We start from the raw sequence: 71482 nt of genomic DNA on the forward strand, positions 1-71482 counted from the left end.
AATTATATATTAATATAATGTTTGTTTCTTGTACTTTTTTAAACTTAAAATTTATTTTGCTTGATACTAGTTTAGCCACTCCTGCTCTCTCCTGGTAACTATTTCTGTGGACGACCCTTTTCAATTCTTTCACTTTCAAATCTGTTTCTGTCATTGTAGCTAAAACGAGTCTCTTGGGAATTCCCTTGCAGTCCAGTGGTTAATCAGCCGGTAAAGAATCTTCCTGCAGTGCAGGAGACCCCGTTCAATTCCTGGGTTGGGAAGGTCCCCTGGAGAAGGGATAGGCTACCCGCTCCAGTATTCTTGGGCTTTCCTGGTGGCTCAGATGGTAAAGAATCTGCCTGCCATGTGGGAGACCTAGGTTTGATACCTGGGTTGGGAAGAGTCCCTGGAGAAGGGAAAGGCTATCCACTCCAGTATTCAGGCCTGGAGAATCCGCATGGAGAGAGGTGCCTGACGGGCTACAGTCCGTGGGGTTTCAAAGAGTCGGACACAACTAAACAACTAAGTACAGCACACCAGTGGTTAGGACTTGGCGCTTTCACTGCCATGGGTCAGGGTTCAATCCTGGTAGGGAAACTAAGTCCCACAAACCCTTTGGTGTGGCCAATAATAATAATAATAATAAAATAAAATATTCTCTTGAGTTAGGCAGTGGCAGGGGGAGACACAGGTGGGCCCCACCAGGCCAGTTGAAGGAATGAAGGGCAAGCGAAATCCTGTTCCACTGCCCCAGCCCTCAATTTGGACCTGCCAGGTGGGGACCCTGGTTCCTCACCCAGTTCCAGCAGCCCCAGAGCCTGTCCTCAGTCCTTCCAAAGCCGCAGTGCCAACCCAGGTTCTTGGCAAAGACAGTTGGTGGAACTCAACAAAAATCCAGTGGAAGGCTTTTCAGCAGGTTTGATAGATGACTATGATCTCTATCAACGGAGAAGGCAATGGCACCCCACTCCAGTACTCTTGGCTGGGAAATCCCATGGATGGAGGAGCCAGGTAGGCCGCAGTCCATGGGGTTGCTAAGAGTCAGACATGACTGAGCAACTTCACTTTCACTTTTCACTTTCATGCATTGGAGGAGGAAATGGCAACCCAGTGCAGTGTTCTTGCCTGGAGAATTCCAGGGGCGGGGGAGCCTGGTGGGCAGCCATCTATGGGGTCACACAGAGTCGGACACGACTGACACAACTTAGCAGCAGCAGCAGCAGCATGATCTCTATCAATGGGAAATTCTTACTATTGCTTTCTCCAAAATAAAATTCACTATAGAAATCTGGTGCCCAAATGTTGATAAAAATGGTGAAACATGCATTGCTATTCTTCACAAGCCTGAAAAAGATAAATATGGCTATGAAAAACCCAAGGAACACTGGTTGCCTATTCCCACTGTGGAAACCATCATGATTAGTGTTATTTCTATGCTGGTAGACCCTAATGGAGACTCATCTGCTAATACTGATGCTGTGAAGGAATGAAGACAGAAATGGTGAATTAAAATGGAATGTTGGGGGACTTTCCTGGTGGGCCAGTGGCTAACACTCCATGCTTTCACTTCAGGAGGCCTGGGTTTGATCCCTGGTCAGGGAACTAGATCCCGCATGCCACAACTAAGACCTGAAACAGTAAAATGAATTAATTTTAAAAAAGGAAAGTTGCCTGGTGCGTAAGGAAGAGCCAAGAGACTGCTTTTGAGTGACATTTATTCAACAGCTGTAACTGCACTTATTTCAGAGACTCTAGTTGAGAAACACGGCACTATTTTCCTTGCACTCTACCCACCTATTGCTGGACTTCTGTTGTAACAAGTTGGCAAATAACAGCTAGAACTGGGCTGCAATAAAACATGCCAGTATCAATGTTCACAAGAGCTTAAAAAGTGCCAACTTACAGATAATTATGCATTTTGAATTCTAATTAACTCCTTTAACCTTCAGGAGGAGTTGTAAAGACTTGTACATAGTACAATATGATCCAGGTAGCATACATGTGTTTATGTACATCCACAAATATACCTTGTACCAGATAATGTTTTCTTGTAGTAGAATAAGAATCACGTAAATTCTGAAAGATTTTAGCAGATTTTCTTTCCCTGTTGTTTCTTATCAGTTTTAAAAGATTCCTTAAAGCAAGTCAGATGAAAAGCAATTAGGACTAAAAGTTTCCATTTAATTTCCTTTTTTAAAAATGTATGGGAATATTTATTTACACATTTCTTGAGGCAAATCATCTACAGTAGTAATTGAAAACAGTTCTAGCAGAATTGTGAAATGTCTATTTACAAATGCATTGGACAAAGCAGTAGTTACAAAAATCTCAGCCTTGGCAGGATGATGGATGAGGCAGAGAAATAATTATTTCCATATCTATAATTAAAACACATATTTTTGAATGTTTCCATCTTCAGTTCAGTTCAGTCACTCAGTCATGTCCAACTCTTTGCCACCCCATGGACTACAGCACGCCAGGCCTCACTGTCTATCAGCAACTCCTGGAGTTGACTCAAACTCATGTCCATCGAGTCGGTGATGCCATCCAACCATATCATCCTCTGTCATCCCCTTCTCCTCCCGCCTTCAATCTTTTCCAGCATCAGGGTCTTTTCCAATGAGTCAATTCTTTGCATCAGTGGCCAAGGTATTGGAGTTTCAGCTTCAGCATCAGTTTCCTTTATGATGGACTGGTTGGATCTCCTTGCAGTTCAAGGGACTCTCCAGAGTCTTTTCCAACACCACAGTTTAATAGCATCAATTCTTCGACGCTCAGGTTTATGTATAGTCCAACTCTCACATCCATACATGACTACTGGAAAAACCATAGCCTTGACTAGATGGACCTTTGTTGGCAAAGTAATGTCTCTGCTTTTGAATATGCTGTCTATGTTGGTCATTACTTTTCTTCCAAGGAGCAAGCGTCTTTTAATTTCATGGCTGCAGTCACTATCTACAGTGATTTTGGAGCCCAAAATCACTTAAACATCTTAACATCATATGTTTTCATCTTAAACATAATTTAAAAAATTCAAACATGTGGACCAATCACTGCTGTGAAGCATCATCGTCACGGTTTTACCCACAACGTGTGTCAGGCACTGAGAGAATATCTTCTCAAAGGAGCTGGAGTTACTTTCTCCCAATTGCATATTGATTTATGTAGATTTCTCAGGACTTCTTTCTGAACATTAATCAATGATATTTCTCACATTTGGTGTATAGACAAGAGAAAGTCATTTGTAAAGTGTTACAATACTACCTACTCCAAATTAGCTTCCCTGGTAGCTCAGACAGTAAAGCGTCTGCCTACAATACGGGAGACCTGAGTTCGATCCCCGGTTTGGGAAGATCTGCTGAGGAAGGAAATGGCAACCCACTCCAGTATTCATGCCTGGAAAATCCCGTGGACCGAGGAACCTTGTAGGCTACAGGCCATGGGGTCGCAAAGAGACGGCTTGACTGAGTGACTTCACTTTCACTCCGAAAGTAGTGAAACTCCACTAGTAGGTGGGATGAAAGAAAACTGTTTCACCAATTAATTCAAAAAACCCTAACAATTCTATTTTGGTTTATAGTATCTCAATTTTAGGAGTAATATTTTCAACTTCTTGATTACCTGTACAAATGGATGGGAAAAAACCACAGGTCTATAGATTACAATGAGTAATCCAAAAATTTTCAAATGCATTCATCTGTTTTCCAGAATATCTATGTTTTGTTATATAATAAATATTTTCAAACAAAATCAACATGTTTTAATTTCCTTTAAACCATCCAGGCTTCATTAAACTCTTTTCACTTACTAAACTTCTGTATCTTCTTTGTTTTGACATACTCTTCTTTGCTCTTATCTCTTCTGTATGTCAGGAAGTTTTCATTTAGTTTAATACTGAACTACTCAATAAGCAGCTACTTGTTTTTTTTTTTTTTTTTTTTTTTTAGCTGCATCACCTGGCATGTAGGATTTTCGTTTTCCCACCAGGATCAAACCCGTCCCCTGCAGTGGAAGCCCGGAGTCCCAACCACTGAACCACCAGGAAAGTCACAACTACTTGATTTTTAATGATGACTTCAGAGGAGTGGTCCTCACCAGGTGCTTTATCCCTTTTATATTTATTTGCACCCATCTCTTGGAATGGACATAGTAATAACATTTTTTGTTGTTGAGAGCTCTTTTCAGTCATTATCCCCAAGAACAAAGAAGAGTTGGTTCTAAATTCAATTCAGATTTAAAATTATTAAAATTTACCCCAAACAATACGAAATTTGGTTTTATTTTTGCCCTTCAGTTACCCAATGTGAAGTCTGGATGAATAAAGAATGCACAGCTATAGCTTTCTATTTAACTTCTATGTTTGCCATTTAAAATTCTGTTTACCTTCAAACCCTTCTCCTTCTTCATATTCCTTTGCCTCTATTCTATACTGCAGATTTTTTTCTCACCTATTGTAAAAGAAATTGTGATGTCTGTTTTCATGCAATTTGATTTTGGAATTTTGTCACCTGATGTAGTGAGTTCTTCCAAAATAAAATTTTTTCCAATAAAATTTTAAAAAGTAAAATGAAATAAAATGATCCTCTTGCAAATAGCGTATAGTTGGGTTGTGTTTTTTACCCATCCTGCCAATTTTTGTCTTGACTGAAGAGTTTAATCTATTTACATTTAATAAATTACATTTAAAATAATTACTTTTAGCAGCAGCAGCAGCAGCAGGAGGGACTTACTTCTGTCATTTTGCAATTATTTTCTATTTCCCTTATAGCTTTTGTTCCTCATTTCTTGTGTTTACTTCTTTTGCATCACTTTTTGTAGTGAAACATTAAAATTCCTTTCTTGTTTCTTTTTGGGTACATTCTTTTCTTTTTTTTTTTTTTTTGCCATACCTTGTCATACACGGGAACTTAATTCCCCAATAAGGGACTGAGGCTGTGTCTTATGCAGTGGAAGCATGGCGTCTTAACCACTGGACTGCCAGCAAAGTCCCTGTGTATATTCTTTAGCTCTTTTCTTTGTGGTTACCATGGAAATTATATTTAACATCCTAAAGTTATAACAATCTAATTTGAATTTATACTAACTTACCTTCAATAACATATAAAAACTCTGCTCCTTTAACAGCTCTGTTCTCACCCCTTTCAGTTGTTTATTACAAAATTTTATCTTTATACATTGTAATGGCTATTTTTTACTATAAAAAGAAACTAACAGTTGGTGGATGCAATAAGCTGAATAAATCTCCAAAAATTATGCTGAGTGAAAAAAGCCAATCTCAGAAAGTCACATACTGTATGATTCCATTTATATAACATTCTTGAAATGACAAAGTTTTAGAAATGGAAAACAGACTAGTGGTTGTCTGAGCTAAGAGGGAGTTAGGGGTAGGGTAAGAGGGTAGGGAAGTGGGTGTCGCTATAACAGGACAACATGAAATATCCTTGTGGTGATGGAACTACTGTATCTGGACTGTATCAATGTCAATATCCTAGTTGGGATATTGTGTTATACTTTGCCAAGAGGTGGTGGGACCAGATGCCATGATCTTCGTTTTCTGAATGTTGAGTTTTAAGCCAATTTTTTCACTCTCCTCTTTCACTTGCATCAAGAGGCTCTTTAGTTCTTCTTCACTTTCTGCCATAAGGGTGGTGTCACCTGCATATCTGAGGTTATTGATATTTCTCCCAGCAGTCTTGATTCCAGCTTGTGCTTCATTTGGCCTGGAATTTCACATGATGTACTCTGCATATAAGTTAAATAAGCAGGGTGACAATATACAGCCTTGATGTACTCCTTTCCCAATTTGGAATCAGTCTGTTGTTCCATTTCCAGTTGTAACTGTTGTTTCCTGACCTGCATACAGATTTCTCAGGAGGCAGGTCAGGTGGTCTGGTTTAAGAACTTTCCACAGTTTGTTGTGATCCACTTTGATGTAGTCAATAAAGCAGAATAGATGTTTTTCTGGAACTCTCTTGCTTTTTCGATGATCTAATGGATGTGGCAATTTGATTTCTAGTTCCTCTGCCTTTTCTAAATCCAGCTTGAACATCTGTAAGTTCATGGTTCATGTACTGCTGAAGCCTGGCTTGGAGAATTTTGAGCATTACTTTGCTAACATGTGAGATGAGTGCAATTATGTGGTAGTTTGACATTCTTTGGCATTGCCTTTCTTTGGGATTGGAATAAAAACTGAACTTTTCCAGTCCTGTGGCCATTGCTGAGTTTTCCAAATTTGCTGGCATATTAAGTGCAGCACTTTCACAGCATCATCTTTTAGGATCGGAAATAGCTCAACTGGAATTCCATCACCTCCACTAGCTTTGTTTGCAGTTATGCCTCCTAAGGACCACTTGACTTCACATTCCAGGATGTCTGGCTTTAGGTGAGTGATCACACCATTGTGGTTATCTGGGTCATGAAGCTCTTTCTTGTATATTTCGTCTGTGTACTCTTGCCATCTCTTCTTCTGCTTCTGTTCTGTTAGGTCCATATTTCTTCTGCTTCTGTTCTGTTAGGTCCATCTTCTGCTTCTGTTAGGTCCGTACCATTTCTGTCATTTATTGTGCCCATCTTTGCATGAAATGTTCCCTTGGTATCTCTAATTTCCTTGAGGAAATCTCTACTCTTTCCCATTCTATTATTTTCCTCTATTTCTTTGCATTGATCACTGAGGAAGGCTTTCTTATCTTCCTTGCTATTCTTTGGAACTCTGCATTCAAATGGGTATATCTTTCCTTTTCTCCTTTGCCTTTAGCTTCTCGTCTTTTCTCAGCTATTTGTAAGGCCTCCTCAGACAACCATTTTGCCTTTTTGCATTTCTTTTTCTTGGGGATGGTCTTGATCACTGCCTCTTGTACAATGTCTCAAACCTCCATCCATAGTTCTTCAGGGATTCTGTCTATCAGATCTAATCCCTTGAATCTATTTGTCACTTCCACTGTGTAATCGTAAGTGATTTGATTTAGGTCATACCTGAATGGTCTTCAATTTAAGTCTCAATTTGGCAATAAGGAGTTCATGATCTGAGCCACAGTCAGCTCCCGGTCTTGTTTTTGCTGACTGTACAGAGCTTCCCCATCTTTGGCTGCAAAGAATATAATCAGTCTGATTTCAGTATTGACCATCTGGTGATGGTGATGTAGTCTTCTCATGTGTTGTTGGAAGAGGGTGTTTGCTATGACCAATGTGTTCTCTTGTCAAAACTCTGTTAGCCTTTGACCTGCTTTGTTTTGTACTCCAAGGTCAACTTTGCCTGCTACTCCAGGTATTTCTTGACTTCCTACTTTTGCATTCCAGTCCCCTATAATGAAAAGGACATCTTTTGGGGGTGCTAGTTCTAGAAGGTCTTGTAGGTCTTCATAGAGCCATTCAACTTCAGCTTCTTCAGCATTACTTGTCAGGGCATAGACTTGGATTACTATGATATTGAATGGTTTGCCTTGGAAATGAGCAGAAATCATTCTGTTGTTTTTGAGATTGCATCCAAGTACTACATTTCAGACTCTCTTTTTGACTATGATGCTTACTCCATTTCTTCTAAGGGATTCTTTCTTGCCCACAGTTCAGTTCAGTTCAGTCTCTCAGTCATATTCAACTCTTTGCGACCCCATGGAGTGCAGCACACCAGGCCTCCCTGTCCATCACCAACTCCCAGAGTTTACCCAAACTCATGACCATTGAGTTGGTGACCATCTCATCCTCTGTCCCCTTCTCCTCCCACCCTGAATCTGTCCCAGCATCAGGGTCTTTTCCAATGAGTCAGTTCTTTGCATCAGGTGGCCAAAGTATTCTTGCCCACAGTAGCAGATATAATTGTCATCTGAGTTAAATTCACCCATTGCAGTCCATTTTAGTTCACTGATTCGTAAAATGTCGATGTTCACTCTTGCCATCTCCTGGTTGACCACTTCCAATTTGCTTTGATTCATGGACCTAACATTCCAGGTTCCTATGTAATATTGATCTTCACAGCATTGGACCTGGGTATTGTTTTTGCTTTGGCTCCTTCCCTTCATTCTTTCTGGAGTTATTTCTCCACTGATCTCCAGTAGCATATTGGGCACCTCCCAACCAGGGGGGTTCATCTTTCAGTGTCCTATCTTTTTTTGCCTATTCATACTGTTCATGGGGTTCTCAAGGCAAGAATACTGAAGTGGTTTGCCATTCCCTTCTCCAGTGGACCACATTTTGTCAGAACTCTCCACCATGACCTGTCCACCCTGGGTGGCCCTAGATGGCTCATAGTTTCATTGAGTTAGACAAGGCTGCGGTCCATGTAATCAGTTTGGTTAGTTTTCTGTGATTGTGGTTTTCAGTCTGTCTGCCCTCTGATGGACAAGGATAAGAGGCTTATGGAAGCTTCCTGATGGGAACTTATAACAAATGTTGATACCTCAGTGAAAGTGAAAGTCACTCAGTCGTGTTCGACTCCTTGTGACCCCCATGAAATATACATGTCCATGGAATATAGATATCAATGGACCACAGAGTCCATGGAATTCTCCAGGCCAGAACACTGGAATGGGTAGCCTATCCCTTTTCCAGCAGATCTTCCCGAACCAGGAATCGAAATAGGGTTTCTTGCATTGCAGGCGGATTCTTTACCAACTCAGTTACCAGGGAAGATTGGGATGTCTCTAAAAAGCTTAACTTTAAAAATACCTGAAAGTATTATCATAAAATGTTATCATTTGTTAATTGTGTAATTATTTGTTAATTCTGAGTGGTGGTTACAACAGCAGTAACATAGCATGTAGTTAAAACAGCACAAAGAAAAACACAAGCAGAAGCAAGCCCAGAGCGGCAGCTCCTACTTCCCAGGGAAGTCAAGCATCCTAGGTAAGGCTCCTGTCCCTTATCATAATTCGCTTGCCGACTCAAAGTACGTTAGTTTCATCATCTGTAAAACAAAACAAACTGATAATCAACACCAGTCACGGGGCGGCGATGAGAGTTAAAGGGGAAAAAAATCCGATTCTTCAGCTCTAACTCGGCCCTAGATAGGAGCTGCGCCCCAATCAGGTACTGCCGCGCCGCACCCTGGGAACGTCTGGGACTTGTAGTCCACCCGGCGGAACTCGCTGTCCCGGCAGCACCCGCGGCGGCGGCAGGGCTACGTGGCGCGGCAGGCTGCGCCTGCGCGGGCAGGTGGGGCAAGATGGCTGCTGAGCGGAGCCTGTGGGTCGTCGGGCTCTGCCCTGGGTCCGGGTTGGGTAGGGTCTTTCGGGTCCTCCTCCTACTGCTGTGGTTTGCGGCCCGCGGAGGCGCGCTGTACTTCCACATTGGGGAGACGGAAAAAAAGTGCTTTATTGAGGAGATCCCGGACGAGACCATGGTTATAGGTACGGGGGAAGGGAGAGAGTTTTCAACAAGACCGCGGTCTTGGGGTGGGGGTGGGGGGAGTGCGGGAAAGTCATGTCTTCAGAGCCGGGAGCAGGTTGCCTCGCAGTGCCCTGGCCACCGTGGACCCGGCGCCACCTCGCTCTCCTCAGACTGGGCTCGCCTCACTTCCCTCCAGGAAACTACCGGACGCAGCTGTATGACAAGCAGCGAGAGGAGTACCAGCCGGCCACCCCTGGGCTTGGCATGTTCGTGGAGGTTAAAGACCCAGAGGATAAAGTGAGTCGGCCCCGCCGAGCCCCGCACCCCCCACCACGCTTTGCACTTGGGCGCCAGATCAAGCAGGCACTGGTACTTCCCCTCATAGTTTCCGCATCTGCTAAACTGGTTAAAAAAAAAAACAAAACAGTTGATACTATGGGAAGAACCTGCGTTTTCACTCCAGTCTAACTTTGGGCTGTTTCAGTGCTAGCTGCTTCTGTCAATTTGTTACTGATCTCATTGTGACCCCGCCAAGTCATTTGCTTTCCCTGAGCTATTTTTCTAGTTTGTGAAGTAGAAATTCATCCATCTTACAGATGTGATGGGTGGATTAATTGTGGTGCTGGAAACCAAAGAGCTTTGTTGACTCTAAAGCTGTGGCATATAGACTTTAGGATACCAGGAAACAGGGTACTTTCCAAAAAGAATGAGCAGCTTTTAATTTGACAAATAAGGATATTAAACCATATCCCAAACCAACTAAACAAAACCGTTTAGCTGTCACCTTTCACTTACAAGAATCACAGTGAAAGAGTTGAAAGGGCATGAGTTATGAATAAAGTAAAGAGCTTTCCAAGAGTGGCCACATGCCAACTTCATGTCAGTCTCTTGACCTTTTCTCCAGATAGCTCAAAGGCAAGTTTTTGGCAACTGCTGCTAAGCAGCATTGGAACTTTTAGTGTTGTGGGATGTCTCTGCTTGTCAACTTTCAAGGCACTTAGAGCGTTAAGCACCATTCAGCCTGCTCAGACGGTAAAGCGTCTGTATACAATGCGGGAGACCCGGGTTCAATATCTGGGTTGGGAAGATCCCCTGGGGAAGGAAATGGCAATCCACTCCAGGACTATTGGCTGGAAAATCCCATGGACAGAGGAGCCTGGTAGGCTACAGTCCATGGGGTCGCAAAGAGTCGGACACGACTGAGCGACTTCACTCAATGCTCATTGAAGTCTCTGCTCTCCAGGTTATCCTGGCCCGGCAGTATGGCTCTGAAGGCAGATTCACCTTCACCTCCCATACCCCTGGTGAGCATCAGATCTGTCTTCACTCCAATTCCACCAAGTTCTCTCTCTTTGCTGGCGGCATGCTGGTAAGTGGACCCATGTTGGATTCTTTCAACCTATAGCTCATCAAGACGGGGAACTGGTGGTACTGTAGGTGACTGTGTCAGATTTTGTGTCTCTTAATACAGCTGAGTTTCCAGTGAACGTTAAGGGGGTGGTTGCAGAGCTTTCTGTATATGCTTTGGTGAGAGCATCAGCCAAGGCTTATTCTTGCCTTTGGGCCTAGAGCCCCATAGGGCCAGATACTGAGGAGGCCTCAGTCAGTGTTGGCTAAATGAACAAATGAAGAAAGGTGGGAGGACCAGCTATTAGGCACTGGCAGGAAGACAGAGCAGGGCTACCTGATTCTCCCAGCCTTCCTTATCTTGTCTGTCTCCAGAGGGTTCACCTGGACATCCAGGTAGGTGAACATGCCAACGACTATGCAGAAATTGCTGCCAAAGACAAGTTGAGTGAGCTGCAGCTACGAGTGCGACAGCTGGTCGAGCAAGTGGAGCAGATCCAGAAAGAGCAGAACTACCAGCGGGTGAGTGGCTGGGCCAGGAGCAGTGGGCCTTTTCCCAGAGGCTGCCCGCTGGCTTAGCCAGGAGTTGCACATCAGATTCATTATAAATCCAAGGGACTTCTGTGTCTGTGCTGCACTGCCAACCTAAAAGGTGGGATGGGTATTACTAACTCTACTTTGTAACTGAGAAGACAATCTCTTGAGAGGCTGTCATTGTCTTTATTAGGAGCCACACAAAGTGACAAAGCAGGAATTGATACCAACACCTGGGGTGTTCTTTCCATGGTTCTCAGTGCTCCCAGGATTAGGGGTTTCAAACTCACTTGTGTCCCAGAGCTCAGCCTGTACCATGAATGGATCTGTGACCATAAGGACTGGTAGAATAGCAACCTATCTAAATAGGAAGAGCTGCTGTTGTCAGCTGAGGACAGCATTGCAGAATTGCTCGCTCAGGTTTTAAGAGATACTTAGAGGTCCAGGTTTTGGGGTTTTTTAATGTAAAAAATTCTGAGTTTTAAATGTTGTCTAAACATTGTGTGAGCCTACAAAATACATGTGTGGGGTCAGTTCAGCCCCTAGACCACCAGTTTGCAACCTGTGCACACAGTATGCAAGGAGCAGTTTGGGAGACCCAGGCAGAGGGCTCAGAGAAAATCCATTTCTGAGTGTCCCAGGACAGCTCTGTCTGATAGGGTAATGCTACAGCCACTTTGCCACTCCTCCAGGCATCACGGTAGGACCAGGTGAGGGCTATACCTGACAGGTGAGCCAGTGGACCTGGGAGAAATGAGTGGGTTACCCAGGGGCATATGGCTGGTGAGGATGAAGACAATTCGTTCCCAGGTGGGGTGGTTTTTTTCAGACACTTGCAGCTGGAACCTGGGCAGTTGGTCCTGGGGCATCCTCTGGAGAGGGAACCCAGTGGTTCTAGTGGCCCCAGATGAGGCCCAGCCAACTCAGGCTTCTCTTCTGTTTTCCCTTCCCACAGTGGCGAGAGGAACGCTTCCGGCAGACCAGCGAGAGCACCAACCAAAGGGTGCTGTGGTGGTCCATCCTACAGACCCTCATCCTTGTAGCCATTGGTGTCTGGCAGATGAGACACCTCAAGAGTTTCTTTGAAGCCAAGAAGCTGGTGTAGCCATCCCAGGCTTCCCAGGCCAGCCTTCCTCCCTGGCTGGGGAAGAAAGGACCTCCTGGACTGACTGCCCTCTGGCAGGAGGACTGGTTTCCAGCCATGGGTATCTGGAGGGGAGAAGGGGCCACAGCCCAAGCCGAGGGTAGCAGCTTGGCTGGCTAATACTGATCAAGTGGTTGGGTAAATGCCTGCCCCCTCCCCTGGGCCCTTTGCAGTAATCTGGTGAAGCCACCGGGAGCCCTACTGACACCTCAGAATCACAGTGTTACTGATCAGGGATGTGAGCCTGTTGTCTGGGGTGACTGGGGGGAGGGGAGCGGGTGGGCAAGCCAGTCTTCCTTTGCTAACTTGGAATTTTGACCAGGTTGGGGCATAGCTGTGATTCCCTGCCACCCAGGAAACCTCACTATTCCCTCCTTGGGCCTAGACCAGCCTGCTGATCCGGGGTGTGTGTCAATTGAGGGTGGGGTATAGGGAGCTGCAACGTGGGAAAGTAGCCCTGAGGTTGACCCCAGGTTCTTTACGTGGTTGTTCTGTTGGGGACTAAAGAAACTGGGGTCAGGCCAAGCAGAGGCCTTGGTGCTGGTTGGGGATGGGGCCTGCAGAGTCTTAGTTACTGATTTCATTTTCAATAAGTCTAGGTTTGTTACATTGGTTTCCCAATAAAAAAAAAAAATTGACTTCTTGTCCAGTGTAAAGTTACTCTACTGCCAGTGGGCATAGCACTGTAGGGTGCTGGAGGGAATGTCAAGTTTTTCCAGTGGGCAAAGCAACATTCTAAGACGAGTACCCACCTGTGGACTTCATTCCTTTCATCCTGTCCATACCTTCTAGTGGCAGTGGGTGGTGGTCTTGCCCAAAATCATGCAACAAGTAAGTTGTGCAGTTGGTGCTAAAATCCACACCATTTCTTCTGTGCATTTGCCATCTCACCAACCTTTCCAAAGCAGGAGGACAGAATTGTTCTGGTGCTTCAAAAAAGTACCCAGTTAGTGAAGGTAGTGTGCACTGATCAGAGGAGTGCAACACGTGTGGGAAGAACAGGAAGCCCTGGGCTGGGGGCAAGAGGAAGGTACTGATGGGCTTAACCAATAGCATGGAATCTCAACAAGGACTTTGGAGGAGACGAAGGATTCTGATAAAAGAAGGCGGACAGGGGTGATTGAAGGGAACAGAGGCAAACAGCTGGTGTGGAGATAGACAGGCATTGTTTCAGCTAGAGTTGAGGGGGCAATGAGAAAGCTGGAAAGGAAAGTTGGTTAGTATTAGAAAGTTGAATCCCAAGAAAGAGATTTGGACATTACCAAGTGTTCAACAGTTTTGAGTATTAGAACCCTATGAAAATGAATACGAGGAAGGTTAATTTCCTCGTGGCTCAGCCATAAAGAATCCTCCTGCCAGTGCGGGAGATCTGAGTTTGATCCCTTGGTCGGGCAAATCCCCTGGAGAGGGAAACGGCACCTACTTCTTGCCTGGGAAATCCCATGGACAGAGGAGCCTGGCAGGGTACAGTCCATGGGTTTGCAGAGTCAGACATGATTTAGCGACTAAACGACAACAATCCAACTGTGTAATGAGATGGGGTGGGAAGGCAAGTTTGGGGACTACTTGAACTGCTAGGAGCATGCAGTCTGAACACATTCTGCCACCTAGACCTCCACATTTAGGGAGGAAAAAAAAACAGCTTTAAATGACAGAAAAACTGTGACGATAGTTAACCTCATTACTGACATCATTCAGTAGTATGGTATATTTGTTAAAAATGAATTAACCAGTAGGGATGTGCTCAGTCCTTTCAGTCATATCCGACCCTGAGCCTGCCCACGGGGTTTTCCCAGGCAAGAATACCGGAGTGCGTTGCCATTTCCTTCTCCAGGGTGAACCAATAGGGATAGTCCATGCTTTATGCCCATTTCCTTAGCTGTTACCTTGTGTCTTTTTTGTTCCAAGAGCTCATGTAGGAGATATCATTGTTACATTTAGTTGTCTTTTCTCATTGGGCCCTTCTTGGCTGTGACAGTTTCTCAGACTTCCCTTGTTTATTGACTTCACAGTTTTCAGGAGTTCAGTTCAGGTATTTTGTAGAATTTCTCTGAATTGCAATTGCTCTGATACTTTTCTCATGATTAGATTGGGGTCCTGGGTTTTTGAAAGAGCACAGAAAGAAAGTGTCATTCTCATCCCATCATATTAAGGGTACTAATTATCAATATGACTGGATATCACAGTTTAAAATTAGTTAAGGGGCTTCCCGGAGAAGGCAATGGCACCCCACTCCAGTACTCCTGCCTGAAAACTCCCATGGATGGAGGAGCCTGGTAGGCTGCAGTCCATGGGGTCGCTAAGAATTGGATGCGACTGAGTGACTTCACTTTCACTTTTCACTTTTATGCACTGGAGAAGGAAATGGCAACCCACTCCAGTGTTCTTGCCTGGAGAATCCCAGGAACGGGGGAGTCTAGTGGGCTGCCGTCTATGGGGTCACACAGAGTCAAACACGACTGACGTGACTTAGCACCAGCAAGGGGCTTCCCTGTGGCTCAGTGGTGAAGAATTTGCCTGTCAATATAAGAAACATGGGTTCAATCCCTGATCTGGGAAGATTCCACTTGCCAAGGAGCAACTAAGCCCACATGCCACAACTACTGAGCCTGTACTCTAGAGCCTGGGAGCCCCAACCACTGAAGCCCGAGTGCCCTAGAGCCTGTGCTCAGAACAAGAGAGGCCACTGCAATGAGAAACCTGAACAACACAGCTAGAGAGTAGCTCCCGCTTATTATAGCAACCAGATAAAAGGTCAAGCAACAACGAAGGCCCACCACAGCCAAAAAAAAAAATGTCTTAAAATTATTAATTTGGATTTATACATGAAATCTGATTTCTTGAGGTAGATCTAATACTAGAGAGGCTTCATTCTGAGATGACAACAATTAGCTGGATTGAAGAGTCCCCTTAAGGTAACCTTGTGCTTTCCAGGCCAGTCCCATCTCCCAGTTTCCATCATTGGCCTTACCTGACTGGTCTCTGCAGGGGTCACCCTTGCTTTTGTCATCAGCTAAATCAAGGCTGGATTTGTCAAGGTTTTAATATAAGGTAGGGTGACCTGGCAGAGCTTAGCAGGAAGGGACCAGTGGGTTGTATGCTGGGTTAAAGGGAGAAAGGGGGCTGCTGGGAATAATTTCCTACGCATAGTGAAGTCCTCTCAGAACCAGTAGTTGAGATCATAGACTGTGCAACCAAACTACCTGGGCTTATATTCTGAACTACCTCTTCGTGCCATAGTTCACTCGTTAAAGAGGGCATAAGTACAATACACATAAAGACAGAGATAGAAGTAGTAAAGAATTTGGAAAAATGACTGGCACATAGTAAGAACTCAGCTGATGTTATTAGCTATTTATTAGAAACCTTAAAGTTTGCCTGGAAGAAGAGAGATAAGTCTAATAACTTTCCCGTTCTCTTTTCCTAGGTGGAAATCTGGCCCAGGCAGGGGCTAAGTTCCCACTGTTGACAAGGCCAATATGGGAAGTCAATTTTACTCCCTTCTTCAGTTCTCAACTCAGCTCCACGAAATACTCCTCCCCTGGATGACAGCTGTCATTTATAGGGCATTGATGATTGTGTCCATCACTGTACCAAGTGTGTGCTTTTCTCCTTTAATCCTCACAGCAACCATATATATCAGGAACAGCCCCAAAACACAACCAAACTAGGAGAGTCAGGTTTCAAATCCAGCCAATCTGTCTTTAATACCAGTCTCCAAACTACTACTTGAGGTAGTAGACTGAACGCAAGACAGCCTTGAGCTTGGCCCTGCCCACCTCCAAGGTTGTTGCGGACAAAGAATTTGGAAAAATGACTGGCACATAGTAAGAACTTAGGGTGATGGCAGGACTACTCAGACGCGCTCCCCGCCTTTCCCTGGGAAGAGGAGGAAGATGCAGATTATCCCAGGGCGCTGGTTTGGAAATCTGGAGTTTAAATCCAGTCCCAGCCCGTTGACTTGAGCGCTCTCCCGGGCCTCAACCTCTTGAGACCTCCAGCGGTCCCCGGAAGGAAGTTACCAGTTCAGGCGGTCGCGCGTTCACGTCTTCCTTCGAACGCGGAACCTTTGACACCACAGCTTCGGGGAGCAGACGGCGTAGACGGAGCAACGGACCCAACGGACCAAGGGGCGGGGCGGACGGGCTTAGGCGGGGCGGGAGGCGGAGGCGCCGCGTAGGCCAGGGAGGCCGGGCTGGCCCGGCTTGGTAGCTCTGTACCCATGTGCCGCCGCCTCCCCGAACGATGTTCCCCTCCCGGAGGAAAGCGGCGCAACTGCCCTGGGAGGACGGCAGGTGAGCCTCGGCGGCCGGCCTGGTCCCCGTCCTCCCGGGTGCCAGTTCTTTCCGGGCCACCGCGAGGACTCTAGGAGCCCGAGGCCATTGGGACTCCGTCTCTGCGGGGCTCTCTGAGGGTCTGTGTTTCTCCTTGGGGGTCTCTCTCTGTATTTGGGTTTCTGTTTCTCTCTGCGTCTTTGGCTCTACCAGTCTCCGTCACTCAGCAGGTCTGTATTTCTCTTTTGATTTCCGTTTGTGAGTTTCTGTCCCTCTGTGCGAGTCTCTCGTTATGAGTCTCCGTGTTTTTCCACTGACTTCAGTTTTTATGCGGGTCTTAGAGTCCGTTGACCTTTCTCAGTGGATCTCTTGTCTGTCCCTGGTTTCAGAAGGTCTTTATTTCGTATCTCTGGTCTCTGCCTCCCCCATCACATGCCTGTAGCCTCAGACCCTACACTTGTGCTTCCCCATTCTTTGCTGAGCCCCCAGAAGAACACACCAGACAGAAGCTCTGTGCTCTGCCTTGCTGGCCACTGCCTAGCTGGGGCTGAGTTCTCCTCAGACTTAACATTAGTTCATTTCCGGTGCAGCTGTACTTGAATGTGGCCTGCCCCATGTGTTAGGTGTGGGGTTGACCCAGACCTTAGTTAGTGGTTGTCACTAAAGCAGAATGGGGATGAGCTGTTTGCCGTTAAGATTGGAAGGGACGCCCAGACTTCAGTCTTGAGGTGTACCCTCAAGTCTTCTCAGAACACATGGTAGTGGATCTAGCCTGGTGAATGGCACCTCTTTTCCTGTATGTCTGTTAAGTTTGCCCAAAGGTGCCCAAAGACTTTGGAATATAGTGGGCACAACTCTTTATCTTTGGGAATTTTTCAGACTTGCTGTTGAAGTAAGAAGACAGGAATATAGTAGAAAGCCTAGACTGTGGATTTAGGCCTGGACCAGAATCCTCTTTAATAGCCATGTGACCAGAGCCAACTTAATCTTCCTTCTCAGCTCTTCCATCTCTGAAACAGGGATCATAATATCTCTTCTGCAGGTCTATATGAAGATATAAAGGAGATCACACATATTTAAAAGTCTTGACACTATGCCTGGCACAGAAAAGGTGCCAGTTATCTTCCAGTTACTTTTGCAGTTTGGAGGTGCTGTAATCAGAGCAGCTGAGTATTCAAACCTGTGTCACTAAGGTTTGTGTGAGGGAAGAAAGGAAAGGTTATGGAGAATTTCCATTTCCTAATTTCTTCCTAAGAATTTTAGGAAGATAACCATATTCCACAAAGCTTTACTGGTGTCACTTCATGCTTTTGACAAAGGGGTACAAAGATCCATGCAACAGATGCATACTGAGGTAGCATTAAGAGTGTTGGCTCTGGAAACAGTCTGTCTGGGTTTGAATCGCCCTCTTATTAGCTTTGGACACATACTGATGAAGGAGGCAAAACCTCATCTGGTCTGCCTCCCCACCTCCAGGAACAGGGTGGCCTGGGAGCTGCTGAGACTGCAGATCTGGAGTTTGCCACCAGGTGGCACCAGGAGCAATTGTCAGTGTTCTCTGTCCTGAGGAATTGGGATTCAGCTCTGAATTCAGTTGTTCAGTGATTTGGGCCCTTGCAGCACAGGAAGAGAGTGTCCGGGGGAATGTGATCCTAGTAGGAAGGGAATGCTGGACCAAGGGGACAGAAGGTGAAAGTGCATGGAGTGCCCAATCCATGCCATACCCCTGGATAATGGTCACTGCTTCTTCTCCCGAAGGTGGGATATTTCCTCATGTCCATCTCCCCGGTCTCTACCCCACCCCCAGCAAGAGCCCAGAGGGAGAATCTATAGAGGTTCCAGCCGTCCCAGGCCAATAGCAGGATTGGCCTCTGCTCTTCCCCAGCGGAAACCCCCACCACATGACAATGGGGGGTAAGTCAGAAGTCCTGCAAGGTTGTCTTGCCACGCTCCCTCTCTGCTGTGTGTGGGACCTGGGCCTGGCTTCAGGGTTGCTTCCAGTTGGCAGTTGTGCCTCTGAAGAGAGACAGGAGTTTGTCTGGCTTTAGTGTGTGACAAGCATGCCCTGAATGCTTGATCCCTTCCTGTAACTCACTTAGCAAGCCCTCTGCTGTATGACTTGTGCTAAGTACACAGCTATGAATCTGATTACCTGTGAAGAAGACAGGCAAGGACACAGGTCATTTCAAAACTCTTAAATGCTTCAAGGAGGGCAGTACCAGATACTCCAGGAACACAAAGGAGGGAGTATGTATCTCAGTCTGTTGTGTATGTGGGCCTAGGGGGTGACAGTGTTGCCATGACATTGGAGTTTGGCCTTGAAGGATCAGTGGGGTGCTTCCAGGCAGATGAAATAAGGAAAGCCATTTTAGGCAGAAGCAGCAGACTCTGAGGGCTAGAGCAGGAAGGAATATGGAGAGTGGCGAAACTGAATTGCTCAGTGTGTAGCACTGGGTAAGTGGCAGGAGCAGCTGGAGATGGGGCCAGGTTACAGAGGGGTTTGACTGTCAGATCACGGAGTTTGCCCATTATCTTGTAAACAGGAAGGTCATCCATGAGATTTGAAGGGGTCAGAACAGGGCAAGGACCAGGTGAGACTTGAACTAAAAGGTAGGCAGTGTGTGAGGGAAGAACAAAGGGTACTTAGGAGGTAGAATCTATATGCTGTGGTAGCTAATTGGTAATTCTCAGAGATTATAAAGTAAGTTGCTTTGCTGATTATTTCAGAAGACAGGAAGCTGCAATTTTCTTGGATTCCTTAGTTCCTTCACTGCCCTCAGGAACTTCCAGAGAGAGGGACAAAGAAACCAGATGGCTTCCATCCATTTGTTTTTTTTCCCAGAACTACCCCAGAGTGTAAGGTATTCTGTTGTTTTTCCACCTTCTGAAAGGTGCCTGGGTGCTGTTCCCAGCCCTCAGCTTTCTTTCCCTCTTCTGTTTCTCATCTTTTGTCACATGAGCTGCCCTGGACTGAAGCTTTGAGATGCATTCTGTGAACTGCCTTTGTTGGTTTGGGCCTCGCATTGGTTTGGGGACTGACCTGATCTTCCCAGAGTGAACAGTGGTCTCTTCACTGGGGCTGAAACAGTAAAACAGCTTCCCTCTTTGGGGGAGCTTTCTGGTCTGAGAAGTAGGGTGAAGCCAAGCTTTCTGATGAGGGTGAACCTGCAGGGGAACAGGTAGAAGGCAGTGCGTGAGGTCTCTAAGCTGGGCTTCCGCCTTTGGCTCTGGACATGAGATGTCGTCTTGGGGAGGGGCAAGTGCAAGGGACAAGGAGTCTCTTCCCTGCCCTCGAGCAGCTCTTGGTCTGATCTGGACTCAGGCACAGAAAGTAAGAGAGCATCGAGCAAGTGGCACAGCTCCCAGACCTGCGAGTGTTTGGAGGGCCTCGTGGAGGTGGGGTGGCTCAGGCTGAACCTAGAGCTGTAAGCCGGATTCTGATGCATGGTAGCAACACAAACAAAAGCACTAAAGTTGCTTCTGCACTAATTCCCAAGCGCTTGGGGCCGACCAGTCACCTGTGCCTTACTTGTGGGAAGCCAGAGGAGGGCGTGTTCAGGACCTTGGCTCACCTTGCCCTGCTGACCCGCTCCTTGTTCTTGTCCCAGGTCCAGGTTGATGCCCAGTGGCCTCCCCCGGAAATGTTCCGTCTTCCACCTCTTTGTTGCCTGTCTCTTACTGGGCTTCCTCTCCCTGCTCTGGCTGCAGCTCAGCTGCTCTGGGGACGTAGCCCGGGCAGCCAGGGGACAAGGACAGGAGACCCCAGGCCCATCCCGGGCCTGCCCGCCAGAGCCACCTCGTGAGCACTGGGAAGAAGATGAGTCATGGGGCCCGCACCGCCTGGCAGTGCTGGTGCCCTTCCGAGAACGCTTTGAGGAGCTGCTGGTCTTTGTGCCCCACATGCACCGCTTCCTGAGCAAGAAGAAGATCCAGCACCACATCTATGTGCTCAACCAGGTGGATCATTTCAGGTAGGGACCACCTCCAAGCCGGCACCCGCTCACCTGGGCCTCACCTTGCCCTGGTCTCTCCCTTGCCTGCTCCCTTTCCCGACAGCAGTCCAGTAGCACGTAGCCCAGGCCCGTGAAAGGCCACCCGGGGCAGAAGCAGAAGGGTGGGAGGTGCTCGACCCCTCTCACTGGGTGTGATGGGAATTTGCGGGGAGGGTTTGGGACTGGGGAGGCCCTGGATCTGGTTTCCATTTTACAAAGGTCCCTGTGGCTCCTATTTGTGTACTAGGCCATACCAGCGCAAGAAGGGGAGTGAGAGACCTGTTGGGCAGGCGTTGCCCTTATTGCCATTGTGGCAGACACGGTAGAGAGCAGCAATGTGGAGGAGGTGCAGGCAGGGCTTGCTGGTGGATTAACTGCAGGGATTAGGGAAAGAGAAGGGTCAAGGGCATGGCTTTAAGGTTGTTCAAAATCTGGCATTAACTTAAAATCCTTGCCCTCAACAAAAACTGCTCCCCTCCATGATCACAATCCATGCATTGCACAGCCCACCCCCACCTCCTTTTCCTCCAGCTCACTCCCCCAGGGGAACATACGCCAGCAGTTCTTGGAACCCGCCAGATCCTTTAGTTCACGATCTTCCCAGTGTTCTCTGCCTTCCTCCTGACCTGACTTGACTACAACTGAATCCCTGATTTCCCACCTGTCCCCGACCTGCTTCTCCTGCCCTCTTCCTCATTTTGGAGGTGGAAACTCCACACTCCCAGCTGCTCAGGCCAGAAGGTGCTGGGGTCATCCTCCACTCTTGCTCTCTCAAACAGCACATCTAGTCCACCAGCACAGCGTGTCTAGCATCTGCCCTCCTGTCGGCGCCACTGCTGCCTGAGTTAAGGCATCATCAGTTCATGCCTAAATTATTGTAGCAGCCTCTTAACCTGTCTCCCTGCTTCCACCCCTCACCTTCCAGGCTTTTCTTATCATACCAGCTAGAGTGGTCCTGGTGAACACTGAGCCACTGCACATGATGCCTTCACTCTTGGCCCTTCAGTGGCTTGCCATCTCATCCAGGGTCAAAGCCCATGTCCTCCAGGGACCTGTCACCCTCTGACCTCATTCCCTAAAACCTCACTCACTCTGCTTGACCACATTGCTGACTGCTCCAGCCTCCAGCCTTGGGAGTCATTTTCCCCTCTGCTCGTAGCCCCATTCCCGTGATTTCCACAGGGCTCATTCCCTCAGGGCTTCAGGTTTCTGCTCACATATCACTCTGTTACGCTGGCTCTCCCTGACCACCTCGTCCAAAAGGACAGCCCCTACCTGCCAGTGTGTTTTATTCTTCTCACATTGCTTTACTGTTCTCAACATTTACCACTCACTGGCTTGTTGCATGTTTACTCAAGTTTTTTTTTTCTTATTAGAATGTCAGCTCCTTGAGGGCAGGGCTTTTATTTCTCACTGCTGTATCTCCCGTGCTCTGAACAGTTTCTGGGACATAGTAGGTGCTCGGTAAACATTCATTAGATGAGTGGAGGAGCAGCTGGGCAGCCCTGTAGTGAAGTTGGCATCGAGCTGGAGGGCAGCATGGGTACTGGGGTGTGTTGCGTGGAGGACAGGCTCTCACGTAGAGGCTGGGGGAGAGCAAGCTTGCTGCCCCCCTGCCCAGCTTTGGCACCCTGCACAGGTTCAACCGGGCAGCACTCATCAACGCGGGCTTCCTGGAAAGCGGCAACAGCACAGACTACATCGCCATGCACGACGTGGACCTGCTCCCTCTCAATGAGGAGCTGGACTATGGCTTCCCAGAGGCTGGGCCCTTCCACGTGGCCTCCCCGGAGCTCCACCCGCTCTACCACTACAAGACCTACGTTGGTGGCATCCTGCTGCTTTCCAAGCAGCACTACCAGCTGGTGAGGCCTGGCATGCCTGCTCTGCTCAGAGCCAGGCAACACCTACCTGGATGGGGGCTGTGGCCAGAGGAGTGGCAGTTCTGGGGGCCAGTAGCTGGAGGATCCTTCCCAGGGCCAGTGGGGGAGCCCAGGGCTAGCTAGAGGCGTGAGAGAGGAGCAGGACCAAGCATTCCAGTTAGGAAGGGTTTCTGCCTCAGGAGCAGAACCCTCATGTGAACTAGCTTCAGAAGCCCTGTTCTTTGCCTCTCAAAATGGAAAAGTCTGCTCAGCCTATCAGACAGTTGTCACCAGGACATCATTTCACTTTCCATCTCTCGGCTCTGCCTTCTCTAGACTGGATTTACTTTGAGACATTCGCAATGCAGCATAGTGGTTGTAGCTGCAACCTGCATCTGTCTAGGCCCAAGTCCAGTGGAACATGGAGCTCCTTTTTCCAGCAGCCCAGACAGCAGTCCCACAGCTGCTCCATGCTGGGCTCTTGATTGGCCTGCCTTGAGTTATGGCTAATCCCTGAATCAGTCACTGTGGTAGGGGTGGGAGTGGGATGGTGGGGTGGGAAGAACTGAGTGGCTTAGACCCCCATCTCTTGCTCCTCTGTTCAGTCTGTGGCTGAAGCCAGCTTAATGTAAATGAAGCCTGAAGTCATGGCAAAAATAAATGTCTGCCATCTGACTTCAGACACTGTCTCTTTCTTCCATACAGAGGAAGAGACAAGGGCAGAGAGACCCTCAGGAGAAATAGGAGTAGGGGACCAGGCAGAAATAGAGCAGGAGCTGGCACTGTGCCCATCATCAGCTCTTAGAGGTCCCCTCCCAGCAGTCAGACATTTTTGAGAAACTGTTCATCTCACACAAATCCAAGGCCCCATTAGAATAGGCCAAGGAACCTGGGGTATGCTGACTGTTCCCCACTGGTACCACAGAGGTTGTAAGAATCAAAAGCATCTGAGTGTCCGTTCATAGGAGGAGGAGGAAAGGGGGCCTGTCCTGGCCCCACGTGGGCTTGGGACCCCCAAGTAGGAGACCAAAGAGCATCCCTGGGAGGATGGGGCAAATGACTCTGCCTGTCTTTGTGTCAGTGCAACGGGATGTCCAACCGCTTCTGGGGCTGGGGCCGAGAAGATGACGAGTTCTACCGGCGCATCAAAGGAGCTGGGCTCCAGGTAATGCTCCCCCACCCCACAACCCGCCACTTCCTCAGCCATCATGGCAGTCCTGAGGTTCCTCTCTGCCTTCAGATGAAGTTCCTGGGGCTGGGAGATGGCACCCTTGGTTCTAACCCCAGCCCTGCCCCCGACTAGTACACCTCTCTTAAAGAATGGGAATACAGGCCCCTGCCTGTGGGCTGTTACCTAGTGGTGAGGGCCAGGGCTCCAGGAGAGGCAGCCTGATCCAGCTTCCTTTGGCCTCCTTAGCTTTTCCGCCCTTCGGGTATCACAACGGGGTACAAGACATTCCACCACCTGCATGACCCAGCCTGGAGGAAGAGAGACCAGAAGCGCATCGCGGCTCAAAAACAGGTGATGGCTGATCTCTTGATCAGGGTGGACAGGTGATGGCTGATCTCTTGATCAGGGGTGGACAGGTGCTGGCCAGTCCCTTGATCAGGGTAGGTATGTGGTATATGGGGAACCAGCGGGCCCAAGCTTTTCACCAAGTTCTCATTGTGCCCAAATGGTCCCATCCTCCCCTGCTTGGCCCAGGTCATTGTGGGCATTCTGCTTGGGCACAGGGCCCTCTTCTGGTGGCTGCCATGGCCCCTGGGCCTTGTGGGTCAGCCAAGACATCAGAGGCCATTTAGGCTATGTGTGTCAGGTTGGGTGGGGACAAGACTCAACTGAAGGTGCCAGAATCCCAGGCAGACCTGGGACACAGGAGTCCACATCTCTCAAATAGCTTCTTCTCTCAGAGCCACATTAGTTGAACTAGAAAACACTTGGTCTCCTGCTGATGGGGATGTGCAGCCATGGGCAGGAGACTTCCTGTCTCTGAGCTCCCCTTTCCCCTCTTTGGGGATCATAGGACCTCTGATGACGAGATATGGGGGATCAGTGGACAGCTGGCACCTACAAAACCCTGAGTACATGCTCTCTCCCCCCTTCCTTCTCAGGAGCAGTTCAAGGTGGACCGGGAGGGAGGCCTGAGCACGGTGAAGTACCGTGTGGATTCCCGTACAGCCCTGTCTGTGGGCGGGGCCCCCTGCACTGTGCTCAACATCCTGCTGGACTGTGACAAGGCCGCCACCCCATGGTGCACATTCAGTTGAATTGGCTGGACAGTAAGGGAGCTTGTGCCTACAGGCCACACTGCTACTCACGCCCAGGACAAAGCCTTGGCCCAGGCCCAGCTCCAGTAGGACATGGAGTGGCCTGAAGCAGTGGCCAGCCAGCCACATGTTTGCAGCAACCTGGCTCCCAAAGGCAGGTTTGAGCCAGGACAGGACACACACAGGGTGCCTGAGATGCTACCAGCAATAACAGTGATGGAGAGAGGCTGGGACATGGCTCCCAACTGGGGCTCTCCACCCTGCCTTACTGCTTGCCTTGCCCCGCCCTACCCTCCTTTGTGTGCTGAGATCTGCAAGTTCCTCCCTTTGGACTGCCTCATGCAGAGATACAGTTTAGAAGCCAGGCCACTGATGTGGGTGGCCAGGGCCATCCGGAGGGTTAAAACTGCAGAGACCAGTGTGCAAGCCCTACAAAGGGAGCAGCTGAGACCAGCTCTGGCTGGCTGTCACCGTGCAGGAATGTGGGCCTAGTGTTGCCAGATCTTCTGATTTTTCAAAAGAAACTAGAATTCTGGATTCTTGAATGAAATTGGTTAATTTTTTTAATTGGTTAATTTTTAAATGATGGCAGCTAATTCAAACTTTTAAAAAGTATGGCAGGCTGAACCTGTGGCTGAGGAGGAAGGGAATGGGGCAAAAGAAGACATTTTTCTTTGTTAAAAGCTGGCAAGGAGTTGGGGCAGGGCTGGGGACGATGAGGCCAGGGGAAGCTCAGGTGGGAGAGAAGCCCAAGGTACAAGGTCCCTGTTCCCTCCCTCAGCCCAAGGGGTGCTTCATCCCGTCTCACTAAAATGGACGAAAGTAGATCACAAGACTGGAGTGAGGGTAGTCGGGCTGCATTGCGGAGACTCACTCAGTCATCGCTTGGGAAGGGAAGACCATGTTCCTGAGGTGGGAGGAAGATGAGAAGTAGAATCCCCGGAGTGTTCCCACAGTGTGAGGAGAGATTACTGATGGTCATCGAAAGCAACAGAGAGGGAGGGTGGGGAGCCAAGGGAGATGGTGGAACCATCTGAGGGAAGCCCAGGGCCAATGAGAGAGGGAAATGAGGGACCCTGAAAGGTAAATGACTCCTTCAAGGCATTTGACTGCAGAAGATTTGGGGCAGAAGTTGGAAGAGACTGGGACCAGTTAAGGTTAGTTTGTTTAACAATAAACAGGACACCTGAAGTGCCAGAGGAAAGATTGAGGTCCCCAGATACAGGAGGGTAGATTGAGCATCTCTACTCCAAAAAGGCTCCTCCTCCAACGGTGGTCTTCAGGTTATTTTGTGCAGCTGTGTGGGTTGTGCACTTACAACCTGAGCATAAACCAAGAGATTTCAGCAAAGAGGAGTGGAGGGAGTGAAGAACTTCAGGCTCCATGTAACTGGTGAGACTTGGAAGAGAGGGTCCTTGGGATTCTAAATTGACCTCACCCAGCAATTCAGCTTTACTTACTGCAGTGAAGGGCAAACAAATCTTGATGACAGTGCAAGGGTAGTAAAGGGGCTTTCTTGACTTGAGGCCCAGGGGAGGGGAATGGTGCACTTTCTGTATGCTGGTCTCCTGGACAGCCCTGACTGTGTTATCTTGGACTTAAGTCACGAAGCCTTTTGGAGTTGGAGTAGGTATGACTGCCCCCAGCTCTATACTCACCTGGCAGATAAGAAGACAAAAAAGATGGGGGGACTCGTTCCTTTCCACCTGCCCTGAGAGGTGGGATGGGCAGGAGAAAAGCAGGATCAGCCAGCTCAGCCTGGGCTGGGTGCATCTCTAACCCTGCACTCCCACACTCTCACGACCACCACTACCACCTCCATGATCCAGACAGCAGAAGGCACCCCAGGCCAGGCCTGATGCAGCTGTAATCTTCAGCCCACCCTCACTCCCCATCTCGGGACTCCCCTAAACGTTTCTGGGAGAGCAGGAGAAGGCTAAGAGGTGGTCAGTAATGAAGAAGCAGAGAGCACTTCCACCGCCTCAGCACCTTGGCAGCTCCTCTTGAGTGGAACAGGCGCCCCAGCCTTGCTGGTCAGTATGTGACTGATGTGAACCCAGGATATAGGAGCACCTGGCACGTGCTTCGCCTGTGATTCCATGATGACAGCCGGCACTTGTTGAGCATTCTCACGTACAAAATTTAGTACCCTGGGTTATTTCATGTAGGTCTTCACCTAGGAGCTGGGCCCTGTTTTATTAGCCTGTTTTATAGATGAGGATGGTGGAGCACAGAGAGGTAAGAAACTTGCCCAGGGTCACAAGGCTGGTAAGTAGTGGAGCTTGGGATTTGGATCCCTGGAACCTGTCTTCTGAGCAGGAAAAAAACTGGAGAAAATCTAGGTGATTTTGGTTTGGCAGTGAATTTTTAGATACCAAAAATATGATCCATGAAAGAAATAGTTGATGTTAGACTTTTATTAAAACTTAAAACTTCTGCTCTGTGAAAGCAACTGTTAAGAGAATGAAAAGACAAGCCATAAACTAGAAAAAAAAATTTGTAAAGCATGCCTGATAAAGGACTTGTACCCAAAATATACAATGAGTTTTAAAATTCAACAGTAAGATAAGAAAAACCCAAGTAAAAAACAGGCAAAAGATCTGAACAGATACTTCATCAACAAAGATATGCAAATGGAAAATAAGCATATGAAAAGATGCTCAACATAATTTGTCATTCATTAGGGAATTGCAAATTTAAAACAACAATGAGACACTAATACATACCTGTTAGAATGCCTAAAACCCAAAAAACTATCAAATGCTGGTGAGGATGTGGAGCAAGGGGAAACACTCACTGTCGCAGGTGAGAATGCAAATGATAAACTCATTTTGGAAGATGGTATGGTAGTTTCATACAAAGCCGAGCATAATCTTACCATATCAGTGAGCTCACTGCTAGGTACTTTCCCAACTGACTGAAAATTTGTGTCCTCACAAAAACCTACATGTGAATGTTTTATGGCAGATTTATTTGTAGTCACTTAAGTACAAGAAGTGACCAAGATTTCCATCAATATGTGAATGGATAAAAAAAACTAGTGGCACATTTATACAATGGAGTACTATGCAGCACTAAAAAGAAATGAGCTACCAAGTCACAAAAATACGTGGAGGACCATAAATGTGGCTGAGTGAAAGAAACCAGTCTAGAAAAGGTATGTAGAGAATTCCCTTTTGGTCCAGTGATTAGGACTCTGGGCTTCTACTTCAGGGGGCATAGATATGATCTCTGATTAGGGAACTAAGATCCTACAAGCCCTTTTGTGGCACAATCAAAAAGTGAGCCTTAATGTATGCAAATTTTAAAAAAATTTAGGAGGTAAGAGGATCACAGGAAGGAATGCACACTACGGCAAGAAAATCTAGCTGCCTTACATTATAAAACAGCCTCACTGAAGAGGATGTGGGAGAAGGTGCTGACCTAAGTAACACTGGGAAGTACGCAATCTGTAAGACTAAAGTCAAAAAAGTGCGTGTGTGCAGGATCCTCTAGGAGTTTCCCATAGGGATATGGTATGCTTGCTAATTTGGAGAAGGAAATGGCAACCCACTCCAGTGCTCTTGCCTAGAAAATCCCATGGACGGAGGAGCCTGGCGCAGGCTACTGCCCACGGGGTTGCAAAAGGTCGGACACGACTGAGCGACTTCACTTTCATGCTTGCTAATTTGCTTCAGTCATGTCTTGACTCTGTGGTCCTGTGGACTGTAGCCCACCAGGCTCCTCCATCCATGGGGTTCTTCAGGCAAGAATACTGGAGAGCGGGTTGCCATGCCTTCCTCCAGGGAATCTTCCCAACTCAGGGATCAAACCTGTGTCTCTTACGTCTCCTCCATTGTCAGGTGGGTTCTTTACCACTAGTGCCACCTGAGAAGCCTTGGGGGTTGGGGTATGGTATAACAATTCTGCATATTAGGATTGAAGAATTAAGTGAATGGATGGTGGGAGCCAGTTTTCTTACTATAGGAGTTTTTTAGCAAAGAGCAGAATGCTAGAATGATTCATGTGATGATGGATTAAAGTTGAATAAATCAGTATGAATTTGCATTAAACTTAATTATACATAGAAACATTTATAGATGTGTGTATACACAGGTATCACACATGTATATTTCCTTGTTCTGTCAGCTAAGAGGACCTGGAAGCAGTGGCACTCCAGGAGCAATGAGCACACTAGTGCTCACATCATGGTTTCATTCTCCAGTGACAGGAAGCACGACTGCTGGGATAAATGGTTGAGTCAAAGGCTAGGGTGGAAAACCTACAAGGTGAGCCCGGAGCATCTTTTAGTTTCAGAAAGTAAGGAAATGTTTTTTAAAATTGATGGGGGTGAGTGGTTGCTTCCTTGGTGATCCATCGGTTAAGATTTCATCTTCCAGTGGAGGGGGTGCAGGTTCAATCCCTTGTCAGGGAGCGAAGAACCCGCATGCCTCATGGCCAAAAAACAAAACATAAAACAGAAGCAATATTGTAACAAATTCAATAAAGACTTCATAAGTGGTCCCCATAAAAATTCTAAAATAAAAATTTTTTTAAAATTCAGAGTATTGTCAAAGGAACACAGGAGCCAACTTAAAGGGCTCTCAATGGCCAAAACTGGGACAACTGTAGCAAAAACAAAGGAATGTGGGGTTATGACCCAATGTATAAAATAAATACACTGATAAATGGGAGAAGAGAGAAGCATCTTACGCAGAATTATTCCACATAATTTACACAGATGCTCTGCCCTTAAGGAAAGGGAGCATGACTACCCGTTGTTTAAGCTGTGGACTGCTGATAGTGACTTCCTTCCAGAGAGTACAGTGTGGAAACGTGTGTGTTGGGGGAGAGTAACTCTAGAATGGAAAAACATAACAAACACTACCCCAGCCAGGTGATCAAGGACAGCACCGACAGTGATAAGTGATCTTGATCATATTACCCTTGATATGTTGTAATGAAAATGATACTTTATGTCAGTGGTCTTCCTTCCCCAAATCATAATCCGAGTCTAGTCTTAAGAAAGTCAGCAGGACTTCCCTGGTGATCCAGTAGTTGGAGATCTGCCTGCCAGTGCAGGGCACACAGATTTGACCCCTGGTCCAGTAAGATTCCACATGCCACAGAGCAACTAGGTCCATGTGGCACAATTGCTGACACCTAAACGCTCTAAAACCCACGCTCTGCAACAAGAGAAGCCACCGCAATGAGAAGCCCACAGACCACAACTAGAGAGTAGGCCTGCGCTGGCCGCAACTAGAGCAAGCCCACACAGAGCAGCGAAGACCCAGCACAGCCAAGTAAAAAGGAAGGAAGAGAGAAGTAGCCAACACACAGCTGGTATGTTTTTCTTAAAAGTTTTAAAAATAACAAATTCCAATAGATTGTATCTTAGAAAACACCTGACCAGTGCTTTTCAAATTTGTTGAGATCATCAAATACAAGAAAAATTGGAGAAACTGTCACAACCAAAGGGAGCCTAAGAGGCATAACAGTAAATGTAATATGGCATCTTCAATGAGCTCTTGGAGCAGAAAGAGGACATTAGGTAAAAACAAAAATCTGAATAAAATAGTTTTAGTTAAAAAAAAAATGTATTAGTATTGGTTCAGTAATTGCTGTGTAATAAAGGTACCATACCAATTGAAGTTGTTGATAATAGGTGCAGGTAGATGGGCACACAATAATATCTGCAATTTTTCTGTAAATCTAAAAATGTTCTTTAAAATAGTATTTTTCAAAAAAGAGGAAACAAAGCTATGTGGGGGGAGCCAAGAGGAGGCAGCTTTTGAAAAGCTGAAGTATAAGTAGCCCTGGTTCATGGAGGTTGAGCAGGGGTAGTTTCAAAGACATGCTTTCCTCCTGGTTTCTTCTACTTGCCTGTCTAGTCCTCAGTTCCAGCCCAGGTTCTCCTGTGAGTCTAGAGTTCAAACAGAGAGGCTTCAGGTTGCGGCAGGAGATGTTTGGCAGTATCTAAAGACATTTTTGGTTGTCACAACTGAGATGATAATAGGCATGTAGTTGGTAAGAGGCCATCAACGTCCAACATCCTACAAGACAACCCCACCCCCAACAAATAATTATCCAGCTTCAAGTTCTATAAGAGATGGGAATACCAGACCAGCTTACCTGTCTGCTGAGAAACCTGTTTGCAGGACAAATAGCAACAGTTAGAACTGGACATGGGACAATGGACTGGTTAAAAGTTGGGAAAGGAGTACGTCAAGGCTGTATATTGTCACCCTGCTTATTTAATTTATATGCAGAGTACATCATGTGAAATGCCAGGCTGGATGAATCCCAAGCTGGAATCAAGCTTGCCAAGAGAAATAACAACCTCAGATATCCAGGTGATGCCACCCTAATGGCAGAAAGTGAAGAGGAACAAAAGAGCCTCTTGATGAAAGTGAAAGAGGAGAATGAAAAAGCTGGCTTAAAACTCAACATTCAAAAAAATGAAGATCCCATCACTTCATGTCAAATAGATGAGGAAACAATGGAAACAGTGACAGACTTTATTTTCTTGGGCTCCAAAATCACTGCAAATGGTGACTGCCACCATGAAATTAAAAGACGCTTGCTCCTTGGAAGAAAAGCCACGAGAAACCTAGACAGCATATTAAAAATCAGAGACATCACTTTGCCAACAAAGGTCCATCTAGTCAAAGCCATGGTTTTTCCAGTGGTCCTGTATGGATGCTGGGCTTCCTCAGTGCAGGTACTTCCAAATCAGAGGGGTCCTCCCTGGCCTGAGGAGACTATCATTTTTCCCCCATTTAAGCGAGACTATCTAATTGGATTACTCACTTGGGTGATGTTTGGTTCCAGAATTTTAGGACAAAGCACAGGAGGCTTCTAGGAAGAAGCTGCAGCAGGAGAGCCCAGAAGCTTCAGACAAGACACAAAGCAAGGAGTACTGGGGGCCAGCAGAAATGGCTGCCCTGTGGACACTGACAGAGCATCCAAGGGCTACAGGACAGGACTACTCCACTTTGAGAAGAAATCTTGTTACTTTGGGTCTGGAGCAGGGCCAATACCAGTCCCCTCGGAGGTTAAGGACTCTTTAGGAAGAGCAGACAGGCAAGTTTGAGATGGGAGAATCCCCCAGAATCCACAAACCATAGAGATGAGATGGTGGGTCTGTTCTTAAGTATTGGGTTTGTTACTTTCACTAGCAAGCCAATTGCCAGCTGCAGGGACTCCTTGAGGCCACGTCGCAAGTCCCATCACCTCAGGCCATGGCTGTGAGAGAGTAGGTCTCCTTTGCACCCAGAAGTTGGTTGGAGGCTTAGCCCTGGATTGAACTGGTTCTTCTCACCTTCCCATGCTCTTCTGGGGAACTCTCCATCCAGCATGCAATCCAAATGCATAGTGGAGTTTGATGGCAGAAGACGAGAAGGAACCATATGAGATACTGTGGTCAGCCCTGACATTGAGTATATCAGGTGTAATAACCAGGTGTAATGTCTGGGTTAAACCAGAAAAACAGAATTAGTAGGAGATATATTATTTATATATATGTGAAATTGACTCATGTAATTCTGGAGGCAGGCAAGTCCAAAGATCAGAAGGGTGAGTCATCAAGCTGGAGACCCAGGAGAGCTGATGTTTTTATTTCATTCTGAGTTCAAAGGCCTGAGAACCAGCGAGCCAGTGTTGGAGTTCCAGTCCAAAGGCTGGCAGGCTCAAGACACAGGAAGAGCCAGTGTTTCAGTTCAAGTCTGCAGGCAGGAAAAAACAGGTGTCCCAATTCAAAAGCAGCCAAGCAAGAGGAATTCTCCCTTACTAGGGGGAGAACTTCCTGTTAGATTCAGGCCTTCAACTGATTGGATGCGGCTCACCCATATTAGGGAGCACAATCTGCTTGATCAATGTGCTGCTGCTGCTGCTGCTAAGTCACTTCAGTTGTGTCCGACTCTGTGCGACCCCATAGATGGCAGCCCACCAGGCTTCCCTTTCCCTCGGATTCTCCAGGCAAGAATACTGGAGTGGGTTGCCATTTCCTTCTCCAATGCATGCATGCATGCTGAGTCACTTCAGTCGTGTCCGACTCTGTGTGACCCTATGGACAGCAGCCCACCAGGCTCTCCTGTCCATGGGACTCTCCAGGCAAGAATTCTCCAGGTTGCCATTTCCTTCTCCCGCTTGATCAGTCTACCAATATAAATATTAATCTCATCTAAAAACACACTCTCAAACACACCCAGAATGATGTTTGACCAGAAGGTCCTGGCTCCCTATGGCCTAGATCAGGTCAACCCATAAAATTAACTGTTAGTTTGGGATTCCTGAGCTACCAGCTCTGCCGGGGAACTGGTGGATCTAGTAAGGCAAGGTGCCTTGTCTACCTCATTGGACCTCACCCTACTCATCAGCAATCTCTCTTCCTTGAGCAGACCTGAAAGGAAATACAAAGTTTCTCTGCATTTTTGATTCTGGCAGCCATGAAATTGCACTTTGCTCAAACTCCTACTATCAGAGTCCTTAACTGGCTGAGGGCCCCAGCTGCCAGTTAAAATCCATCATATGCTTTACTGAGTGCACACCTCCTGTGGGTTGCTCTGGTCCTCCACTCAGAAAGGACTCCTTCTTTGGCACCCAAACATCTCTCTCCCTCTCAGTTGTGGTCAGACTTCCATGGAAATATGACAATTCTCCCTACCTCTTCTGGCTCCCTCCCTATTTCAGGCATTTTCTCCAATAAAATAATTGTGCAGTTAATCATCTCTTTGTGTCCACTTGTCCAAGGATCTAGACTGACACACTGGCTTCTCCTCCTTCAAAGAGGCAGCGTTATCTAGAAAGAGCACACGTTTCAGAGTCAGACAGACCTGGACTGCGACCTGAACTTCCCCCACTTACTTGCTGTGTATCATCTTATTTGAGTCACAATGTCTCTGAACTTCAGTTTGGCCAGAGTTGTTGAATGGTTAAATAATATATTAAAAGATAAGAAACTTGAAATCCACATTTCTTTCTGTAATTTAATATCAGTCTATTTGGGCTGTGATAACAAAAAGATCATAAATTTTTTGTTGTTCAGTCACTAAGTCCTGTCTGATTTCTTGTGACCCCATGGACTGCAGCACACTGGGCTTCCCCGTCCTTTACTGTTTCCTGGAGTTTGTTCAAACTCATGTTCATTGAGTCAGTGATGCCATCCAACCATCTCATCCTCTCTCACCCTCTTCTCCTCCTGCCCTCAATCTTTTTCGGCATCAGGGTCTTTTCCAACCAGTCGGCTCTTCCCATCAGGTGGCCAAAGTATCGGAGCTTCAGCTTCAGCATGAGTCCTTCCAGTGAATATACAGGGTTGATGTCCTTTAGGATTGACTGGTTTGATCTCCTTGCTGTCCAAGGGACTCTCAAGAATCTTCTCCAGCACGAGAGTTCAAAAGCATCAATTCTTCAGCACTCAGCCTTCTTTATGGTCCAACTCTCACATCCATACATCGCTACTGGGAAAAAAAAATAGCTTTGACTAGACAGACCTTTCTTGGCAAAGTGATGTCTCTGATTTTTAATATGCTGTCTAGGTTTCTCATGGCTTTTCTTCCAAGGAGCAAGCGTCTTTTAATTTCATGGCGGCAGTCACCATTTGCAGTGATTTTGGAGCCCAAGAAAATAAAGTCTTTCACTGTTTCCATTGTTTCCTCATCTATTTGACATGAAGTGATGGGATCTTCCTTTTTTGAATGTTGAGTTTTAAGCCTGGTTTTCACTCTCCTCTCACTTTCATCAAGAGGCTCTTTAGTTCCTCTTCACTTTCTGCCATTAGGGTGGTATCATCTGCATATCTGAGGTTGTTGATATTTCTCTTGGCAAGCTTGATTCCAGCTTGAGATTCATCCAGCCTGACATTTCACATGATGTACTCTGAATACAAGTTTAATAAGCAGGGTGACAATATACAGTCTTGACGTACTCCTTTCCCAATTTTGAACCAGTCCATTGTTCCATGTCCAGTTCTAACTTGTTTCTTGACCTGCATACAGGTTTCTCAGGATACAGGTGAGGTGGTCTGGCATTACCATCTCTTTAAGAATTTTTCACAGTTTGCTGTGATCCATGCAGTCAAAAGCTTTAGTATGTAGTAAAGCTTAACCAATTTATTTCTCACAGTTCTAGAGGCTGGAAAGATCAAGGTGCCAGCAGATTTGTTGTCTGGTGAGGGTCCTCTTCCTGGGTCATAGGTTGTTATCTTCTGGCTGTGCCCTCACGTGTCAGAGGGACAAGGGAGCTCTCTGGGCCCTCTTTTATATGGGCACTAATCCCATTATTCAGGGTTCCACTCTCGTGACCTAATCACCTCCCAAAGGCCACCATCTCCTAATACCATCACATTGGGGGTTAGGATTTCAACACACGAATTTTGGAGGAGGGTGACACAAACATTCAGCCTATAGCATTTAGCTACAAGTGCTGCACTATCACTGTCAATTTTGATAAATGCACCATGGTTATGTAAGGTATTAACCTTAGGGGGAGGTGGGCAAGGGGTCTGTAGAAACTTTCTATAATATCTTTATAATTTTCCTATAAATATACAATATTCCGAAAGGGAAAGAAATTAAAGAAGTTACAAATGAGCAATGTAGTATTTGCTCAATAAGTGACAGAAGCCTGCCCTACCGTTCAGGCTGCAGAGCTGAGAACTGTCTCTTCCACTGCATCTGCCCGCGCCATGGTCCCTCACCCACAAGTAAGGTTTGGTTGTGGACTCCCCAAGCTCTGATACTGGAAAGAAAGAGTATTGTTTTATTTAATAGAAAGGTCACTATTTGGTTGTCTGATAGTTCAGCACTGAGTATTTGCTCACCTAGGAAGGGAGGAAGAAGTTTGTCCTTGATAACTATGCCCAGTGTCCCTGCATCATAGGGGCCTCCCTGACTCCCATTCTAGAGTTCGCAGGCATGTGTCTGGACACAGACGTGGAAGTCCTGTTTATTGTCTCTCCTCTGCCCCCATCCCTCTAGAACATCGTCCTCCTGGGTTCAGAGCTGAGGTGTCCCTATTGCAGCCTCAGTGCCCAGGATGGTGCCTGCTGCCTTGTAGTTTTATGGAATTGAAGTTCCCTGGTGTGGGTTCCAGCCCCCAGGTTCAGCCACTGTTTTGGGGGCCTCCTCTGCCCTACAGGCTGGTGTCTTGTTCTCCTATCCTGCCCTGAAGACCTAGCGCCACCCTTCCCCCGTACCTGGGCTCCCTCTTTGTTCACTGGCTCTTTCCACCTGTCTGCCAGCAGCTGCCATGCTCCCTGCCAGCCTTAATTCTGCTTCATTTAGGCTCATTTGTACCAATTTCCTTTTAAAGAACTCCCCTGAAGAGCAGCACCTGTTCTGGGAGGCCCAGCTCCCTTTTCCTAATCAGCCCAGTGCCTTGTAGAGGAGGCACCCCTGACATGGCACTTTTCTCCCCTCTGGGAACTAGCTGGAGCAGAGCCTAGTTCACAGGCCCAACAGCAGGTATTTCCTGGGAAGCCTCTGCCAGGACAGGAGCAAGCCTGGAGAGACTCAGAGATGCTCAGTTCCTGCTGGGCTTGTGGTCGGTAGACATTCTGCGAAAATTCTGAATTTAAGAAGACGGGATGGCCAAAGTGCTATAGGAGCTGGCCCCCCTCCTGAGGCGAGTGTTCCCCCCTCACAGCTACAACGCACCCATGTCCTCACTGCGGGGCTTTACACCTCAGACTGTCCTGAGGGTGACAACCCAGGATGAGGGTCTGTTCTACTTGGGAAATTGGAGTGAGAAGGAAGTTTGGGAGAGGTGTCCTTGCCCCAGGGAATATTTTCATTTCACCCTGACAGCTGGCAAAACCAGAAGTCCTCATCGACATAAATTTTTGCCCAACCAGAACTCCCCTTTCTGTGTAGTGTCCTAGAATCTTGTCTCAGCATGAGGAGACCAGACTCTGCTAAGCACATTTTCACATCCTCCTCTCGCTTCTGTGCTGCAGAAAACTCATTAGCACATTTAATTCCTCTTGGTTTTCACAGAAATGAAACCAAAGCGGGAAGTGGGGGAGGCAGAAACAGAAGGGCCCAGGAGACTCACCTGGAAGAGGAGACATTCCCGGGGCTGGGTCAGCCGGGGTCATAGGATGAACTCTTGCCTCAGCTAAATGAGGTCTGAGTCCCATCCCCACCATTAATTCACTGCAACCACAGGCAAGTCGCTGAATCTCTTGGCGCCTTGGTTTGCACATTTCTAAAGTAGAAGTTTTAATACCTGGCTGCTGAGAATAAATGAGGTAACATCAGTATCTGGTATAGTACATGGTATTTGATACATAAGGAGTACCCAATGAATAGTAGCTTTCATTCCCATTGAAAGGCTTCAAAACAGTGAATGAGGTCACCTTTATCTTTTTTTTAAATTATGTGACTCTTTGTGAAATCTCTGGAATAGGTAAATCTGTAGAGACAGAAAGTGGTGGCCAGCAACAGCGGGAGAGGGAGTGGAGGGTGATTGCTGATGGATATAGTTTCTTTTGGGGATGATGAAAATGTTGTAAATCTGATGGTAGTGATGATATTGTAACTGTGGATATGCTTAAAAGCCATTGAAATGTATCCATTGAATGGGTGAATTACTTTGGCCACTTGATGCAAAGAACTGACTCATTTGAAAAGACCCTGGTGCTGGGAAAGATTGAAGGCAGGAAGAGAAGGGAACGACAGAGGATGAGATGGTTGGATGGCATCACTGACTCAATGGACATGAGTTCGAGTAAGCTCCGGGAGTTGGTGATGGACAGGGAAGCCTGGCGTGCTGCAGTCCATGAGGTCGCAAAGAGTAGGACACAACTGAGCGACTGAACTGAACTGACGTGATGGGTGAAATATATCTCAATAACTCTATCACTAACATGCATTTGGATGACACATTAGAGCAATGAAAGACAAAATATTAAAACTTTTAAAGTAAACTTGTTGCTCTTTTTTTGGATTGGAGACCGCTTTCATCTTACCTCAGAGAGTGTCACATTACCTCATCACGTCAACAATTCTAACCAAGTCTACTGGATCTTGCTGAGGATCGGGAGGACCTCACAGACAGGCCTTGTAGAGAGAGACGGGCCATTTCCACAACTGCACAGGAGGGACGTGGCCTCAGACCTTGAACTCACGGACTTTTTTTAAAGACAAGTCTTCTAGTGTTGACCTGTTTGGGGCTGCGTTGGGTTTTAGTTGCGGTATGTGGGCTTCTCACTGTTTGTGGTGTTCAGGCTTAGCTGCCCCATGGCATGTGGGATATTAGTTTCCTGACCAAGGATTGAACTCATGTCTCCTGAATTGCAAGGCAGATTCTTAACCACTGGACCACCAGGGAAATCAGGAACTCACTGACTTTTTAAACTAAATGCTATTAGCTAGACTGTCCTCCCGGAGAAGGCAATGGCACCCGACTCCAGTACTCTTGCCTGGAAACTCCCATGGATGGAGGAGCCTGGTGGGCTGCCGTCTATGGGCTCGCACAGAGTCGGACATGACTGAAGCGGCTTAGCAGCAGCAGCAGCAGCAGACTGCCCTCCACATAACATTTGTATTGGTCTAGATTAAAAAGCAAAACAAAAGCAAACCCTCCACAACAACAAAGAAATGTGTGTTTTCGGGGCTCTGAGAATGTGGCACAGAGAACTGGGGCTGTGTTCCAACATTATAGATTTCAGAGTGTGTCTCCTCCTATGTAGTCTCTATCTGGGAGTTGATATGGAGGTGGCTTTCTGGTGCAAAAGAAAGTTGATGGCAAGAGTTGAACAGAAGAAAAATGGAGGGCTTAGAATTAAGTATTGCATTAAGAAAGTAAACTAAGGCGAATGATCTAGAACACATTCTAGATTCCCAAACTAGAGCAACGGTCCTCACCCTGGCCACCCACTAGAATCACCTGTGGAGCACTAAAAATGATGGTGCCTGGGTCCACCTCCAGGGGTTCTGATTGAATTGGTCGGCATAGTACCTGGGTCACCAGGATTTAAAATCTCCCCAGATAATTCCAGGGAGCAGCCATAGTTGAGAATCCCAGGTCTAGAGTGTTCTAGGCCTCAGTTTCTTTGGTCCAGGAACATATTTACAAAGGATTGTAGTAGGTGGGACAGGGCAAGGATGAGCTCCCTCCTCTATGGGAATAGTGCAAATTTCAGAAGACAGGTTAGTTGTGTATCAAACAGCAGGACCCTAATGATCCTTACCCTGCAAGTCTTCTGCCTGTCTTTTGTCTGTGGAAAAGTTTAGTCAAAGAATAAGTTTAATTAGAGAAGTGAGAAATGTGGAAACAGAGGCGACTAAATAGTAATAATGCAGTCAAGGCATAGTCAAGGACCTTAGTTCTTTCTCAAGGGCTGTAGATAATATTCTGAGCCACGTCGTGTGAGCTGTCTTATCGATACCAAAACCCCAGGTGGAGAAGTTAGCTACATGGTGACCAGACTGTACCCAGGACTTGAGCTGCCACAATTCTGAGAATTGACTGCAGAGAAATGGGAACAAGTGGACTCTGGAACTGAAGATTAACGGTATCTAAAACAATCAAGAGATGCTGGTCAGACCACTGATGACCAATTTGAAGACGACTGTTAGAGATGATTGTGCTGTTTTTGCATGTGACCCCCCCGCTCCCCCCACAACCATCTGTCTATAAAAGCTCTCACCCCTGCTTGTCAGGGGTGGTGAATCAGCCTTTGGACAGACGTCTGCCATCCTCTCCCCCCAGTTGCCAGCATCTGAAATAAAGCAAACTTTCCTTTCCACCAACCTGGCCTGTTTATTGGCTTTGGGGTGGTAAGCAGCCAGACCCTCCCACACGTACCTTTTGGTAACATGTGTATAAGGGCCAGTCTTTACCCAGGAATGGAAGTGATCAAGTTTAGTTAAAGTAGGAAATGTCATGGCTCCAGACAAAAAGCCTAAACAGTGAAGGCAAGACTGGTAGCAGTCGTGGAGGGCCATGTCATAGCTTAGTGGCTTTCATGCCCCACTGTAGATCCAGAGGGTGTCCTGAAGAAAGGGACCCCAGGGAGGAAGGGAGTAGGCTGGAGGGGCACCGGGCAGCATGTTCTGCTGGACTGCTTTGTTGCCTTGGTCTCAGAAAAGCTCCAGTCCTGGGCTTCCCTCTGCCTTGAACATTTTAGGGCCTTTTTAGGAGATGGGATCACTCCCCTCACCAAGTCTGGGGGTTCCATGGGAGTTGACAGGGCAAGGGAAGGAGGGAAGGTTGAGTTGGATTTTGAAATGTGGGTGAGCTCTCTAGCAGAAGTCATCAGGGTGTCTTGGAATATCACTTGGGTGGGATGTTGGAAGTCCAAGAAGTTCTTCTTTGGTGTTCCAGTATTTCTTTCAGAATCCTCTATGATGCTGACTGGTTTAAAAAAAAAAAAAAAAAGGAAAAATATTCAAGTCAGAAGTCAGTGGATTGGACTAGAACAAAGATCTCGTAAAAATGATCTCAAGAAATGATCAGTAGTCAGATCTGGCCAATGCATTGCTGCTAAGTCGCTTCAGTCGTGTCTGACTCTGTGCAACCCCATAGATGGCAGCCCACCAGGCTCCCCCATCCCTGGGATTCTCCAGGGAAGAACACTGGAGCATGTTGCCATTTCCTTCTCCAATGTATGCAAGTGAAAAGTGAAAGTGAAATCGCTGTCGTGTCCGACTCTTCGCAATCCCATGGACTGCAGCCTACCAGGCTCCTCCGCCCATGGGATTTTCCAGGCGAGAGTACTGGAGTGGGGTGCCATTACCTTCTCCAGGCCAATGCACTAAGAGCTAATAATTTGTATTGAAGGGGGCCACAGAGACAGGTTGATTTGTTTCCAGTTACTCTTTTCTACTGTGACAAGTGAAAAATAAAAAAATTAGCAGCAACAACTGCAACTCATAGAAGTCAAAGATGGTAGTTTAAAATGGCCTTCCCAAAGGATAGATGCATGAGTGCATGTCCAACTCTTTGTCACTCAATGGACTGTGTCCTGCCAGGCTCCTCTGTCCATGGGATTCTTCAGGCAAGAATACTGGAGTGGGTGGCTTTTATCTTCTCTAGGGGATCTTCCCACCCAGGGATCAAAACCTGCATCTCCTGTTTATCTCCTGCATTGTAAGTGGATTCTTAGCCACTGGGCCACCAGGGAAGCCCCCAAAGGACAGGTGGTAATCTCCAAATTGCCGGCAGTTAATGAAAGGGGGGCTGCTTTACCGGTGCTGAGAATGAGTGGGAAAAGGTTCAACAGATTGTTGGCACAGAAACATATAGAATAAATTTTGGCCCTGAATCCAAAATGAGGCTTCTCTCTCAACTGTAAAATTAAAAAGAAGAAATTTTCATTATAGTGTTTGGTTTGTATTTACTCCTGTGGAAGCTTTTACTGAGGTTATCAACCATTCTGGGGGAAATGATTGTGGACATAATGAAAGTTACAATGATCACTACACTTTTTTTTTTTAAGTAAGAAAGTGCTTCTATTGCTTAGAAAATCTCAAACATTCTGGACTGAATTCTTAAAATGTATGTCAGTATACGCTCATAAAAAACATAAAGTGAGACACTTATGTAATTTAAAAAATTTAGTAGCCACATTGAAAAATATATAAAGGCACAGTTGAAACTCATTTTAATAATATGTCTTACATAACTTGGTATGTCCAAGATACAGCATTTCAATATAAATCAATGTATACATTTTCATTAATGCAGTATTGGAGACGACACATATACCTAGCACATCCACCACAGTACAACAGTATCTAATAGGATGCAATTCTAAGGCGAAATGTAGTCCTACCAAAATAGTATATTGCTTCAGCTTTTAAATTAACATTAGAAGTTCACTGCAGTTTGTGAAGATAGATTCTGAGCAGCCACCTTTTGGTCATCAGTATATAATGAGCTTCCCATGTGGTGCTTGTGCATGGGTGGTCAGTCGTTAAATCGTGTCCAACTCTTTGTGGCCCTATGGACTGTGGCCCACCAGGCTCCTCTGTCCATAAGATTTTCCAGGCAAGAATACTGGAGTAGGTTGCCATTTCCTTCTCCAGGAGTCTTCCTGACCCAGGGATCAATCCCACGTCTCCTGCTTTGTGGGCAGATTCTTTACCTGCTGAGCCATGGCACAGCAATAAAGAATCTGCCTGCCAATGCAGGAGAAGCAAGAGACTTGGGTTCGATCCCTGGGTTGGGAAGGTCCCTTGGAGAAGCAATGGCAAGCTAATTCAGTATTCTTGCCTGGAAAATCCCACAGAGAGAGGATCCTGGCGGGCCACAGTCCATGGAGTCACAAAGAGTCAGATATGACTGAGCAAGCACTCAAGAGATATAGTGAGCACTTTGACTAAGGATTTGTGTATTTGGATACAACTACCGGAGCATTGCTTGAGAACCTAGCATATGGACAACAGTCCTGAAAACCCCTAGGCCATTAAGGGGAGGATATATCTGAAAAGGCACCAAGTATCTGAAGGAGGTCATTTTACAACCAAGATTACTTAACCCTCAAGGATCGCATTCAAAATTGATGGAGAAATCAAAAGCTTTACAGACAAGCAAAACTAAGAGAATTTATCACCACCAAACCAGATTACAACAAATGTTAAAGGGACTTCTATAGGCAGGAAGCATAAGAGAAGGAAAAGACCTACAAAAACAAACCCAAAACAATTAAGAAAATGTCAATAGGAACATATATATCAATAATCACTTTACGTGAGTGGATTAAATGCTCCATCCAAAAGACACAGATTGGTAATAGATACAAACACAAGACCCATATATATGCTGTCTACAAGAGACCCACTTCAGACCTAGAGACACATACAGACTGAAAGTGAGAGGATGGAAAAATATATTCCATACAAGTGGAAATCAAAAGAAAGCCAGAGTAACAATGTGCATATCAGACAAAATAGATGTTAAAATAAAAAATATTACAAGAGACAAGGAAGGATACTACATAATGATCAAGGGATCAATCCAAGGGGAAGACATAAAAATTGTGAATATTTATGTACCCAACATAGGAGCACCTCAATACATAAGGCAAACGCTAACAGACATAAAAGGGGAAATTGATGGCAACACAATAATAGTAGGGAACTTTAACACCCCACTCACACAAATGGACAGATTATCAAAATAGAAAATTAATAAGTAACACAAGCCTTAAATGACACACCAGACCAGGATATTTTCAGGATATTCTAACCAAATGCAGAAGAATGCACTCTCTTCTCAAGTATACATGGAACATTTTCCAGGATTTGGGTCACAAATCAAGCCTCAGTAAATGTAAGAAAATTGAAATCATATCATGCATCTTTTCTGTGCTATAAGATGATATCAATTACAGGAATAAAAAACACAAACACATGGATATTAAACAGTATGTTTCTAAAACACACACACATTACTGAGGAAATCAAAATGGAAATAAAAAAATTCCTAGAAACAAATGACTATGAAAACACGGTAACCCAAAACCTATGGGATGCAGCGAAAGTGGTTCTAAGAGGGAAGTTTATAGCAATACAATTCTACCTCAAGAAACAAGAAAAACAGAGAATAGACAATCTAACTTTACAACTAAAACGATTAGAAAACAACAACAACAACAAAAAAACCCAAAGTTAGTAGAAGGAAAGAAATCACAAAGATCAGAGCAGAAACAAATGAAAAAGAAATGAAAGAAACAGTAGTAAAGATTAATAAAATTAAAAGCTGGTCCTTTGAGAAGATAAAATTGACAAACTATTAGCAAGACTCGCCAAGAAAAAAAGGGAGAAGAATCAAATCAGTAAAATTAGAAATGAAAAAGGAGGGGTTATGACAGAAAGCAGAAATACAAAGGATCAGAAGAGACTATTACAAGTAACTATACGCCAATAAAATGGACAACCTGGAAGAAATGGACAGAGTCTTAGAAAAGTTCAGTTATCCTAGATTGAATCAGGAAGAAATAGAAATTATGAACAAGCCAATCACAAGCGCTGAAATTAAAACTGTGATCAAAAATCTCCAAAAGAAAAAAACAAGACCAAACCAAAAGCCCAGGGCCAGATAGCTTCACAAGTGAATTCTATCAAACATTTAGAGATGAGCTAATTCCTACCCATCTGAAACTTTTTCAAAAAATGTCAGAGGAAGGAACACTTCCAAACTTATTCTACAAGGCCACCATCATCCAGATACCAAAATCAGATAGTAAAAGTTTTAGTTGCTCCATTGTATCTGGCTCTTTGTGATCCCACAGACTATAGACAACACCCACCACCCACCCCCCTGCCCCCCAGGCTCCTCTGTCCATGGGATTCTCCAGGCAAGAATACTGGAGTGGGTTGCCATGCCCTTCTCCAGGGGCTCTTCCTGACTCAGGAACTGAACCCAGGTCTAACACATTGCAGGCAGATTCTTTACCATCTGAGCCACCAGGGAAGTTAAAACCAGTAAAGATATCACAAAAAAGAAAATTACAGGCCAATATCACTGATGAACATAGACGCAAAAATCTTCAACAAAATTCAATGAAACAGAATTCAAGAACACATTAAAAAGACCATAGAACATGATCAGGGCCTCCCTGGTGGCTCAGCAGTAAAGAATCCACCTGTAGTGCAGTAGCTTCAGGAGACACAGGTTTGATCCCTGGGTTGGGAAGATCCCCTGGAGGAGGGCATGGCAACCCACTCCAGTATTCTTGCCTGGAGAATCCTATTGATAGAGGCGCCTGGGAGGCTATAGTCCACACGGTCACAAAGAGTTGGACACGACTGAAGCAACTGAGCATGCATGCATGCACACCACGATCAAGTCAAGTTTATCCCAGGGATACAAGGATTCTTCAATACACGCGGATCAGTCAATATGATACAGCATATTAAAAAATCGAAGATAGTCCAAAAGTCCGCTCTACACATCTGTGTCTCTTTTGCAGAGGGAGCGGGAGAGGGTGGGATGATTTGGGAGAATGGCATTGAAACATGTATACTATCATGTAAGAAATGAATTGCCAGTCTATGTCTGATGCAGGATACAGGATGCTTGGGGCTGGTGCACGGGGATGACCCAGAGAGATGTTATGGGGAGGGAGGTGGGAGGGGGGTTCATGTTTGGGAACGCATGTAAAAAAATAAAAAATAAAAATAAAAAATCGAAGATAAAAATCATATGATAATCTTGATAGACACAGAAAAAGCTTTTGACAAAATTCAGCACTCATTTATGGTAAAAACTCTTCCAAAAATGGGCATAGACAGAACTTACTTCAGCATAATAAAGGCCATATATGATAAACAAAGAGAAGTGGAAAGCAACGAAGAGAGGGAAAAGTACATCCAATTAAATGCAGAGTTCCAAAAAATAGCTAGAAGAGACAAGAAGGCCTTCTTCAATGAACAATGCTTAATAATAGAAGAAAACAACAAAAGGGGAAAGACTAGAGATCTGTTCAGGAAAATTGGAAACATATATGGAGCATTCTGCCCAAAGGCGGGCACAATAAAGGATAAAAATTGTAGAGCCCTAGTAGACTCTGAGGGCTTCCCTGGTGGCTCAGATGATAAAGAATCCACCTGCAATGTGGGAGACCTGGGTTCTATCCTTGTGTTGGGAAGATACCCTGGAGAAGGGAACGGCTACCTACTCTCGTACTCTGGCCTGGAGAATTCCATGGACTGTATAGTCCATGGGTTGCAATGAGTCATGACTGAGTGACTTTCACATGTTAGTAGACTCAGAAGAGATCAAGAGGAGATGGAAAGAATACAAGGAATAACTGTACAGAAAAGACCCAAATGAACTGGATTACTATGATGGTGTGGTTAGTCACCCAAGAGCCAGTCATTCTGGAGTGCAAAGTCAAGTGGGCCTTAAGAAGCACTGCTGTTAATAAAGCTAGTAGATGCAATAAAATTCCAGAAGAACTATTCAAATTCCTAACGGATGATGCCATAAGGTTTTGCATTCATTATGTCAGCAAATCTGGAAGACCCAGCAGTGGCCACAGGACTGGAAAAGGCCAATCCTCATCCCAATTCTCGAAACAGGTAGTACCAAAGAATGTGCTAACCATTGGACACCTCCACTCATCTCCCATGCTAGTAAGGTCATGCTTAAAATCTTGCATGCTAGGCTTCAGCATATGGTGAACCAAGAACTTCCAGATGTCCAAGCTGGGTTTAGAAAAGGAAGAGGAACTAGAGATCAAATTGCTAACATTCACTGAATTATAGAGAAACAAGGGAATTTCAGAAAATCACCTATGTCTGTTTCATCGACTATGATAAAGCCTTTGACTGTGTGAATCATGACAAATTGTGAAAAGCTCTTAGAGAGATGGGAATACCAGACCATATCACCTGTCTCCTGAGAAACCTGTATGCAGGTCAAGAAGCAACAGTTAGAACCCTGTATGTAATAGCTGATTGGTTCAAGATTGAGAAAGGAGTATGACAGGGCTGTCTGCTGTCACCCTGTTTGCTTAAGCTATATGCTGAGCACATCATGAGAAATGCCAGGCTGGATGAGTTACCAGCTGGAATCTAGTTAGGCAGGAGAAACATCAACAACCTCAGATATGCAGATGATACCACTCTAATGGCAGAAAGCAAAGAGGAACTAAAGAGCCTCTTGATGAAGGTGAAAGAGGAGAGTGAAAGAGCCAGTTTAAGACTAAATATTAAAAAAAACTAAGAGCATGGCATCCAGCCCCATTTCTGCATGGCAAATAGACGGGATGAGCATGGCATCCAGCCCCATTTCTGCATGGCAAATAGATGGGAAGATGTGGAAATAGTGACAGATTTCCTTTTCTTGGGCTCCAGAATCACTGCAGATGGTGACTGCAGCCATGAAATCAGAAGACAATTGTTTCTTGGCAGGAAAGCGATGACAAACCTAGACAGTGGGTTGAAAAGCAGAGACATTACTCTGCCAACAAATGTTCATATAGTCAAGGCTATGGTCTTTCCAGTGGTCACATATGGTTGTGAGAGCTGGACTGTAAAAAAGGCAGAACACCAAAGAATGGATGCCTTTGAACTGTGGTGCTGGAGAAGACTCCTGAAAGTCCCTTGGACACCAAGGAGATCAAACCAGTCAATCTTAAGGGAGAACAGCTCTGAATATTCACTGTAAGGACTGATGCTGAAGGTGAAACTCCATTATTTTGGTCATCTGATGTGAACAGATGACTCATTGGAAAAGTCCCTGATGCTGGGAAAGATCGGAGGCAGGAGAAGAGGGCATCAGAGGATGAGATGGCTGGACGGTATCACTGATGCGGTGAACATGATCTTGGGCAAACTCCTGGAGATGGTGAGGGAAAGGGAGGCCTGGTGTGCTGCAGGCCATGGGGTTGCCAAGAGTTGGACATGACTGGGCAACTGAACAACAACAACATGATAAACCCACAGCAAACATTATTCTCAATGGTGAAAAGCTGAAAGCATTTCCTCCAAGATCAGGAACAAGATAAGGGTGCCCACTCTTGCCACTATTATTCAACATAGTTTTCAAAGTCTTATCTATGGCAATCAGAGAAGAAAAAGAAATAAAAGGAATCCAGACTGGAAAAGAAGTAAAACTCACTGTTTGCAAATGACATGATACAATACATAGAAAATCCTAAAGGTACTATCAGAAAATTATTAGAGCTAATCAGTGAATTTGGTAAAGTATCAGGATACAAAAATCAATACACAGAAATCACTTGCATTCCTATACACTAACAACAAAAAATCAGAAAGAGAAGTTACGGAATCATTCCCATTTACCATTACAACAAAAAGAATAAAATAGCTAGGAATAAGCCTACCTAAGGAGACAAAATAGCTGTGTACAGAAAGTTATAAGGCACTGATAAAAGAAATCAAAGATGACATAAACATATGGAGAGATAGTCCATGTTCCTGGGTTGGAAGAATCAATATTGTGAAAATGACTATACTACCAAATGCAACCTACAGATTCAGTGCAATCCCTATCAGATTACCAATGGCATTTTTCACAGAACTAGAACAAAAAATTTCACAATTTGTATGGAAATACAAAAGACCCGAAAAGCCAAAGCAGTCTTGAAAAAGAAGAGCAGAGCTGCAGGATTCAACCTTCCTCACTTCAGACTATACTACAAAACTACAGTCATCAAGACAGCATTGTACTGTCACAAAAACAGGAATATAGACGAATGAAACAAGATAGAAAGTCCAGTCATACACCCATGCACCTATCAGCACCTTGTCTTTGACAAAGGAGGCAAGAATATATAATGCAAAAAAGATAGTCTCTTCAATAAGTGGTGCTTGGAAAAGCCACGTGTAAAACAACAAAATTGGAATAGTTTCTAATATCATATACAAAGATAACCTCAAAATGGATTAAAGATCTAAATGTAAGACCAGAAACTATAAAACTCTTAGAGGAAAACATAGGCAGAAATCTCTTTGACAGAAATCACAGCAAGATCTTCTATGACCCACCTGTTAGAGTAATAGAAATAAAAGCAAAAATAAACAAATAGGGCCTAATTAAACCTAAACGCTTTTGCACAGCAAAGGAAACTATAAACAAGGTGAAAAGACAACCCTCAGAATGGGAGGAAATAATAGCAAATGAAATAACTGACAAAAGATTAATTTCCAAAATATACAAGCAAACAAAACAAAACAAAACAAATATACAAGCAACTTATACAACTCAATACCAGAAAAAGACACAACCCAATCAAAGAGTGGGCATAAACAGACATTTCTCCAAAGAAGACATACAGATGACTAATAAACACACAAAAAGATGCTCAACAACACTCATTATTAGAGAAATGCAAATTGAAACTACAATGAGATATCACCTCGCACTAGTCAGAGTCAGTTCAGTCCAGTTCAGTCGCTCAGTCGTGTCTGACTCTTTGCGACCCCATGAATCACAGCACGCCAGGCCTCCCTGTCCATCACCAACTCCTGGAGTTCACTCAGACTCACGTCCATCGAGTCAGTGATGCCATCCAGCCATCTCATCCTCTGTCGTCCCCTTCTCCTCCTGCCCCAAATCCCTCCCAGCATCAGAGTCTTTTCCAATGAGTCAACTCTTTGCATGAGGTGGCCAAAGTACTGGAGCTTCAGCTTTAGCATCATTCCTTCCAAAGAAATGCCAGGGTTGATCTCCTTCAGAATGGACTGGTTGGATCTCCTTGCAGTCCAAGGGACTCTCAAAAGTCTTCTCCAACACCACAGTTTGAAAGCATCAATTCTTTGGCGCTCAGCCTTCCTCACATTCCAACTCTCACATCCATACATGACCACAGGAAAAACCATAGCCTTGACTAGACGGACCTTTGTTGGCAAAGTAATGTCTCTGCTTTTGAGCATGCTATCTAGGTTGGTCATAACTTTTCTTCCAAGGAGTAAGCGTCTTTTAATTTCATGGCTGCAGTCACCATCTGCAGTGATTTTGGAGCCCCCAAAAATAAAGTCAGCCACTGTTTCCACTGTTTCCCCATCTATTTCCCATGAAGGGATGGGATCGGTTGCCATGATCTTCGTTTTCTGAATGTTGAGCTTTAAGCCAACTTTTTCACTCTCCTCTTTCACTTTCATCAAGAGGCTTTTTAGTTCCTCTTCACTTTCTGCCATAAGGGTGGCGTCATCTGCATATCTGAGGCTATTGATATTTCTTCCAGCAGTCTTGATTCCAGCTTGTGCTTCTTCCAGCCCAGCGTTTCTCATGATGTACTCTGCATAGAAATTAAATAAGCAGGGTGACAGTATACAGCCTTGATGTACTCCTTTTCCTATTTGGAACCAGTCTGTTGTTCCATGTCCAGTTCTAATTGTTGCTTCCTGACCTGCATACAGATTTCTCAAGAGGCAGATCAGGTGGTCTGGTATTCCCAGCTCTTTCAGAATTTTCCACAGTTGATTGTGATCCACACAGTCAAAGGCTTTGGCATAGTCAATAAAGCAGAAGTAGATGTTTTTCTGGAACTCTCTTGCTTTTTCCATGATCCAGCGGATGTTGGCAATTTGATCTCTGGTTCCTCTGACTTTTCTAAAACCAGCTTGAACATCTGGAAGTTCACGGTTCATGTATTGGTGAAGCCTGGCTTGGAGAATTTTGAGCATTACTTTACTAGTGTGTTGGAGAAGGCAATGGCACCCCACTCCAGTACTCTTGCCTGGAAAATCCCATGGATGGAGGAGCCTGGTAGGCTGCAGTCCATGGGGTCTCCAAGAGTTGGACACGACTGAGTGACTTCACTTTCACTTTCATACATTGGAGAAGGCAATGGCAGCCCACTCCAGTGTTCTTGCTTGGAGAATCCCAGGGACAGGGAAGCCTGGTGGGCTGCTGTCTATGGGGTTGCACAGAGTTGGACACGACTGAAGGGACTTAGCAGCAGTAGCAGTTACTAGTGTGTGAGATGAGTGCAATTGTGCAGTAGTTTGAGCATTCTTTGGCATTGCCTTTCTTTGGGATTGGAATGAAAACTGACCTTTTCCAGTCCTGTGGCCACTGCTGAGTTTTCCAAATTTGCTGGCATATTGAGTGCAGCACTTTCACAGCATCATCTTTTAGGATTTGAAATAGCTCAACTGGAATTCCATCACCTCCACTAGCTTTGTTTGTAGTGATGCTTTCTAAGGCCCACTTGACTTCACATTCCAGGATGTCTGGCTCTAGATGAGTGATCACACCATCGCGATTATCTTGGTCATGAAGATCTTTTTTGTACAGTTCTTCTGTGTACTCTTGACACCTCTTCTTAATATCTTCTGCTTCTATTATGTCCATACCATTTCTGTCCTTTATCAAGCCCATTTTTGCATGAAATGTTCCCTTGGTATCTCTAATTTTCTTGAAGAGATCTCTAGTCTTTCCCACTCTGTTCTTTCCCTCTATTTCTTTGCACTGATCACTGAGGAAGGCTTTCTTATCTCTTCTTGCTATTCTTTGGAACAGTGCATTCAGATGCTTATATCTTTCCTTTTCTCCTTTGCTTTTCACTTCTCTTCTTTTCACAGCTATTTGTAAGGCCTCCTCAGACAGCCATTTTGCTTTTTTGCATTTCTTTTCCATGGGGATGGTCTTGATCCCTGTCTCCTGTACAATGTCACGAACCTCAGTCCATAGTTCATCAGGCACTCTATCTATCAGATCTAGGCCCTTAAATCTATTTCTCACTTCCACTGTATAATCATAAGGGATTTGATTTAGGTCATACCTGAATGGTCTAGCAGTTTTCTCTACTTTCTTCAATTTAAGTCTGAATTTGGTAATAAGGAGTTCATGATCTGAGCCACAGTCCGCTCCCGGTCTTGTTTTTGTTGACTGTATAGAGCTTTTCCATCTTTGGCTGCAAAGAATATAATCAATCTGATTTTGGTGTTGACCATCTGGTGATGTCCATGTGTAGAGTCTTCTCTTGTGTTGTTGGAAGAGGGTGTTTGCTATGACCAGTGCATTTTCTTGGCAAAACTCTATGTCTTTGCCCTGCTTCATTCCATATTCCAAGGCCAAATTTGCCTGTTACTCCAGGTGTTTCTTGACTTCCTACTTTTGCATTCCAGTCCCCTATAATGGAAAGGACATCTTTTTTGGGTGTTAGTTCTAAAAGGTCTTGTAGATCTTCATAGAACCGTTCAGCTTCAGCTTCTTCAGCGTTACTGGTTGGGGCATAGACTTGGATTACTGTGATATTGAATGGTTTGCCTTGGAGATGAACAGAGATCATCATCAAAAAATCTACAAACAATAAATGCTGGAGAGGATGTGGAGAAAAAGGAAACCTCTTGCACTGTTAGTGTAAATTAGAGAATGGAGCTTCCTTTAAAACCTACAAATAAAACTACCATATTGAAAAAAAAAACAAACTACCATATGACTCAGTAATCCCACTACTGGGCATATATCCTGAGGAAACCAAGTTTAAAAAGACACATGTACCCCAGTGTTCATTGCAGCACTATTGACAATAGCTAGAACATGGAAGCAACCTAGATGTCCATCCACAGATGAGTGGATAGAGAAGCTGTGGTACATACATACGATGGACTATTACTCAGCTATAAAAAGGAACACATCTCAGTGAATTCTAATGAGACAGATGAACCTAGAGCCTATTATACAGAGTGAAGTAAATTAGAGAAAGACCAATATTGTATATTAATGCATATACATGGGATCTAGAAAGATGCTACTGACGAACCTATTTGCAGGGCAGCAATGGAGACACAGACATAGAGAATACCCTTGTGGACATGGGGGAAGGAAGGAGAAAGTGGGACACATGGAGAGAGGAGCATGGAGTCACACTATCATGTGTAAAATAGATAGCCCGTGGGAATTTGCCATATGACTCAGAGAACTCAAACTGGGGCTCTGTGACAACCTAGAGGGGTGGAATGGTGTGGGAGGTGGGAGGGAAGGTCAAGAGGGAGTGGTCCTGTGTAGATCTATGGCTGGTTCATGTTGATGTGTGGCAGAAACCAACACAATATTATAAAGCAGTTATCTTTCAGTTAAAAATAAATAAAATTTTCTGGTTTCATATGGAATAAACGAAAGTAGATCTGCATCTCACATACTATATAGAAATAAATTACAGCTAGCTTAAAGATTTAAAGTGAAAGGCAAATTTTAAAAGCCAATATAGAGGAATATCTTTAAAATCTGAAGGTAGACATAGTTCACTAAGCAAGATACAAAAAGTGAAAACTGCAAATGGAAAGTTTGATAAATTTGGCTATATTAAAATTAGAAATACCTAATTCATCAAAAGGTGCCATATGTGTTCATGTTCTTCTTTTTCTCCTTCTTTCCACTTCCTCCCATCCCCTCCTTCCCTTCCCTTCCTGAAACATTCAGTACTAAAAAATTAGGTGAGGACAGGTCAGGTATTTTGTCACGTTAGAGGGTGAAGGGAGAACAAGGGTGGCTCAAAGGAGGCGTCAGAGTCTAAGCAGCATGGAGGCATCTGCATGGGAGATGTACCAGAGGCCAGAGAGCGTAAGCAGGGAAGCAGAACAGGGGCAGCAGCCTGGAATAAGGTGGTAGAGCACAAAGGAAGTGGGGAAGGCATCGGACAGGATGCGCATCCTTTTAAATGTACAAATATGCGTATGGATATACATGCTGTCCGTGATTTGCAAAACAACACAGGAGGAAAAGGAAATAGACGCGTGGCAAGGCAGGAGGAGCCAAGGGCGGGAAGTTCCATGAGTCTTGATGATGGGTACACTGGGCTGTATTAGTTTACGTTTTTGTACGTCCAAAATTATCCATAATAAGCAGTTTTCAGTGTAAACACACACACACACCACAGTGAAAATGAAGAGATAAGCTACAAGTCTGTAAAAGAATTGTGCTATGCATATAAGTGATGTAGGATTTGAATCTATAACACAGGACTTCCAGGGCAGTCCAGTGGCTAAGACTCAGATATCCGAATGCAAGGGGCCTGGGTTCAATCCCAGGTCAGGGAACTAGACTCCACATGCAACTAAGACCAGGCACAGCATACATAAATGAATGAATGAATACAAATATAAATATATATCTTTAAAAAAAGAAACTATAACATATATTTAAAAGAAACAAACCTCTCCATGCCAACAATAGACAAATAATCTGCTTCCTGGAGAAGGAAATATAAAGATAAAAAAATCTGAAAGAATTTCTGACCCATAATAGTCAGAAAAATCCACATCAAAAGTACAGTTAGGGACTTCCCTGGTGGTCTAGTGGCTAAGACTCTGTCTTTCCAACGCAGGGTTCCTGGGTCAGAAAATTAGATTCCACATGCCACAACTAAGACTTGGAGTAGTCAAATAAATAAATAAAAATAAATAGAAAAAAACACACTTAGATACTAGTTTATCTTTATCAGATTGACACAACTTAAAAGTTGTGTTGCTAAGTCTCAAGCACTGCTTGTAGGAGTGTAAGTTCATCAATTGTTCTGGCACCATTTAGCCAAGTATAAACTCTTATATGCGTGCACCAGAGCATGGGAGTAAGAAGACTGAAGATAAATTTGCCTGTAATTTAAAAAAACAAAAACAAAAACTGGGAGTAAGCCAATGTCTGATGGAGCAATGGGTTAGTCATTGCGACACACACTGAGACGACATTAGCAGAGCAAATGTACCATTTACATCAGTATGAATGAATCCTGCAAACATAAGGTTGAGAGAAAAAGGCAAATCAGAAAAATACAAAAAATAAAACAGTACCTTTTGAAAAGTTCAAAGACAAGCAACACTAAACTACATATTCGGGCTTCCCTGGTGGCTCAGAGGTTAAGAATCTGTCTGCCAATGCAGGAGACACGGGTTCAATCCCTGGTCTGGGAAGATCCCACATGCTGTGGAGCAACTAAGCCCACGCATCACAACTGTCGAGCCTGCGCCCTAGCGCCCAGGAACCACAGCTCCTGAGCACACAGGCTGCAGCTACTGAAGCCTGCATGCTCTAGAACCTATGCCGTGCAACAGGAGAAGCCGCCACAACGGGAAGCCACAGCTACAGTAGCCCTTGCTCACGACGACTGGAGGAAAACTCCACATAGCAATGAAGATCCAGCAAAATGAATAAGCGAAATTATATAAAAAAGAAAAAAACACCACACATACACACACACACAAAGGAAAAACAATATGGTCTTTAACAATACATGTACATACGTATGTGGTAAAATATAAAGGAAAGCAGGATTGATAAAAATTCAAGACAGGTTTACCATGGTGGGTGAGGAGGGAGAAGCTTCAAAGACACTCTTAGAGCTCCATTTCTCTTTTGAATTTACTTTTAATTGGAGGGTAATTGCTTTACAGTAGTGTGTTGGTTTCTGCCATATGTCAACATGAGTCAGCCATAGGTATACATGTGTCCCCTCCCTCTTGAACTTCCCTCCTGAGTTCCAGTTCTTACACTGGAAGTTGGGCACATAAGGGCTCATTTTATTATTTTTATACCTTATATACACATTTAATCATATACATGTTTTGTACTGATGAAATATATAATCTTCTGATACAAATTTTAATCAAAACAGAAATAAGACTATTGAGATCTATAGTAGTTATAAGCAATGCAGACACTTCTGGCGATGCTCTGTGAGAGCCAGGGTAAGTACACATGCAACCTATGCCTTTGGTCTCAGCATCCTCGTATGTACCCTCTTTTCACTCTCGGAAGTTTTGCTGATGGGATCTATTGACAAAAGGATCCTGTGCTCTCAGTGATGGCTGCTGTCACCACTGCTTGTCCCAAGATGAACAGAAATGAACAACAAGCTTAGCTAGGACACTTTCAATTTTTATTACTTAAAGGGAAGCAAAATGAATCAACTGAATTCAAATATTTGAATGGTGAACATTAAAACATAGAATTAACTATAAACAAATTTTTACTCACCTTCTTTCTAGATAGACAAGAAATACTTACATAAAGATGATCAAAAAAATTTGCACTTTGACCTGAACCAAGTATCTTGTATGGTAGTGGGAGAGCTAAATGTGACAAATGACTGAGTTGTCTAGTTACCTTAATTTTTAAAAAAGAAAAAGTCTTTGGAAACACTTTAAATATCTAAATAATAAAATTATTTAAAATAATATTAAAATAATAAAATACTTTTTAAAAAAGAGAAAGAGACCTAAGAGACCCATCCACCAAATGTGAAATGTGGATTTTAGGTGGATCCTTAGGTGGTGGCTCAGAGAGTAAAGAATCCACCTGCAATGTGGGAGACCCAGGTTCGATCCCTGGTTTGGGAAGATCCCCTGGAGAAGGGAATGGCTACCCACTCCAGTATTTCTGCCTGGAGAATTCCGTGGAGAGGAGCTTGGCGGGCTACAGTCCATGGGGTTGCAAAGAGTTGGACACAACTGAGCGACTATCCGTTTCTTTCAATTCTGAACTGAACCAATCAACTATAAAAATATATTCTTTATAAAGAGGAAAATGTGAGTAGGGATTGGGTATTAAAAGATACCAAGGTATGATAGTGGAACTGTGCTTGGATTTAAAAAACAACTCTCACCCTTTAGAGATGAAGCCTAAAACATCTGGGGAAGATGTTATAATAGCTAGAATTTGCTGTGAAATAATTCAGTGGTGGGAGTGGAGAGGGAGGGATAAAGATGAAATAAGAGTGGTCATGAGATGCTCACTGTAGCTGACTGGTAGGTACAAGGGTACCTTGTTCTCTTTGTCCTTCTCATGCTTGTGCTAAATTTTTCATGGGAGAAGGGAAAGATGGGAGAGGAAGAGGGAGGGAGAAAGTAGGAGGGGAGATCCTCCAAACAATGCCTTGTATCTCTCAGAGCAAGAGCCCAGCTCGGTGGATGGTTTCTGCTGCCCTCCTGCAGGAGATAACATCACTGGCCAGAGAGAACCTCAAAGGAGAACGGCCTTGCGCACTATGCCATTTTACTGTTCTGTTGGGGCCAAACCCACACAAAGGGCTGCTGTATCAGAATGCATGGTCTGAGCAGGCCCAGGAATCCAACCCTCGTGCATTTCACAACTTTGGCCCTTCTCAGTCTCAGGAAGCCATGCACAAGAAGTGAGCCACTTTCCTTTTTTAACCTCCTGAAATATCACAGCAGTTCTGAGTTTAGTTGGCCTCGGCCTGCAGTGGCTTGAAGCAGGATTCTGGTACCAGAGCCTAAAGCCTGGTACCCCAGAGACTAAAGTCAGGCCAAGAGCACTGAATACTAGCCACCAGACCAGCAGAGCCAGTGGCCAGTGGCCAGTGATGAGGCATGGGCCCACCGGCTTTGTAGAAATGACTTCCCACACACAAAAATGGAAAGGAGTGAAACAGGTAGTGTTTATTAGGAGGGAAAAGGGTACGTGTGGGTAGACACATGTGTGGGCTCAGAGAAACAGTCATGCCCTTGTGGCCGTTTGAATCACATGGAGCATTTCTTCCGGGTTTCCTCCGGTCAGTCATCTTGCTTTGCTTGAATCTGAGTCCATAACTGGTTTATCTCAGGGTCCTCTCCTATGTGTGCGCACATCTCTTAGCCAAGATGGATTCTAGTGAAGAGGCCTATGGGTAGGTTGACATCACCTACTATGGGATGGCACCCCTCCGTTTTAGCTCTCAAGGAGCCTCATGTGTAGTCAGGAAGGTCTCCTTGACCTCGAGAATGAGAATATGTGGGCTCTCTTTCATCTGGCACAGCTCCTCTCTCACTCCACCTATCATCTTCATCTTGGAGTATCTGTCCACAGTGGACAGATTCTAGCTGCTCAGCCTGGAGGCCATCTATCTCCTGCCTCAGATCCTCTTGGAAAACACCCAATATTTTCATTACACTCCTTCTGGCACAGTCTGATAGCCCCTGAGAAGGAGTTCAGATGTAACAACAAGAGCCTGGCAGCACCCCACGCCCACCCTAGGCCTCTGCCTCCTCCTGGGAAGGGGAAAGACATAGTGTGGACTGGGTAGGGATAATCTTTGCTGATTAATTCCTGTTCACCCCCTGTTCTACTTGCCCCAGCCAATATAGACAAGGAGACATCTCACTATAGAAGTGCCATAATAAAAGTTAAGAGGGTAGGTCTCTGTGCTATAAGCAAGAGAGACTCCAGGTGCTGAATGGAGGCTGTTCATTCCCATTCCCAGCAAGAGGTCGCCATTCATCCACCGGTTTTTACCGCCCCCTTGTGGTCATTTGCTTCCTGCAGCCAATCCCGGGTTCCCAGGTGGCGCTAGTGATAAAGAACCGGCCTGCCAATGCAGGAGACGTAGGAGATGCTGGTTCAGTCCCTTGGTCCGCAAGATCCCCTGGAGGAGGAAATGGCAAACCACTCTAGTGTTCTTGCCTGGGAAATCCCACAGACAGAGGAGCCTGGCGAGCTGCAGTCTTGCAGTCACAGAGTCGGACATTACTGAAGCAATTTAGCACGCAATCCTGCAACCTCGAAATACAGGTCTCCCACCCACACTGACCAGTCAATCCCCTGCACACCTTGCATTGGGTTTGTCTTCATTAAGGGACAGATATTTCGCTCAGTAGTGAGAAAACTTCCTTCCAAAGCAAATAAGAACATGAGTGTCTTCCAGACAATTTCTTTTCTTCTTTTTTATCTTTGACGGTGCCTTGCAGTTTCTGGGATCTTAGTTCCCTGACTAGGGGTTGAACCTGGGCCCATGGCAGTGAAAGTACTAAGTCTTAACTGGACTGCCAGGGAATTCCATCTTTGCTTTTTAAAACCTTTACTGGTTGAACATTTTTAAAACAAAAATTGGGGAGAAAGAAACTTGATGGGGATTTCCCTGGTGGGTCCAGTGGTTAAGAATCCACCTGCAAATGCAGGGGATATGGGTTTGACCCCTGGTCTGGGAAGATCCCACATGCCACAGAGTAACTAAGCCTGTGCACCACAACTCTTGAGCCTGTGCTCTAGAGCCCAGGAACCACAACTACTGAGCCCACGTGCTGCAACTGAAGCCCATGCGCCTGGAGCCCGTGCTCGGCTACAATTCAGTTCAGCAAGTTCAGTTAAGAGAAGCTGGTGCACTGCAATGAAGCGTAGTCCCCACTTGCTGCAACTACAGAAAGCCCACGCATAGCAACGAAGACCCAGCACAGCCTAATAAATAAATAAGAAACTTCATGAGATGGCTATAGGGAAAGGGGATCAGGAAAGTATTCCCTGCCTCTATGTGGGTGAAGGAAGCTCGGTAATTCCTGTAAAAAATGATGCCCCTCCGGATGAAACCATGTAACTCAGACTGGGACTTGAACACACGATCTTTTTAACTGAGATCACATCTAGTCTTAGGACTTAATGAAGCTCAATTTCTTGACGTCTCATTGCAGACAGAATTCAGTGAGAGACAAAGTGACAGGTAAGAAGTGGATTTATTTAGAGAGAAACACACTCCACAGAATGTGGGCCATCTCAGGAGGTGAAAGGTCCCAGGGTAGAGAGTTGTCAAGTTTTTATAGGAATGGGTAATTTCATAGGCTTATGAGTGGGAGGTGTATTCCAGCTATTTTGGGGAAGGAGTGGAGATTTCCAGAAATTGGTCCACCATCCACTTTTTGATCTTTCCTGGTAGGTCACTGTCGTGGTGGGTGTGCCAGTTAGCTTGCTGATATGTTACAATGAGTATATGATGAGGCTCAAGATATAGTGGAAGTTAACTGCCATTTTGGAGCTATTTGGTTCTAATCAGTTTATGTTGTATCCTCAGGCTATGTCATTTTTTTAAGTTTGTGCCCTGCCCCCCTCCCTCCTGTTTCATTTCCCCCTCAGAGACTTTACTTCCATATTCTTATGGGAAGAAGCCCTTGATAGTCTGTCTTCTGTAACTGCTTCAAGGCTCAGTAGGGGTGTTGACTCTGCCTGTCAGGGAGTAGAAGTCTCTGGATGCCTGATCTAGGGGCCTCAGGGGAGGACAGCTCCTTGTTTTAAGTCAGTATGGGCTGGAAATCCTTGTACAGCTGTTAGGAAGGTAGAATAGGGAAAATGAGTCCAAAATGGTGGTGGCTAAAAAACAAGGAAGGTCAAAGGAAGGTCCGAGGACCAGAGTGAAGACTTCAGGTAGAAAAAACAGCACTCCTGGCTAAGCCCAACTTGCATAGGGCAGGCCCAGGTGCAGGAAAAAACATAAAAGGAGGAGCCAAAGCGCTTGCTGTCTCTCTTTCTCTCCTGCATGCCTGGGCTCTTTCTCTCTCTCTCCCTCCCCGACGCGCTCCTCCACTCTCTTCTCTTCAAGTCTTTGGGTCCTCACGCTTCGAGGATGGATTCTCGGGCTATCTTCTAAATAAAAAAGAGCTGGAACACTGATTTGCCTAAGAGCTATAACACGGTTTGTCCAAGACCCGAGAGCTGTGACGCGCCGAGGGCTTTACTGTCCGTCGCTCCACATCTTTGTTGTGACGAGACAAGGAACCGAGGAACATGCTCGCGGGACACAGCCATCATGCTGATGTGGAACTGTTGTAACTGCTTCCATAGCTTTTCTACGAATCTCCTTGATAACGAAGCGCTTTTTGTAAAAGCATCCAAGTACAAAAATAACTGTCTATAAATAACAAAAGACTTAACAAGCAAGGTTAAACATCTGATTACAGTGTAATCTATAAAGAAACTTAGTTACAATCACTAGAATTACAAATGATTACATTTAACTCAACATATCAAATAATTCTAGCTAAATATTTCTCTGAGAGGCCTCAGGGGCCATCTAAAGCATCCCAATATTAGCTGTAAATCAAAAGAACTTTAATTAAAATTTTACATATGAGAAGTTCTGAAACATTTAGTCAAGTAAGATCATCGATTACTGACAATACTTATTTTCCAACCGAAGTTACCAGAGATCTCAAGAGCAAATACCAATCACTTAAAGGCAAACAAACACACACAGTCTGTTGTCAAAAGCGGCATTTCAGGAACAGTTTAGAGGGAGAAACCAAATCCAGTCTTTTCCTAGCCCATGAGGAACAAAATCCATTCACCCAACTAGATTTAATGCAATCTTAGAAAATCCTGATCATGGATAACTCTTTTCAGTATTCTTTTTCTTCCTCACAACTTGTTTTACTGAAAACATAATGTTACTTTCATTAAAAGTTTTTTCCACATTGAGTTACTTTTCTTACTAACAAATCTGCAATAGATATAATAAAGTCTTATTTGAACTCTAGCAAACCTAAGTACATCTAGTAAACCTAGGTAAAGGTATGTCTACTCAAAGCTATGGTTTTCCAGCAGTCATATATGGATGTGAGAGTTGGAATATAAAGAAAGCTGAGCGCCAAATAATTGATGCTTTTGAACTGTGGTGTTGGAGAAGACTCTTGAGAGTCCCTTGGACTGCAAGGAGGTCCAACCAGTCCATTCTGAAGGAGATCAACCCTGGCATTTCTTTGGAAGGAATGATGCTAAAGCTGAAGCTCCAGTACTTTGGCCACCTCATGAGAAGAGTTGACTCATTGGAAAAGACTCTGATGCTGGGAGGGATTGGGGGCAGGAGGAGAAGGGGATGACCGAGGATGAGATGGCTGGATGGCATCACTGACTCGATGGATGTGAGTCTGAGTGAACTCCGGGAGATGGTGATGGACAGGGAGGCCTGGTGTGCTGTGATTCATGGGGTCGCAAAGAGTCGGACACGACTGAGTGACTGAACTGAACTGAACTGAAGAGGATCAACTTCAATGATCATCTTAGTTGCTCATTGTCAACTTCCAATGGCCAGCCACTGCACTCCTCATCTTCAAGGCTCTTGTCTCCTTTGCAGAACTTCTTGGGCCACCACTGCACTGTATGTTTCGTAGCAGTTCCTGGGTCAAATGCATTGTTGTTGTTGTGAGTTGTCTCCTCTGCTTTATGACCATTTTTGAACTTAAATTTAAAAATCACTCAAATTTGCTTCTTGTCTAACATCATTCCTATAGTCTAAAATAAACATAAAATAAGCAGCAAGTAATGTCATTAGCAAAAAAAAAAAAAAAAGCAAGAAATGTGAATTAAAATGATGCATAATATAACCACACTTACTTAAGAATGCATTCTAGGGGAGATTTAAAGATGGAGGACGAGTAGGTGTACGTGGAGTACATCTCTCTCCACGGATACATTAGGAATACACCTTCAGACACAGAAGTGCATGCAGAACACCAGCTGAGAGAATACAGGAGTGCCTGACCAGTGGAAAAGAATATGTAGAACCACACAAAACTCGGTAGGATGAAGAAATGAGGGAGAAAAGCAGGAGTGTCAGTAGGACTGGACCTGCCCTCGGCGGGTGGGGGAACTGAAGCAGGGGTCTGATCCCCACGTCAGGGCAATTGTCTGAGTCAGAGGAGAAACATTTAAGGCTGAAACAGCTGATCTGTGGCAGCCTAAATGGAATGAGAATCAGACAGTCCTTGCCACAGCCATACATACCCTAGACAGGGATGAGGGTTCCCTGGAAGGTGCAGTGGCTGGGAGCTGGAGTTTAGCAATTGAGGAGCAATCCCAGGGTGAGGGCTGCTGTTGACTGCAGAGAGACAGATTGAAGGGATGTGAGGGAGGAGATTGTGGTGGGAAATGCCTGTGAAGGAAAACCAGGCAGGGATGGAAGCAAAGCAATACTGCTGAGTCATGCATAGGGGGTGGAGCCATCACCATAGCCTCTCTCGCCCCAAATGCCAGGATCAGCAGCTGAACAATAGAGAGGCTGGCCCATCAAACATCTGACGCACTGAACTACAGAGCTGGACCCCACCCAGGGTACCCCGTTTAAGTGCCTGATGCACTGATCTAGAGTAGGACCCCAGCCAGGGGTAGCCCCTCTATATGGCTGACGTGCCAAACAACAGAGAAGGATCCCAGGCAAGGGAGCCCTCTAAGTGCCTGAACAGGTGGAACTACGGAGAAAGACTGGCCAAAGAGGCCTTCTGATTGCCAGCTAAAGAAGGCTCGAAAAAAGACTCTGAGAGGACCGTATCTCCTGCGGCAGAGGCAGTCTGTGTCCCTGCACACTTGGTGCCACCAGGGTCCTCGCAAGACAGGCAGCTGCACCACCTTCATGCTCAACTCTCACAGGGGCAGAGCTGCCACAGGCAAAAAAAAAAAAAAAAAAAAAAATCTTGCGTCTATGCACACAGGGTCACTTCAGTCATGTCCAACTCTTTCTGACCCTGTAGACTGTGGCCTCCCAGGCTTCTCTGTCAGGGGGATTCTCCAGGAAGGAACACTGGAGTGTATTGGTCAATACTGGTTGCCATACCCTTCTAGAGCACTGTATTTCCTGCTGCCCTAGCCGCCAACTCCCTTGAGTACCTGGTGCTGCCAGAACCCCTGCGACCCAAGCAACTGCACCACTTCCACACCTGGCCCTCACAGGGCCAAACCCAAGTCCTCCAGGGCAGCCTCAGGAGCAAACCCCAGTGGATGACCCACACGCAGAGGTAGAAATAAAACCACAATTGAAACTCTGGGGCAGTGTGGCTAAGGAAGAAGACCCAAAACCTTCCTAACCTTGCAATCTTACAAGCTGCAGATTAAATCCACAGGATCAACAAGGCAGACTCTGTGTCTATGGAATATATAAAAGGACTTTGAGAGCTCCCACAAAAGAAAAGGCACTAGTTCTGGGAGCTATGGATGTTGGAAGCAAGAACACACAGGAGTAGGACCAGAATAGAATCTGAGCTGCCCCCACAACAGGTCCAGAGATCAGTACAGTGTTGGAAGACATCCTAGGGAGGTGAGGTGGACTGTGACTCCCAGTGAGGGAAAGGACTCTGACAGCAATGACTCAAGAAAAACACTTATTATCCCTATGTTTTGACTTGTTCTGTAGATTCTTCTGGATTTTTTTTTTCTTTTTCCCCCTCTTTTTCTCTCCTCTCTGTTGTAGTTGTCAATTTTATCGGCACTATGAAATCTAATTAAGCTTTTTTTTTTCTTGTCATATTTTTTATTGTTGTTATAAACCTCTGCCTCTATGTTGGACTTTGAAGTTCTGTAGAGTCTTCCTTTTTTTCTTTTTAATTTTTTAAACTTATTATTATTTTTTCTACATTTATTCCTTTGTTTGCTTTTCCTACTGATCTTTTCCCCTTGCAGTTAATCTTTAATGTACATAAATTTTCTTTATATACCTCTATTTAACCTTGCATATCTACTCTTTCTTTCCTTTCCTCTCAACATATTTGTTAGTTTTATTTTCATTGCTTTATTCCCCAATTGGTACTTTGCTTTAGTTTTGTTTTCCAGTTTGTCCTTTAGTTAGTTTTGTTCTTAACTGGTAGATATAATTTTTGGTTTCCTTTGTTCACCAAGTCAATCTGTTGTACTTTATTTTTGTTGGACTGTTTTGACTTTGCTTATGGGTGTATATGAATATGTGTATATTCCATTATTTTAATTATTATTTGCCTGATTTTGTAACCTCCATTTGTCTGGGGTTCATCTTTGGTCTCTCACTTTTGAGTATTTGTTTTAAGCTCACTTAATGCCATAACAAACCACTTGTGAAATCTTCATTCCTGACCAGAGATCAAGTCCTGAGCCTTTGGAGTGGGAGCACTGACTCCAAGACCCTAGACTTCCAGAGAACTAACCTTAGGGAGTATCAGATAGTGAGAACTCACAGAAAGGAAATCACTTGAATATAAGACCTGGCATCATGCAACCACCAGTAGCACCCTGTGCAGGACACCTCATCTAAACAACAAACAAAACAAAAATACAAACCCAGTCATCAGCAGACAGGATTACCACCTCACTCAGCCTTGCCCATCAGAGGAAAAACAAACAAACAAAAAACTGCACAAATCTCACCTTATATGAAGTTTACACAAACCGCTGGACCAAACTTAGGAGGGCAGAAACCAAAAGGAAGAAAGAATTCAACCCTGAAGCCTGGGAAAAGGAGACCTCAAATATGATAAGTTAAAAAAAAAATAATGAAAAGGCAGAGAAATACTAAACAAATGAAGGAACAAATTACAAACACAGAAGTCCAAATAAATAAAGAGGAAATAGGCAAATTACCTGAAAAAGAATTTGGAATAATGATAGTAAAGATCATCAAAAACCTTGAAAACAAAATGGAGAAAATGCAAGAATCATTTAACAAAGACCTAGAAGAATTAAAGAATAAACATACACAGACAAACAACACAATTACTGAAATTAAAAATACTCTGAAAAGAATCAATAGCAGAATATCTGAAGCAGAAGAACGAATCAGTGAGCTGGAAGATAAAATGGTGGAAATAACTTCTGAAGAGCAGAATAAAGTAAAAAGAATGAAAAGAGCTGAGGATAGTCTCAGAGACCTCTGGGACAATATCAAACACACCAACACTTGAATTATAGGGGCCCCAGAAGAGGAAGAGAAAAAGAAAGGGTATGAGAAATTTTTTGAAGAGATTATAGTTGAAAATTTCCCCAACATGGAAAAGAAAATAATCAAGCCCAAGAAGCACAAAGAGTCCCATACAGGATAAACACAAGGAGAAACACGCCAAGACACATACTAATCAAACTAATAAAGACTAAACACAAAGAAAGAATATTAAAAGCAGCAAGGGAAAAGCAACAAGTAACATACAAGGGAAACCCCATACGTTTAACTGCTGATTTTTCAGCAGAAACTCTGCACACCAGAAGGGAATGACAGGATATATTTAAAGTACTGAAAAGGAAAAATCTACAACCAAGATTACTGTACCCAACAAGGATCTCATTCACAATTGATGGAGAAATAAAAAGCTTTTCAGACAAGCAGAAGTTAGAATTCTGTACCACCAAACCAGCTTTACAACAAATGTTAAAGTGGCTTATATAGTCAAGAAATACAAGAGAAGGAAAAAGATCTACAGAATCAACCCCAAACAATTTAGAAAATGGCAATAGGAACATATATATCAATAATTACTTTAAATGTAAATGGATTAAATGCTCCAACCAAAAGGCACAGACTGGCTAAATGGATACAAAAACAAGACCCGTATATATGTTGTCTACAAGAAACCCACTTCAGACCTAAAGACACATACAGACTGAAAGTGAGAGGATGGAAAAGTATATTCCATGCAAATGGAAAGCAAAAGAAAGCTGGAGTAGCAATCTTCATATCAGAAAAAAATAGACTTTAAAGTAAAGAATATTATAAGAGATAAGGAAGGACACTACATAATGATCAAAGGATCAATCCAAGGAAGACACAACAATTGTAGATATCTATGCACTAAACATAGGAGCACCTCAATAGACATAAAAGGAGAAATTGACAGTCACACAATAATAGTAGGAGACTTTAATACCCCACTTATACCAATGGACAGATCATCAAAACAGAAAAATTAATAAGGAAACACAAGGTCTTAAATAATACATTAGATGAGATGGATCTCATTGATATCTTCAGGACATTCCATACAAATGCAGAAGAAGACACGTTCTCAAGTGCACATGGAACATCCTCCAGGATAGACCACATCTTGGCTCACAAATCAAACCTCAGTAAATTTAAGAAAATTGAAATTGTATCAAGCATCTGCTCCAAGCACAATGCTATGAGACTAGATCTCAACTACAAGAAAAAAACTGTAAGAAACACAAACACATGGAGATTAAACAATAAGTTTCTAAATAACCAACAGGTTACTGAAGAAATAAAAAGGGAAATAAAAAAATTTCTAGAAACAAATGACAATGAAAACACAATAACTATGGATGTAGCAAGAACAGTTCTAAGAGGGAAGTTTATAGCAACAAAATCCTACCTCAAGAAACAAGAAAAACATCAGACAATCTAACTTTATACCTAAAACAACAGGAAAAAGAACAAAAAATCCCCAAAATTATTAGAAGGAAAGAAATCATAAAGATGCTCACAGAAAGAAATGAAAGAAACAATAGTAAAGATTAATAAAACTAAAAACTGGTTCTTTGAGAAGATAAACAAAACTGACAAACCTTTAGCCAGACTCATCAAGAAAAAAAGAGAGAAGAATCAAATCAACAAAATTAGAAATGAAAAAGGAGAGGTTACAACAGACAATGCAAAAATACAAAGGATTATAAGAGACTATTATGAACAACTATATGGCAATAAAATGGATAACCTGGAAGAAATGGACAGATTCTGGGAAAAGTTCAATCTTCCAAGAATGAACCAGGAAGAAAGAAATTATGAACAACCCAACTACAAGCCCTGAAACTGAAGCTGTGATCAAAAAATCTCCCAAAAAACAAAAGTCCAGGGCCAGATCACTTCACAGGAGAATTCTATCAAACTTTTAGAGAAGACCTAATGCCTAGTTCTTCTAAAACTCTTTCCAAAAATTGCAGAGAAAGGAACACTTCTAAACTCATTCTGCAAGGCCACCATCACCCTGATCCAAAACCAGACAAAGACAACACAAAAAGAAAACTGAAAGGCCAATATCACTGATGAACATAGGTTCAAAAATTCTCAACAAAATTTTAGCAAACACATCAAATTCAGCAACACATCAAATAGCTCATACACCATGATCAAGTTGGGTTTACTCCAGGGATATAAGGATTCTTTGATATATACAAATCAATCAATGTGATATACCATACTAACAAACTGAAAGATAAAAACCACATGATAATCTCAATAGAAGCAGAAAAAGCCTTGGACAAAATTCAGCACCCATTTATGATTAAAATTCTTCAAAAAATGGGCATAGAAGGAACCTACCTCAACACAGCAAAGGCCATATGATAAGCCAATATGTGAACCATGAACTTCCAGATGTTCAAGCTAGTTTTAGAAAAGGCAGAGGAACCAGAGATCAAATTGCCAACATCCGCTAGATCATGGGAAAAGCAAGAGAGTTCCAGAAAAACATCTACTTCTGCTTTATTGACTATGCCAAAGCCTTTGACTGTGTGGATCACAATCAACTGTGGAAAATTCTGAAAGAGCTGGGAATACCAGACCACCTGACCTGCCTCTTAAGAAATCTGTATGCAGGTCAGGAAGCAGCAGTTAGAACTGGACATGGAACAACAGACTGGTTCCAAATCGGGAAAAGAGTATGTCAAGGCGGTATACTGTCACCCTGCTTATTTAATTTCTATGCAGAGTACATCATGAGAAACGCTGGGCTGGAGGAAGCACAAGCTGGAGTCAAGATTGCTGGGAGAAACATCAATAACCTCAGATATACAGATGACACCACCCTTATGGCAGAAAGTGAAGAGGAACTAAAAAGCCTCTTGATGAAAGTGAAAGAGGAGAGTGAAAAAGTTGGCTTAAAGCTCAACATTCAGAAAACTAAGATCACGGCATCTGGTCCCATCATTTCATGGCAAATAGATGGGGAAACAGTGGAAACAGTGGCTGACTTTATTTTTGTGGGCTCCAAAATCACTGTGGATGGTAATTGCAGCCATGAAATTAAAAGATGCTTACTCCTTGGAAGGAAAGTTATGACCAACCTAGATAGCATATTAAAAAGCAGAGACATTACTTTGTCAACAAAGGTCCGTCTAGTCAAGGCTATGGTTTTTCCAGTGGTTATGTATGGATGTGAGAGTTGGACTATAAAGAAAGCTGAGCACCGAAGAATTGATGCTTTTGAACTCTGGTGTTGGAGAAGACTCTTGAGCATCCCTTGGACTGCAAGGGGATCCAACCAGTCCATCCTAAAGCAGATTAGTCCTGGGTGTTTATTGGAAGGACTGATGTTGAAGCTGAAACTCCAATACAGCAAAGAGCTGACTCATTTGAAAAGACCCTGATGCTGGGAAAGATTGAGAGCAGGAGGAGAAGGGGATGACAGAGGATGAGACGGTTGGATGGCATCACTGACTCAATGGACATGAGTTTGGGTGGACTCTGGGAGTTAGGGATGGACAGGAAGGCCTGGTGTGCTGCTGTTCATGGGGTCACAAAGAGTCAGACACGACTGAGTGACTGAACTGAACTGAAACATTATTCTCAATGGTGAAAAACTGAAACCATTCCCCCTAAGATCAGGAATAAGACAAGGGTGTCTACTTTCACCACTATTATTCAACATAGTTCTGGAAGTCCTAGCTATAGCAATCAGAGAAGAAAAAAGAAATAAAAGGAACCCATATTGGAGAAGAAGTAAAGCTCTCACTGTTTGCAGATGACATGATACTGTACATAGAAAACCCTAAATATAGTATCAGAAAATCACTAGAGCTAGCCAGTGAATTCAGCAAAGTTGCAGGATATGAAGTCAATACACAGAAATCACTTGCATTTCTATATACTAACAATGGAAAATCAGAAAGAGAAATTAAGGAATCAATCCCATTCACCATTGCAACAAAAAGAATTAAATATCTAGGAATAAACTTACCTAAGGAGACAAAAGAACTGTACACAGAAAATTATAAGACACTAATGAAAAAATCAAAGATGACATAAACAGGTGGAGAGATATTCCATGTTCCTGAGTAGGAAGAATCAATATTGTGAAAATGATTGTATTACCAAACGGAATCTATAGATTTAGTGTGATCCCTATCAAAAGCAAGAAAAAGACCTAAACAGACATTTCTCCAAAGAAGACACACAGATGGCTAACAAACACAAGAAAAGATGCTCAACAATGCTCATTGTTAGAGAAATGCAAATCAAAACTACAATGAGATATCACCTCACACTGGTCAGAATGGCCATCATCAAAAAGTCTACAAACAGTAAATGCTGGAGAGGGTGTGGGGAAAAGGGAACACTCTTGCACTGTTGGTGGGAATGTAAATTGATACAGCCACTATGGAAGATGGTATGGAGATTCCTTAAAAAACTAGGAATAAAACCACCATATGACCCAGCACTCCCACTCCTAGGCATTTCCCACCCTGAGGAAATCAAAATTGAAAAAGACACATGTATTCCATTGTTCATTGCAGCACTATTTACAATAGCTAGAACATGAAAGCAACCTAGATATCCATTGATAGATGAATGGATAAAGAAGTTGTGGTACATATACACAGTGGAATATTACTCAGCCTCGAAAAGGAACGCCTTTGAGTCAGTTCTAATGAGGCAGATGAACCTAGAACCTATTATACAGAGTGAAGTAAGTCAGAAAGAGAAAGATAAATATCGTATTCTCATGCATATATATGGAATCTAGAAAAATGGTACTGAAGAATTTATTTACAGGGTAGCAGTGGAGAAACAGACATAGAGAATAGGCTTATGGACATGGGGAGAGGGGAGGAGAGGGTGAGATGTATGGAAAGAGTAACATGGAAACTTACATTATCATGTGTAAAATCAATGGCTGATGGGAATTTGCTGTATGGCTCAGGAAACTCAAAGAGGGGCTCTGTGTAAACCTGGAGGGGTGGGATGGGGAGGGAGATGGGAGGGGGGTTCAGGAGGGAGGGGATATATGTATACCTGTGTCTGGTTCACGTTGAGGTTTGACAGAAAAACAACAAAATTCTGTAAAGCAATTATCTTTCAATAAAAAAAAACTTTAAAAAACAACATATTCCAATATCAAATGGCAAATTTCAGTGATGCAAAACCATAATTACTTTTGCACCAACCTAAATAATACACACAAGAGGGTGTTGGGGAGACAAGAGCCCTGCAAATATTGTCCTGCAGGGGGTGCTTTCCACTCAGGGACCTGCAACCACCTTGGGGGTGGAGGTGGGGTAGGCACTGTTCTCACAACCTGAGGCAACCCTAGATGCTATGTCATTTGGTGTGCATCCACTTATTAAAACATTTGCTTTGCTGTAAACAGGCCCAGAGCACTCAAGCATATACACTGCTTTAAAATCTCAAGATAATATCTACCCAGATATCTGTATCCTACACAGACAGAGAACCCTTTCAGAAATACCACCCCCAATTCCCCCTTTCAACAAGCCTCCCAGGCAAAGGTCAGGTTTCTGGTCAATTCTTTTTAGTCTTAGAAAATGTTCCAGTATTGGATGCAAAGTTACATAAGCCAGTGTGGTTGGTTATGTTATATGTAATTGGCTGTAATTTCTATCTGCTTTCTGTTTAAAGTTTGCTTCTTTAAAAAATGTTTTATTCTGTTTAACTTTGCTTTTTGAATATGTAAAATATTTTCATGATTCAGAAATCAAAACTATATAAAAACGTTAGGCGAGCACCAATCAAAACTGCCTGCCCTGGCCAGGCCTGATAGTAACCAACTGCATGAGTTATCTTAGGAGGTCAGATGTGGAACTAACAAACTACCGCTGATTGGAAGAATTCAGGGAAGGTCCGAAGGAGGGAGGAAAAAATGAGAGGAGATGCTAGTCCTTATGTCCTATCAACCTCCCAGAATTCTCGCTGAAATCCATCTTGGTTGAGTAATACACACATCACCAGGAAGGACCCTGAGAAAGAACGATTGGTCAGAGACAACCCGGAAACTAACCCCATTACCATAAAACCTGAGACTGCAAGCCACAGGGCAGAGCAGTTCTCCTCGGTTCCTTTACCGTCCTCCTCTCCATCCAGATGTCTTGTTTTGGTAAAGTCTTTTGCTTTGTCAGCACGTGTGTCTCCTCAGACAATTCATTTCCAAGTGTTGGACAAGAGTCCACTCAAGGCCACTTCCTGCAACAAATGGCAACTCAAGTGGGACCTCTTCTTTGTTATGACTGACATCCTGACCATTCAGGGTGCTTGGGGACCAGTTCGCCTGGAGGCAGACTAGGCCCAGCAGCCCCAACTGGGATCCTTTTGTCTCTGTTCTCCTCCTTACACAGACAGCAGGCCAGAGTGACGTGACTGGGTAAGGAACAAAAGACTTTGTTGATCTCTTTCCCCTTCTTCCCTCTCCCTTTCCTCTTTTCAACCCCTCCTATCCTACCCTTTTTTCTTCTATTCTGGTTCTGGACACAGGAGTCTGGTTGAAGGGCCTCAGCCTGATCTGAGGGTTGGAGCCTGATCTCTTCCAGAGGGCAGAAAACTTGAATTCCCATCTAGTGTTTGGCACCTGGTTTCTAGTTTCTGGTTGGGCCAAGTTCCTGTCCTCCCTTTCTGGAAGCCCAGGGAAAAGCTCCATAATGCCTGAGCATCTGCAGGCAGCAGGGGAAGTCTGTAAAGCCACTCTTTGGCCCCTTGTCCTTCCCCTCTTAGTTAACCTGGCCTCCTTTCCTTCCTTTGAAATCTTTGAAGACCCAAGATATTTCAATTTACTCTGTCAGTGTTTGGATCTAAAGTCCTGTGACTCTGTGGAAGTAGAAGATTTTCTTAGAGACTGCAATCTTGTCTTTAAGGGAGTGTCTGATTAGGACAGCTTTGCCTATTTGTTTTATACTTTGTGTTCT

The 71482-nt window shown here is 44.5% G+C and overlaps 2 protein-coding genes across 6 annotated transcripts; both read left to right on the forward strand.

The window, feature by feature from the left end:
- The first annotated feature begins 9137 nt into the window (after window positions 1-9137).
- On the forward strand, window positions 9138-12953 carry LOC128050802 (transmembrane emp24 domain-containing protein 9). Its single transcript, XM_052643200.1, has 5 exons — window positions 9138-9323; window positions 9500-9600; window positions 10547-10672; window positions 11026-11172; window positions 12140-12953. The coding sequence occupies exons 1-5, from the start codon at window positions 9140-9142 to the stop codon at window positions 12287-12289; spliced, it is 708 nt and encodes a 235-aa protein (XP_052499160.1). The 5' UTR covers window positions 9138-9139; the 3' UTR covers window positions 12290-12953.
- A 3539-nt stretch (window positions 12954-16492) lies between these two features.
- Window positions 16493-25265, forward strand: B4GALT7 (beta-1,4-galactosyltransferase 7). 5 transcript variants are annotated; one of them, XM_052643573.1, is made up of 7 exons: window positions 16493-16623; window positions 18361-18516; window positions 20211-20573; window positions 22234-22459; window positions 23538-23621; window positions 23874-23978; window positions 24569-25265. In XM_052643573.1, exons 1-7 carry the CDS (start codon window positions 16574-16576, stop codon window positions 24722-24724), a joined length of 1140 nt encoding a protein of 379 aa, XP_052499533.1. In that variant the 5' UTR covers window positions 16493-16573; the 3' UTR covers window positions 24725-25265. The 5 variants fall into 5 exon arrangements, with proteins under 5 accessions (XP_052499533.1, XP_052499534.1, XP_052499537.1 ...); XM_052643575.1 differs by lacking the exon at window positions 16493-16623 and adding an exon at window positions 16637-16832; XM_052643576.1 differs by lacking the exon at window positions 16493-16623 and adding an exon at window positions 16637-16832 and having other exon boundaries at window positions 18410-18516.
- Window positions 25266-71482: the final 46217 nt, after the last annotated feature.

This window comes from Budorcas taxicolor, chromosome 7, assembly GCF_023091745.1.
Source record: "Budorcas taxicolor isolate Tak-1 chromosome 7, Takin1.1, whole genome shotgun sequence".
Classification (NCBI taxonomy): domain Eukaryota; kingdom Metazoa; phylum Chordata; class Mammalia; order Artiodactyla; family Bovidae; genus Budorcas; species Budorcas taxicolor.

Excerpts from the sequence above, each read along its gene's own strand:
- LOC128050802 (XM_052643200.1), top strand. The coding sequence starts at position 9,140 with ATGGCTGCTGAGCGGAGCCTGTGGGTCGTCGGGCTCTGCCCTGGGTCC. Across the intron at positions 10,673-11,025 it reads TCTTTGCTGGCGGCATGCTG|AGGGTTCACCTGGACATCCA; the intron begins GTAAGTGGACCC and ends GTCTGTCTCCAG. Across the intron at positions 11,173-12,139 it reads AAGAGCAGAACTACCAGCGG|TGGCGAGAGGAACGCTTCCG; the intron begins GTGAGTGGCTGG and ends CCCTTCCCACAG.
- B4GALT7 (XM_052643573.1), top strand. The coding sequence starts at position 16,574 with ATGTTCCCCTCCCGGAGGAAAGCGGCGCAACTGCCCTGGGAGGACGGC. Across the intron at positions 18,517-20,210 it reads CCACCACATGACAATGGGGG|GTCCAGGTTGATGCCCAGTG; the intron begins GTAAGTCAGAAG and ends TTCTTGTCCCAG. Across the intron at positions 20,574-22,233 it reads AACCAGGTGGATCATTTCAG|GTTCAACCGGGCAGCACTCA; the intron begins GTAGGGACCACC and ends CACCCTGCACAG.